The 72,089-nt window shown below is 40.4% G+C and overlaps 2 protein-coding genes across 9 annotated transcripts in view; both read right to left on the bottom strand.

The window, feature by feature from the left end:
* Positions 1 to 19,563: 19,563 nt before the first annotated feature.
* Positions 19,564 to 61,691, bottom strand: ect2 (epithelial cell transforming 2). Of its 5 annotated transcripts, XM_085773792.1 has the most exons (27): positions 61,271 to 61,407; positions 60,358 to 60,524; positions 58,212 to 58,291; positions 55,559 to 55,651; positions 53,006 to 53,188; positions 52,076 to 52,165; positions 51,137 to 51,244; positions 49,769 to 49,842; positions 47,671 to 47,801; positions 47,310 to 47,425; positions 46,562 to 46,624; positions 44,807 to 45,032; positions 44,406 to 44,600; positions 43,532 to 43,656; positions 42,182 to 42,301; positions 42,028 to 42,096; positions 41,828 to 41,938; positions 39,661 to 39,757; positions 39,350 to 39,431; positions 38,842 to 38,920; positions 37,027 to 37,146; positions 35,912 to 36,050; positions 34,192 to 34,346; positions 32,906 to 33,013; positions 30,984 to 31,118; positions 25,934 to 26,510; positions 20,848 to 21,046 (listed from the first exon to the last, which is right to left on the bottom strand). In XM_085773792.1, the coding sequence occupies exons 2-26, from the start codon at positions 60,488 to 60,490 to the stop codon at positions 25,965 to 25,967; spliced, it is 3,378 nt and encodes a 1,125-aa protein (XP_085629918.1). In that variant the 5' UTR covers positions 60,491 to 60,524; positions 61,271 to 61,407; the 3' UTR covers positions 20,848 to 21,046; positions 25,934 to 25,964. The 5 variants fall into 5 exon arrangements, with proteins under 5 accessions (XP_085629919.1, XP_085629921.1, XP_085629922.1 ...); XM_085773793.1 differs by lacking the exon at positions 44,406 to 44,600 and having other exon boundaries at positions 19,564 to 21,046; positions 61,271 to 61,691; XM_085773795.1 differs by lacking the exons at positions 44,406 to 44,600; positions 55,559 to 55,651 and having other exon boundaries at positions 19,564 to 21,046; positions 61,271 to 61,633.
* Positions 61,692 to 71,162: 9,471 nt separating this feature from the next.
* mcf2l2 (MCF.2 cell line derived transforming sequence-like 2) overlaps positions 71,163 to 72,089 on the bottom strand; it is a 116,753-nt gene continuing 115,826 nt past the window's right edge. For all 4 annotated transcript variants that reach the window (XM_085773812.1, XM_085773814.1, XM_085773810.1 and 1 more), the window contains exon 30: positions 71,163 to 72,089. This exon is cut by the window's right edge and continues 2,597 nt beyond it. The gene's annotated coding sequence lies outside the window, so the exon portion shown is untranslated.

Here is a 72,089-nt window from a genome sequence, read left to right as displayed (position 1 = left end):
ATGTCGGCTTGCTTTAAGTAAATAAACTTCTCGGTGCATGTTTGAGTCACCATCTGACGCTGTCTGTGGGGAAAAATTGCGGCTTTGAGGGCTGGAAACAGCCTAAACAGCGGAACTTACATCCACTCCCATTCATTGCTGCCGTGGCGATGCGCGGACAGACACAACTACCGCAAAACAGGAGCGATTAAACTGAAAATCTTCAGATTCCTTCTTTTAGACCTAAAATGATATGAAAATACACCCCTGAGTTGAATTCGCCTGGAATTGTCCTTTAACAGTTTATGGACTCACCATAATTTGGCCAGTTTGACTCCACCCTGGTCAAAATGGGGCCCTAAGCAGAATTTTATTTGGAGGTCCTCCCCCAGCCAACCTCACCCAGTTACAAAATGACTGTATAATGATATGCCATTTAATTTGACAACATTTATTAGTAAAAACAAACCAAATAAAAAAATATCTTCAAACTAAAATCAATCAATCAATAAATCCGAGTCACAAATAGTCATCAATTAAAAAAAAAAAAATCACAAAAGATGTTTTCTTTTTTTTTCTTTTTTTTAAAGTAACTTCAACCTGAATGTCCTACAAAAAACTACGTATTAACATGGCATGTGCCACTGGGGTAAATGCTATTTTTAAGTTCATCCACTCAGTTTGTTAATGTTTGTGCAAAATTACACTGCAATCCATTCCATTTTTTTTCAATATTTGATTAAAAGAAACAAAAAAGAAAACTTCTTAGCACAAAAGGACAATGGGCTAGTGAAAAAGCAGTTAGATTCATCCTGTGAATGAAAAATATCCATTTCACGGAAATCCGTAATTGTCCAAATATTTCTGAACCAAATATAAAAAGTGGAAGCCATGATCAAGGGACCATGAATATTTGCATAATATTTTATGGCAGTGTATTTGAATAGTAGTTTCTGTTTGGTGAACTGGCTACTTGTCAGACATTGCCATCATAAAGTCACATACACCCTGCAAACCCCCCAGATCATTTCAACAGACGTCCTTATAAAAACACTCCAAAAATGTCACGACAATTACTATGTGACAATATTAGAATAGCTCCTCCCTCAGTTATTATGGTCCGTTTGTGCTCTCAAGGGGCAAATTGGAGAGAGGAGCATTAGAATGCACTTTAATAAGAAAATAACAGGGGCAACATGGAGTCTTGAAAGCTGACAGCAAATGAACAATTAGAAATTAGATCAAATGCTTCTGGAAATGGACAAATGTTTCAAGTGGGTCTTTGTTCAGACAGACAGGCAGGGAATCTATCTCAAAACAATGTGCATGTGTATGTTAAGCACAGATTCACAAGCAATGAATTGAGACACTGAGATATTTTTTGGATGAAAAATATATTCAAACATTCCTGTTTGACATTTCAAAATGACAATCATAAATCCTTTTGATCTTTTTGTAAATTCATGGAGTGAATTCACAGCTATGATTCTTATTCAGAAAACTTTTCTTTGTGTATTTGCAGATCTGTCTTGTTTGCAAAGTTGTTTGTGTTCATAAATTGTAGAAGGTGTTTTACATGTAATGCATTTACTCACAGATCTTTTTATTTTGTTATGACTTGTGCTTTTTTTTTCTCCCAACATTCTCATCCACGACAGTACATGGCAAACAAGGCAACATCCACACACACAAAAATAGTAATAAAAGTGTTGTCAAATATTTTTAAACAATTTACACCGAAACAGCAAATGAATGAAAATGAATAAAGTGAATACAAAATTGTCTTATACTGTGAAGCCTCATGGATTATGTTGTGGCAGAAGGATTCTTTACACAAACAGAGAGGTGTACTGTATAAATATTACGCATCTCAACCATGGCTTTTTATGCAGTTGAAAAGTTCCCTTGGAAAAACATATAACTTCAGTGGGATCAAGCCAGATCTCTTGTCATCTGCTGTTTTGAAATTGAACAGATCAGCCCAACAGCATTAAACAAAAGCAGGGACTGAAAATTCTCACTGATATATGGTAATTTTCCTGACAAAGATGGCTTTTCTGGATGAATTTAATTGGTCCTGCTGCCATAGTCTGCCATGATTGTTTCTGAAAGCAAGCGCCTCTTTGACTCAAATACTGTTCTGTGGTACATCTTCCTCTCCCCCTTTTTGTCTCCCCATTGCTTTTACATTCATGCCCACATCTGCCCTCCTCTGTCTGCTCTATCTGTGCCGTCCCTCTCGCCCCCTCTCTTCCCCCTATCTCCCCTTGTCCTCTGGCCCCTGACTGCACCTCCTTATCACCTCCTGTTGAATGAAAGCGCTGCCAGCTCATTTGTGAACAGTCAGTGTCATCATTACATAAAAGAGCGCACACAAAGCTCCTCCACTCCTTTGCAGAAAGTTTTTAGATGGGGCAATTACTGGAGAGGAGACTGGAGCAGGGCCAAGTTGTAAAGCCACTGTGTGTGTGTGTGTGTGTGTGTGTGTGTGTGTGTGTGTGTGTGTGTGTGTGTGTGTGTGTGTGTGTGTGTGTGTGTGTGTGTGTGTGTGTGTGTGTGTGTGTGTGAGTCTGAGTCTGAGTCTGAGTGTGAGTGTGTGCATGTGTTTGGAGGAGGGGGCAGTTGAAGTGAAGTGAAGCTGTCTTGATTTCATGAATATATTTTCCTGAACAATAGAGGGAATCAAATATTCATGGCTCAGGTACAGGCCTGGTGCTCAGTCCCCCTCCCCCCTCTGTAATCAGCTCCCTGACAGTTTTTATTTACACAAACATGCAGGTGCCGTCATTATGGTCATTTCCTGTTTGTGCAAAGATCACACCCACATTATCATCTAATGATTAGTGGATTCAGCAGCTAGAATCCCTTCCTATGGAACTAAGGACAGAAAATACACACCTATACAGCGAGTTAGGATTGTTGGAGATCCTGAGTTTGACTATGTATGTGTGCATATACATACATAATGCAGAGCACTGAAGAGTATTAGGCTTGATTTAAAGTTCAACGCCAAGTCAGTGTATCATATTTGATAGATATAGTTTTTGAGACCTCTATCTATATCATCAGTGTCATACCTTTTCTTTTAAAAAATCTTATGCATAAAACATACAATTTTAACACATAAATTGTGAGTAATACATTTTAAAAATGCTGCAAACTGTTATTTTCTTTTTTTTCCCCCACATTGTTTGTCAAAAGGTCCTATGAAGAATGAACAATGATTCAGGCTTCACCCATGATGCTGATGTTCCTCACATTCATCACTACTGACCCCAACATTTCTCTCAGAAAAGTTTTGTTTTATGCTGCGGTTCAAATTTGTATTCATGCTTTTTGGGTAATGAAGCCCACACATATCAATGATGACTAGTCCAGGCCAGCAAAATAAAAGACTGCACAATGTACTGTATGGGTAGAAGCAGGGAAATAATCAAGACTTTTGCTCTGACAGGGCACTGCTGTGGTTAAAGTATATTTTATAGAAGTTGTTTGCTGGTGACATATCATTAAACATCACGTGACAACACATGAAAAAGGATATCAACACTAACAAGTTGTGTAAACTGTAAATAGACAATGTGAATGGGTTCTTAGTGTGTCGTGACACAAATAAAACATTGTGTATTTATTTGTCTTTATATCAAAAAAGTGCATACCAAAGAACTGGTTTGTTGCATACTGTACTACTGTATATGTGCTTTGATCTGATTTTTAATGCTTTTAGTATCAGTTGATAATTCAGTGAGTTCATTCATGAAACACTGACTTTGGCTGAGTTGTTGCACAGTCTGTTGTAAAAGTCTTATACCCCTTTTCCACTGGCCAAAAAACCCGTTTAAACCCGCTAACAATCGGCTTTTGGTGGCAGTGGGAAAGGCGCACCGAGCCGCGTCGACCCGCGTCGACGCAGGTCAAACGACTCGGCAAGCGACGCGGGTTAAAAATCGCCTTTAATCGGCTCGGCTCCGAACGGCTTGCAGTGGGAACGCCAGACCCGCGTCAACCCGCTAATTTACGTGATGACACTGAACGTTACGTGACGCTACGTCATCGCGCCGGTCGGAGCTCTGCTCCGCTCTGCTCTCATCCGAGACTGGGATCAAAAGATCAAAGAACACTGACCAAAAACGATAGAAAAAAAGAAAAGAAAAGAAGCGACAGTCTGTTTAACTGACGTGTTGTGCCGCGGACGTCCGTCATCCGGCCGCAGCAGACTCTCTGTCCTCCGCGGTCCTGGTGCTCCAGGTCAGCCAGCCAGAGAGTCTGCCTCGGCGGACGGACACTCCGCGGCGGGCGGCTGTGGCATGACTGTGTGTGTCTCTTGCACCGCGGATGAGAGCGGGGCGACTGGCTAATTTTAGACTAACTAAAATTAGCGGGTCGACGCGGGTTTTTTAAACGCGGGTCGACCCGCTAACAATCGGCATTTGGCCCCTTTCCCATTGACCAAAATGAGCCGAGTCTGCCCCCCCGTTGGGGGATCAGACAGAGCATAAACCAGTCGCCCCGCTCTCATCCGCGGTGCAAGAGACACACACAGTCATGCCACAGCCGCCCGCCACGGAGTGTCCGTCCGCCGAGGCAGACTCTCTGGCTGGCTGACCTGGACACCAGGACCGCGGAGGACAGAGAGTCTGCTGCGGCCGGATGACGGACGTCCGCGGCACAACACGTCAGTTAAACAGACTGTCGCTTCTTTTCTTTTCTTTTTTTCTATCGTTTTTGGTCAGTGTTCTCTGATCCTTTGATCCCAGTCTCGGATGAGAGCAGAGCGGAGCAGAGCTTTGTTTTGGTACGTGATATGAGACGCGACCGGCGCGATGACGTAGCGTCACGTAACGTTCAGTGTCATCACGTAAATTAGCGGGTTGACGCGGGTCTGGCGTTCCCACTGCAAGCCGATCAGAGCCGAGCCGATTAAAGGCGATTTTAACCCGTGTCGCTTGCCGAGTCGTTTGACCCGCGTCGACCCGCTGCCACCAAAAGCCGATTGTTAGCGGGTTTAAACGGGTTTTTTGGCCAGTGGGAAAGGGGTATAAGATTCCCTGCATATGAAACCACATGTGTCCTGAGTGTGTCCATAGCAGAGTCCTGCATCGGGTCGGATCCCCGCGGGTATCCGACGGGTACCCCGCAAAAACGGTGTTCAACGGGTGGATAAGCTGTCTTGTGAAAATTCACGGGTCGGGCACGGGCGGAACTCAAATGAACGCGGGTGGGTACGCGGGTGTATGTGTGTCGGCCTACAGAGGAAAACTCACGCGTAGCTGCATGAACCAGCGTAGCAAATAATTTTTTATCACACACGGCAACAACAGAGCAGCATCTTGATGTAAATAAACGATCTTTGGCCGCTCGTGTGACCGCTCACAGCTTTCCCTGGAGTTTAGCCTGTCATGGCTTGACTTCTCAGCTTCTGGGTAAGCTACAAACACACCGATGGGATCAATGTAAAGGCTGAAGTGTCCTGCTTTCATTAAAAAAAGAATTACGTCGCTATCATTCTCCGTTCCGGAAATAGCCGCGAAAGAGTAGCCCCCCCCCCCCCCCTCTCTCTCTTTTCTTTTCTTTTTTCTTTTTTCTAAAGAGTGGCCTACGGCTGTACCCCGTTATCGCCGGTGATGACGGCGATCTAACGGGCAGCGGGTCTTAATATTGACGGGCGGGTCGAATCCGGGTTGTAGTCAGAAATAATCACGGGTGACGGGTCGGGACACGGGCTTAAAAACCAACGGGTCGGGTGGGCGCGGGTTTCCAAAATTGGACCCGTGCAGGACTCTGGTCCATAGTAGCCTACTGCCAATCACAGTAGCAGCTTCTTAATGAGCTTGTTGAGTCTTGTGTTCAGGTCAGACTGCAGCTTAGAACATTTTACTCAGACTGATAAAACATGTGCAAAATCTCATTGTTGTAATTGAGGAGCCCCTAGCAACAGAAAATAACATATTTTGTGCTTAAATAATTATAGCCTCCAAAATATCTGATAATGAAAATAAAATCATCCAGAAGAGCAACTGTACATCCACAGCAGTAATCACAGATGTCCTGGGGATGGACAACAAGATGTAGACGCTTAATGAGAAAGTACAGACTCCCTAATAGCTGGTTAAACATGTCATCAGATATTCACAATGACCATGTTACAGTAATACACAGCAGTCTATAGCCATTTTAGAAAATTACAATCACAATTGGAATTGGTGATTGTGCACGACCATGTTTGACTTCCTGTTGAGAATATAGCTCACAGGTGGTGGGGCCAGAGAGTGGCAGCTCCGTGACATTCTCTCAGGCTACACCACAGGCAGCACCTCGGGTCAAGGCCCAGCCAGTCGTCCCCGGGTCTGGCTCAGAGGGAGTCCTGCTTTACCCAGGCGAGGTGCTGTAGCTGATTAATTAGGGACTATGAGCATGAATATAAACCAAACTGGAATGCCTGAATAACATTTGCTATATGAACACCCAGTACACTTTGACATAAACCACTGCAAGCTTTGATCTTCTAGTGTTGCTAAAAAAAAATTAAAATAAAAAGTCTGGACCTAAGTGGAGATCAAAATGAATCAAAATAATCATTAGTTGCGGCCTTAAACTGCAGGGCAGATTTTTTTTTTTAGTTTAAAATATTTAGAGATGCATTTACAGTTGATGTGAAGATCCTACCAGAATATCAACAGGATGCAGATAAAAGGCTGTAAAGGCCGAGTCTGACTCCCTCTCAGTTACAGTTTCATTTCATGTCACATGTGATTGGTCTGGCCATCAGGGAGTCACTATTCATGCTGTATGCTAAGCTGTAAAAACATGATAGACAAATAAAACCATATATGTTGTTAACAACAAGGAGAAGTGGCCCTCAGCTTCTCTGTCCTCTCGCCCAAATTCATTTCCACATCAAGGTTAAACTCTGTGTCTCTCCCTCTCTGTCTTTCTTTGACCATCCCCTTGTGGTGAAGTGTAACATCTTCAATAGGGCCCTCCAGGATTACATCATCAATAAGACATTAGCATCCTTACGTTTCATCTCCCCTCTAACACACACACACACACAGGGATTTTGATGAGAGACGCCTGGATGCCTTTTGATGACACATGATAAGTAAATTAGTGGAAATCAATATTATTAACACTCTACCTCTTCACCCTGTAAACATGAGGAGGAGGACAGCCAAGCTTCTACAACGGTGAAGGACAGAATGAGACAGACTGTGTACCGGCATTATTTTTTTCTTATTACCCATCATTCAACATCCATCGCAGGGTTTCGAACTGTAACGATTTTTTTCTTCTCACCTAAAAGACCTGGGAACCTCTGGGTCTTATTGAGCACTGAAAATGTTTGAAATTAAAAATGCCTGTGGCCTGTATCACAAAACCAGCTGAACTCAGTCTGCTTGCAGAGCTGAAAGACAGGATTGTGTCAAGGCAAAGATCTGTGAAAGGCTATAGAAAAAAAACCCTGCTGCATTCCCAAGAGCATACTTAAATGGAAGAGGTTTGGAACAACCTGGACTCTGAATCTGGCTGTGATCCTGTGTATCTACAGTCAGGATAGGAAAGTACTAGAAGGACAGTCATCACTAAAAGCACACCTCCAATCTGGGTTTTAGTTTGGACACTTCAGACCCTATTTGAGCCTGACCCATATGGTATCTTTATCTTGAGTTATCTAAGCAACATCATTGATCTGATAAACTGACCAAAAGTTACAAGTTAGGTAAATCAAGACAGAAACTTTTAGCGAGTGAATGTAATTCTGAGCCTTATTGTTGCCACTCATTTGCAAAGGTTGTGTTGTTGTTTGGATGGGCAAAACTGAGACCTATAGAAATGGATGTATGGGTGAATGTAGACACCCAAGGTTGCCCCCTTATTGGGTCTTATCAGCCTTGATTACCAGTGGCGAAAGCACGGATAATGGATTACATGCGTCACTGACCCTGTTGTCTTTCCTAGCTGCTGTTGTGCAGTTATATTCAGCATTTTAATTCTACACCTATCTTTGCTGTTTCTCATTCTGTGTGGCTTATCAGCTCCAGAGAAGACAGAAAAGTCTGCATCCTGTTTACTCTGACTCTTACATGCTCAGTGTGCATGAATGGTTGTGCAAGTACGGTGGTGGCCAAAATTATTAGAACAGCTGAAAGAGTTGATCTGAAAATACCTGACCTTTGTTTGCCTCCAAAACATAATTTCATTTCATAATGTTCATGAAATATGCAGATGGTTGCTCTGAGCACAGTCGTACTGTTTTCATCCACTGTAACTTTAATATTTGGTATGTCCACCTTTAGCAGCAATTACAGCAGCACATTTCTCCGGCATAGTGTCAACATATTTCCAGAGAACTTCAACACTAATGTTATCCCATTCCCTCTGCTACTCAAGCCAAAGGTTTTTCTTCGGATGTATAAAAGATCTGTCCAGTTCATTTTCCACCTCGCCCCAAATTTGCTCGATGGGGTTGAGGTCCATACTTCTTCTGTGAATATGATGATGTTTTTTGTAAGCAAAATTACCAATGTCTTCTTATGATGGCTCCATCCTATGGCTTAAAGGGCATAATGATGATAAATGGCCAATTCAACATAAACAACTGAAGCCTCTTAAATATGCCAAGTGTTCTGCTGTTATAAAATTTAATGCAAATCCATTACATGTGTGTATGTGTTTTGTTTGTTTTTAGTAAATTTGACACTTTCTGTCCCACCCCCACCCCCCAGATCCACATTGACAACGGACCTGTCAGACTGGCAAAAAACAACAAAGCTTGCATATTTATTTGCATATGAAGTGCTGAAGTCAGATCAGATCACGAGCGGGCAATGAGACACATGAGGAGATGGGTTCTAATGCCAGGTGTGAACTGATGCACCATCCACTTGTGAGAACAAAAATGATTTGCACTGTTTTTTTTTGTTTTTGGAGATAGACATGAAGTATTTTGAACCGATTCTTTAATCAACACATTGGTCCATGAAATAGAATGTGTGAATGGTTGAATTTCCATTAAATTTAGTGTAAATACTCTTGTTCACCAGAGCCTTAAATCCTGATTTGGGTGACCTTACAAAAGAATCCGATGCATGTTCATCCCTTAACGTATCTGCACCCTCCACTGGTTTCCTACCACTCCAAGAAGATGAATCAGTTTTATTTCAATGACCTCATGGCATTTCCTGTAGCCCAACCCCTAGGACAAGCTTTACATTTAGCCTCTGTATTGATAAAGCTGTAGAAACTGTAATAGGCAGTTCATCTTCTCACAGCCACTCGCTGTTTTTTTGCCCTTGAGTCATGATTATAAAAGCCGAATATTGGTCTGATACAATGGTCTAAATATCCAATTTCATCTGAGCCACATTTAGATTCAAGCCCTCTCTTTCATGGCACTGAAAAGAATACAGAGCAAAAAAACAGCAAAAAAAGGTCCTCCAGGATACATTGTGAGTGTGCTTCAGAATGAACAGGCAAACAGCTGAATTAGAAGCAGACACCCCATCAGTTAGAGCTCATTTGAAGCACCGAGCCAATGACAAGTCAATTCATCTGCTGCCTCTCCACTTTCATCATCAGCAGCACCACTTCCTGAGAGTGCTGACCTTTCCACACTTCTCCGCCAGAGAGGAAAAGACTAAAAAGAATGAGTGTGTGTGTGTGTGTGTGTGTGTGTGTGTGTGTGTCATGTGCTGAGCAAGTGAAAAAGAAAGAAGGGAAATTGTTAAAGAGAAACCGATTTTGTGTGAGTTTGTTTACACAGTAATACGTCTTCCAGACATGTGTTGGACCCGTTCATGACGCAGCTGCCACCCTCGGCCTCTCTCTATCTTACTGTGTCGTTCCAAACGCTTCAGTTGTTAACTTGAGAACTACACTGAATTACATTAAAGGGATAGTTCACCCAAAATTGAAATTTCACTCATTATCTACTCACCCTCATGTGGACTAAGGGCTGGGAGAAGTTTCAGAGTCCTCCGTGGCTTCTCTGAGTTACAGGGGGTCTCGGCGTAGCAGTGCATGTCCATAATGTTTGCAAATGGATACCAACTGTCTTCGTACCAAACAGACACACCAAAAAACATCCAAATACCTCCATGCTGCTCGTATGTAATGTCCGTCTTGTATTGAAGCCCCGAAATGCAAAATTGTCCCGAAAAAAATTTAAAAAGTCTATATTTCAAGCTTGTTTGTAGCGGAAGCTTCTCTTCCCGGTTTGTCGAATTTGGACGAACCAGGGTCTGTCCTCTTCCCAGTTCGTCCAAATTTGACGAACCGGGAAGAGGAGCTTCGAGAAGCTTCCGCTACAAAACAAGCTTAAAACATAGACTTATTTAATTTTTTCAGGACAATTTCGCATTTCGGGGCTTCAATACAAGACGGACATTACATACGAGCAGCACGGAGGTATTTGGATGTTTTTTGGTGTGTCTTTTTGTTACGAAGACAGTTGGTATCCATTTGCAACCGTTATATGGACATGCACTGCTACGCCAAGACCCCCTGTAACTCAGAGAAGCCACGGATAACTCTGAAACTTCTCCCAGCCCTTAGTCGACATTTCAATTTTGGGTGAACTATCCCTTTAAATGATTTGCCAAATAAAAGTTTCACCCTTCTGTACATCTGCAGGCTCGCTCTCTCTCTGGATCGGCCATGTGTGTGCTCTCAACCCCCTCCCTGTATTTCTGTCTGTCAGTGGTTCAGTTAGGTGACATGTAAACACCAGTATCATTTCATTTATACGTGGCAACACCACCAGACCAAAACAGACACGTCCTTTGTTCTCACTGGGCTTAGAGCGGGGTCATGAAGAAGAGTTTGCTGATGTGGGACCCCCAGTGATAGACCCTCACTGCAGCATTAACCCACATCACTGTGTCAGTCTAGATGGGCTATAACATCCTTTTATATGTGTATGTGTATGTGTGTGTGTGTGTGTGTGTGTGTGTGTGTGTGGAGGGAGCAAAAGGAGGCCCTGTACTGAATGCTAATCAACAACTCACCATAAAAGCAAAGACACACACACACACACACACACACACTCTGTCACAGTAGTCTTACTTTAACCTCGTCTGGAGTCTCGGTGCACTTGATCAGGTTGACAGTCCAGTCTTCAGACGCTGCCTCTTGCATCAGCGCCGTGTTTCTAACAAGGGAAGGGCTGCAGGCGGTTTAGAGCATTCAGAGATAGATATCCAGGGTGTAACCTTGAGTGTTTAAGAAAGGAAAAGCTGCATTTGACAATTCAGATCTGTTATGGGCCATGTCCTATGCACAAACACACAGGAGGTCAAGACGAATTGTGCACCATTGCCAGTAGGATTTTTTTTATGCCTGTCTGTTGAGGGAGTAATGCTCCGAGGGGGGAGCTCAACACTCAACAGGGTCATAAGAAGGTCCAGCTATATAACGTCTGCAGAACAGCACGCACCACCCTCCATTCAGACACATCTTTGTTTAGTGGTTGTTTTATTCTGCCTAAATGTTCCACTGAATGATGTACAGGCTCATTTATTCCTAGCATCGTTTTGCCAACTGAATTTCCTTTAGGGGTAGGTGATAAACAGAGTAATTATTAAATAATTCAAATAGTATCTTCATCACAACCGTCCATGTAGATTACCTTGTTGAGGAGGTGGGAATGTGTAGGTTCTGAATTTAATGGGACTTTCACACATGGACTCTAAAACAGTCTGTAGTCATTGTGAAAGCTCTTGCAGCTCTGTCCCTGCACTGACCTTAAAAAGCCATTTACAGGGGAAAGTTGAGAAAGGCTAAACGAATATTGTCTGATGCAGTGTGACAGCCAGTCAGGTGAGAGCAAATCACGACCATCTTGATTTCAGCAGAAACAGAAACAGCTGTTCCCTACGCTGGTCTTAGGGAATGGGTTGTAAAGAAAATGGAGGAAAAGTCTTCAAGAAAAGGTTGCTGGGATTAGGGTGTATTCAGACCTGGCTCGTTTGTAGCAGAGGTGGTGGTCTTGGCTCACTTCCACAACACATGACATGCTGCTGATGTTCCATGGTTCTCAAAGACCGGTCAGGTTCAGGGTGAAAGATATATGGGCTTCAACCGTGGTTGGGACCAGGTCACATTTAATGTTCAGGGCCCACTGTTTTTGTTTTCTATTGCATGTCCTAAGGTTAGGTTCCATACCTTTAATTATCGGTTCATGTTGTTTTGAGATCCCAGGGGCAGAGACGCGAGCTGCTCAGCTAACACAAATGAGCTAACGGTACATCATCCCCTGTCCCTCAAAACTCGTCAAATACACAATCCAACAACTCTAAGACGCTCTTGTGGAGAACTTGTGACCTGCACATTCACCACACTCCGAGAAAGCAATCAATAGAGCATTGGATAATGTTATTTATTGGTATCATATATGTGTTACAATGTGTATATTTGTGTAGTCTTGCCTGTCATAAACAAGAGATTACGAGTTACGGAGTGTGTTTCTGTGAGGCGAGAGCTGGAACACCAGGTCGGAGGCTCTGCTTCTTGCAAGGTTGGTTTTCGGCCAAGAGGGGAAGGCAGAGAGCCTCCATTCTCCCCATAACAAGCTACAAGTCATTTATTTACCATCACATACTCTGAAGGTGTTTTTAAAAAATGGTGTAAAAATGTAGCATAGTTAAGGTAAAAAAAAATTGCATAGTTAGACATAGTTCCTAGAAAACCTGCTGGGGTACAACTGTGAGCATGATATCTTTCTGCCCTCTATGCTCTGGAAGAGAACATCTCTTTGGGGAAAGTGAGGTGCTCAAGGTTGTTAGTTGGAGCACAGCAACAGCCATCAGGACATGCCAGCACCACCACATCCCAAAGAGGTCAGTGACCTTTGTCAAAGCTGGAGTTAAACTCTGTCCACATGTAAAATCAACAATGGTCCTCCTCTACAAGGCCTTAGTCTGAACTCAAGGAACTGAAGTTTTCAAAGCATATCATGAAGAGACACACACACGGTCCTAGAACTTGCAGTAGCCATCATCCAATCTTGCACAGCATTTGCTGTGTTCACACTGCTAGCTTATGTAAATAGACATCTGGTTAATGCTGCGCTCACAGCGCCACCTTGAGGAGGAAGCAACCATCTCTGTATCCTCCAACCCCACTTTCCAATTTATTGTTCTCAACAAATATCGTTGTGCAGAAATGAATTACACATACTTGAAGTAAAGGCCTTGTAATAAAAAAGAGACCTGCTCTGCATCCTTTCAACCACAGCTACAGTACATGTGTTCCAATGCAATAGGAAAAAAACTGAAATCATTTTGTTGGTAATTAATTTTGGCCTGTTTACAACAAACTTGAAAGAGGGATGCGTTGATGGACAGACGTGTTGTATTTTGCAATCTCCCCTGAGCACCAAGCTTATCAAGAAGAACACGCTAGAACAACACAGTTTATATATGCACACACACACAGTCACAGTATAATAGAAAATGTAAAAAGAGGAGGATTGAAGGGGGAAGTGAATGCCCTCATCCTATCATTACTATGGTAAAACATGTAAATAAGTTTAGCGTCTCTCTGCCTTTGATGTCCTCTGTGGTGAGTAAACACTCGGCTTGGCGAGACATCAATAGTGTTTTTCACCTGTTTAAGGACTCATAAGTAGCTGGAAAGCCCATAGTCATTTTACCTCATTTGAGACATTGATCCACAATCATTTTCTAACCTTCTCCCGGTTCGTCCTCCTCTCCATCTCTGTCTCTTATTTCCAGTAGCTGGTCCTGTGTCACCTTTGTCAGCTTGTCACCTCAGCAAAGGATTCATACAAAGTAATAATGAAACTGTAAAGGAACATGAACCCGGGCGATGGAGAAGAAGAGAAATTAAGTGCCGTGAGAAAGAATGACACCGGCAGAGAAAAATAGCGGCGCGTCCTAATTAAGTTCTCATCCATGTTAATTCATCTGGGCCTCGTTAGAGGGACCCAGACAGACAATACCCCCCTTAATCCTGGGAGAAACCTGGCAGCTGCTACCACAAGAAATCCATTAATTGATTTAAGAGCTGCAGCTTTGTTGTGACAGTGCTTCGCTGTTTGAGGAGAATTTGCTGTGCAAATGCCACAGAACTCAACTGACAGGTGTGTTGAGGAGTGATAGTTGGTATCCCCCTAATTAAATACCAATTAAACCCAGAAGAGGGATCAACACAAGTTGGAAGTTAAACCTATTCTAACAGGTGCAGGTGTATAGGGGCTGCCAGTAATTGTTAGATTCAAACTGACCTGAGGATTCAACAGGATAAAAGGTAACAACTAAGGTTTAAAGAAGAGACTTCAATGTATGCCTTTCGATTAATTCTTTTTTTTTTTACCTTAATTAAATGGCTTCAGAGTAATTGTGATGGTTAAATGACTTGTTCCAGGGAGAATGGAGCCTCTCTCTGCCTTCCACCTAGCGTCTCTTGGTGAAAACCAAACTTGAAAGATCAGTGCCTCTGACCCGGTGTCCCAGCTCTCGTCTTGGTGGCATGCAACAGCAACACGCCCCATTATCTCTTGTTTATGACAGATGAAACTTCACAAATATACACATTGCAAAAAATGTACATGATGTATAATGTTATCCACTACTCCATAGAGAACCTTCTGGCCGGATTTGTTGAAAACAAATGCACATGGCTGGGAGGAAAGGGAGAAAAGGCGAGCAGACTTGCATAGTTCACCTTTAGGCTGTATGAAGACATACGTAGGTTAGATAGGCAAAAATAACAAGTAGTAATTCTTATATTCATCCCATCCCTGTACTCTGGGGATGGATTTATATATTTTTTAATTTTACAGTTCAAATCACATTACTTGAAATAGAATGACAAAAAACATGAACTCTTCAGTATGTGACTATTTTAAATAGGACTACACTTTAAAACATGTTTTCATGTGGAGGGATGCTGTCAAAGTGTTGTAACTGGACTCGCTGGACACCCCTGCAGCAGAGCAGAGATTTTGAGGTTTGAGGTTTTTTAAGTGACCAATCACAGCTGGCTCAGCAGCTCACTGCTCCAGTCTCACCACAGCTTCAAGGTAGTCTTCTTGGCTGCTGGAAGAAGTCCGGCTAGTAGTGAGCACTCAAAAACTGGATTAGCAGAGACAGTGTGGGTGAAGGGCTGGGCAGAGTGTAATGGAGCTGGACATAGGCTACGTATGTCTGGAAAATTCAGACACTCTTATTAAATGTTAGCAGTAGCTAGCTGGCTTGTTTAATACACTTTACTGTCTTACCTTCTGAATTAGCCTGTGTATCTCTGGATGGAAACTCATGTTTAGCTAGTTTCGTCTAGCTACTTTTGTCTCCAGTTAAAGTTTAAGTAACTAATGTTAACTAGCTAAGACTGTAATACAACACTGCTGAGGATGAAGTAGTCTACTGTACAAGTTTACTTAGCCTACTATGTAAACCAGCCGTGCTTGCAGGTGCTACATAATACTCACACTTTTATTGTTAAATTCCAATTAAAATAAATCTGAACAAATATGAAACATTTCCAAAATTAGACATCTGTCCAACATTAGTGTCCAGCATCTTTCTGACATCACATTGGTGTGATGGAAACAGCACTATCAAAGAAGTTTCATTTCCATTTCACACACTGATGGTTCATTTGACTTCAAGTGAAACTTTGATATTTTGGGCAGCCCTTAAATGAACGCGTCCTGTCGGTGCATCTAGCCTTCAGCCGTTTGAAAATGAGCAATGGTGACTGTGTGTAGTTGAAGGAGGGACTCACTGAACCAATTAAGGAAGTAATTGGTTGTGAAATGGGAGAAGAGAAAAACTGATAGAAGGCAGATCAGTGCTGGTCAATATTCAGTTGAGCTCTGTTCTCCACAGAGACTATTGATGTTTTGAAGGTCAGCCATAGTCCACTGGGAGTCACATGATCATACTCAAACACACACACACCGTATGAGTGTGGAGGATAAAGCAATTAAATTCCTCTCATCTCTGTGTCTGCTTATCAATTTACTATCAATTTTCTGTGTGCAGTGGAAACAGTGACCAACCACTTATATCGATCAAAAAGCTGGGCACAGTATCATTCCTATATAAATGCTATTAGAATAATTTGCTTAGAGCAATAACAGTGCTTTCACATGTCTTTTCACACATGACAGCACAAGGAAAAAAAAAAAAACATTTGTGAGTGCATCTTCTCCAAAAGAAACCTGGACTTATCTGAATTTGATACATGGTCTAATCACATGAAAATTGACACACACAAAAGCAGCTTTAAAATGATTAATAGCATGAATACTTCTGAAAGTGTGTCTCTTTTTAGCTTCTGGGAGAAAACACCACTGCTTTTGAAGTGTTTCATACTCCAAAGATGCTTAATCCTCTTGTCTGGAATACCCTCAGATTTTCTTAAAGTTAGGCTAAGTTTTAGGTCATGGTTAAACAAGAGATAGTGTGAGTGAAAATTAAGACTCCTCTCAGAGTAGAGAACTCGGTTGCATAAGATAGGTCCAATCTCCACACCCCTCACTTTCCACTAAGGGATTTCAATGTCAAACTGCTCTCTCTTTCTAGTTGTGTCTCATCTGTGTAATCCGTTTGTGAGAGAGAAATGTATTTTTCTCATATTCATACACAGAGCAGAGTATCTGCATGAGGACATCTTCAACTATGGTATATGGTGAAACCGTATTGTATAATAATGGTTCTCTTTACTGAGGAGTAATGTTTTTGGACTGCGTCCTTCTTGACTGTACCTTAGAGTGGGCCGATTCATAGCACTCCATCTCCAGCCCCCTTCTTCCTCCTTTAGACCATTTCCCTTTTTCGTTTCACCCCTAAACAGCCAGTCAGAGGCACTTTGAAGTGAAGGCAAAGGCAAATATGAAAAGAGTGAATGTCCTCCGTGAAGAGGTGCCTTTTCATTGTGGCTATTCCCCAGTCTCGTCTTGCCTCGGGCCTGCATGACACTCTACCTCAAGTTGCTAGCTGGTAGCATGGCACGTCCTCTGCTTTATCCAGGAGACACAGATTATTTTCTAATGCTTTGAAGAGGTTGCATGTGAAGAGGACAAAACACCATGGCATAAATACTAATGTGGCTAAAATTAATTAGGCTCACCATTCAAAACACACTTTGACTCATTGTGAGGAAGTCTGACTCTGGGTTGTCTAAAGTGGTTATGCTTTCGCTAAAGGCTAAAGGACATGAGAGCAGAGGTCTGGCTCTGCACGGGGTGAACTCACTGTACAGAAACTCAGCAACTTTGTAATTACAGCTGTACTTCTTTTGACTCCTTTTAGTTGTGTCAGAGTTCAGAATACTGCTTTTTATTCTCTGTGATCTCATTTTCCAGTGGATGAAAGCCACCATGCACCTTTACTTAATTGAGGCACTTTAACTCTGTCTCAGTTTTATGCAACTTTAAAGTGTTCTTCAGAACTGTAACTGTGGCATGACTGATGGTGCTGGACAGGCCAGTTTGAGTGTTTCTGAAGAGTTTTTACAGGGACTTCTTGTTAAGTAATGAAAGAAGAAAAGGCCAGATTGGTTGGAGCTGATATATGATTACCACTCCTAACCACTGCGGTGAGAGGAAAAGTTAAATTACAATAACTGGTCAAAGTTCATAAGGATTTTTTTGACCACTCTTCATCATAGACTTGCTTCAGCTTGGTCATGTTCATAGGATGTCTGATGTTCTTCAGGTCATTCCCCAGGATCTCAAACAATATTGCCGCTACACATTTTCCCATAAGTATTGTGGAGTGTCATGTGAAGTAGATGCACAGTGATGGTTTTTTGGGGGCATTAAAGGGATAGTTCACCCAAAATTCAAATTTCACTCATTATCTACTCACTTTTATGTCGACTAAGGGCTGGGAGAATTTTCAGAGTCCTCCGTGCCTTCTCTGAGTTACAGCGGGGCTCCGTGCAGCACTGCATGTCCATATGATGGTTGCAGACCATCAGAGCTCACTTTTCTTCATACAAAAAGACACACCAAAAAACATCCAAATACCTCCATAGTGCTCATCTGTAATGTCCCTCTTGTATTGAAGCCCCGACATGAGAAATTGTTCCGAAAAAAATTAAATAAGTATAGGTTTTAAGCTTGTTTGTAGCGGAAGCTCCCAGTGTCTCAGTTCACTGCTCTGCTGGTGTCAGTGCAAATCTCGCACAATTTGCACTGACACGGGCGGAGCCGTCAACTGGGTCGCGCGAGATTTGAACATTTCTTGCGTCTATTCAACTATCTGACTGTTAACCATGACCTGACCATATTTTCAGACAAATGTACACATGGGTAAGAGAGTTCACTTGCTTTGACATTGCTATAGGGAGTTGTATAAAATAACCAGGGGTACCCTTTGATATTTATGACTACTATAAGGAATTGATGTTATCCGCTGTACAGAAATCTGGTACACTTACTCCTGTTGTGCCAGTTATCCGTATTGGCCTCCATGCTAAGAGAGTGCTCCAATGTGTGAATTATTCTGGCCTCCTTGAAGAAGCTAACAATTTTATACAGTAATGATTAAAATGAGATCACATTATAGAGAATCACTATGATATCTTTGATAAGAGATTCAATTTGCACTTCACAGTCAAAACTTACCTTAAACAAAATGCCTGCTGGTTAAACAGTTTTGCCACTTTGTCATTAGGTCTTAACCTGGTGTTCCACGTTCAAGATCTGCCTGACTGTGTTGCTTCAGAAGTGAATTTGAAACAGGAGCAATGATTTATAAAGGAAACTGGAAAAGTGTACTTTTTCTCAAAGGGGATCAAAAATGTTCTTAAAGCAGATATCATCGGCACGGCCGTTTCGGCTAATGCTGTGTTCAAGGCAGGCTTTTGAAACCGTAAGTTACAGCTTCAAGTCACAACTACGACTTGGTAGCGTTCCAGGTAACCCGTAGCTCGTGTTTTTACCGTCCTGTTGTCTGTGAAAGTTCCCTATAACGGCCACTCGTAACTTCCGACCCGTGAACTCGTACCAGATCGAACTGGTATGACTTCACAGGAAGGAAAAACACAAAGTACGAGTTTCCTTGAACGCACCATGAGTTAGCAGCCCCCGCCCTTGTCAGGCATCAATTGGTCCTCGTGCTACGTCACCACATTCACGCGCATCCCTTGGCTGCACACACAGCCCTTCATGCCGTTCTCTCCCCTCATTGGATAACACTTGTATCCCACAAGGAAAATTTTCTCCTCGGGTTACAGCAGAGCAGAGTGACGGAGAGACTCGTGTTTAGGCTGAAATACTTCATGTAAGTGATTGCTGACGGAAAATAGGACTATTTAGGACTTATATTAACAAAAACATTCCACTGATATCTGCTTTAAGTAACTCCCAAAACAGATGAGCAAGTCGAGACTAGAAAAGGAACATTCATAAGCCCCTCAAAGTAAGATGCAAATCACAAATAGGCTACCAGATACTGTAGGTTTGTAATTAATATTTCAAACATGACAACAGCAACTCCAGCTTTGTCGTTACATGAAAATTCCGCCATAGAAGGAAGAAAAGATTCAGTGGAATGTTGTTGGTGATGGAGGACATACACAGGAGTAAAATAAAAAGCTTAAATCTTCAGGTACATATTTAAGTGCATTTAATAGAGTTGAAAAACTGAAGAATATAGCTCAATGAAAACAGCATTAGCAAAAAAAAGACATAAAAGTGAGGAAAAAAAACATAAATAGCCAGAGAAAACAAGGTAACATGTATAAAATGTATTCATCAAGAATAAATATGTACACTGATGCAGATCCCTTCTTGAACTCACATACACAGACTCAACAGACACACACAGTAAAATAATCTTTTAAAATGCGGACGGGACATATAAGAAACAAGAGCAAAAGCACTTAATCTTCTCAACTTACTCTCTTGAATGTTAAAATAAAAGCTTTATAAAAGCTGGAAGCTATCATACGTTAAGAGGGTGAGTTAATTACTATAGGTAATATGATATGAGGTCAAAATCAAGTCTACCCCCATTACAATAAAACAACATTAAATGTCAGTTAATATAAAGGTCTCTCAAAAAGTCAGTTTATTACAAAAATCGGTAAAGGCCAAGAGAGGTCAAGTTTAACTAGTACATAAAGCACATAAAGAGGTTAGCAACCTGCATCTGTTACCTGCTACCTTTATTGCCCATAACCTTCATAGAAATACCTCAACATCAAAAATTAAATGTTAATTTACTTGAACAAAGCACAGTGAAATAAAACACACATCCAGGCACGTGGACCCCATTCAAACCAGAGGATCAGAAGTCATACTCTTTACTTGGTCTATATTGGTAATTTTTCTTTTGATGATGGGGACAAATCAGAAAACTGAGCAGACAACCCATGTACACAAGATGTGACAAGTGCCTGATAAACTACACTGACAAAATACTGAATCTTGTCAAAATAATCCGTAACAAAAGCAGAACATCCTTCATTTTCAAGGGTAAGACAAACCCCGACCAGAACCAGTGGGGCACCTGTGGCGACTGTTATGATGTACCATTCCAGTTGTTAGTGCCCAGACACCTTACTTAATACAAGTATACTTAATGTTTGGAGAGATGCACTAAACTGCCTTCTGACTAACTTCTGAGTTCTCAGTCACACATCACTCACACACAAACCAATTTTAGCTGAATGCATCACATAGCAGGCTTCAGGTTGACAAACAACTACTTTATTGTTGTAACCCTACTACTTGAAAATATTCTATCTGGGGAGCACTATGAGCAGTTTCGCTGGACGTTTCTCATACTGCCATGTACGAGACTGATGTTCATCCTGATGTCCATTAAATGCAATTTCCTTGGATTGGAAAAGTGTCAAATGGTCCAGCATAGACAAATCCTACTTTGCCATACTTTGCACACTTGGACCCGTCCATTCAGATCTTGCCGTTAACACCAGTCAAGGCAAAGGAAGTGAAGAAATCGGATTATCCCCGCAAGCGCTCCATAGTAGCAAGGTCTCAGAAGAGGTGGGTGGTTGAACGACTGAATGTGTGGTACTTCCTCTCAAACATGGAAGGTAGATTGACCATGGAGGGGGAATGGTGTGCCTGTGAACAGAAAAGACAGGAAGTAAAAAGAATCAAGAAAAATATGCATAAAGCAAACGTGAGTAAACCCAAGATAAAATGTTAACACCTCGTGATGAAAGGATCAGTAAAGTTAATCAAAACTTGCCTTTCTTTTTTCCTGGTTAATGTTAACGTGCCGTTCAAGGTTAATAATGATCCAGAGATCATTTTATATAATAAACCACTGATTTGCCAAGAAACATGAGCAGTCAGATAATCAGAAATGGCAACTCAAACGTATTTAAAACTATAACAATATCCATTGAAAATATCCATCAGTTTGCACACCCACTTCCTGCCTTGACTGTTGTAGACGGTGCAAGCTGGGGCTGTCACTATTTCAAAATTTAGAGTTCAAACAAGTGTAAATTAAAGTTATGGTTGGTAATCCTGTTCAATGGTCCTTCTATCCTGAGAGTAGTCAATACATTATGTATTCAGAAAAAGGAACGAAAATAATCAGACCTCTGTGGCAGCTGCAGGACTGACAAAACTCTGACCAATCCATGCTTTTTGCTCCAAAAACCGCCTCCTCCCTCACACACACACTTTTAGAACCTGACGAAGGTCTCAGGACCGAAACGTTGTTCAATAAAACCTCTGCAAGTGATGACAGTGTGCGGGAGCTTTTTCTCATGTTACTCGACCACCTGGTCTTCTCCTACGCACCTGTCCGTCCGTGCCGGTGTGCACAAGTTTCAGCCTGGTTTTGCTCCAAAAAGGAAAAACCAATCAGATGCCTTCATGTCTAGTTCTCCCTACACCCAATCAAGCTGCCGTCTCTCTCCCTCTCTCCCTCCTCTCGCGCGCGCGATCAGAGTCTTCACCTACATCCGCGGAAAAGCTACATTTCAGTCTGATGGGTGGCAGTGTAGCTCTGGGAATGTGCGTTCGGTGTCTTCACCTACGTCTGTGGAAAGGTGATGGTGTGGCTTCAGAGAGAAGTCTGGGGAAAGGGGCTGGGACTTTTAACTTGTGTATTTTTAAAATGTGGCCTGATAGAACCTTTTTTCCAGAATCTTCAACCCTACCTTTAGCGTGTGTATTGGTTGGATTAATTTGCCTGCAACCCAGGTTGCCTATGGAACATAAGAGAGCATGGGCTGCCGCTCCTGGTGAGTTAGCCTGGCTCAAGATCTCTACATCACCACTAACACCTCTCGTTCTGCAGCAATTTTCAGTGAAATGAAATGTAACAGTAAAAGTTTGAAGCAGCTCCTGTTTGGCCAGCAACTGTTATGCCCTAGTTGAAGAACAAATAGGACGAAGGCAACTTGCAACATGATGGAACTAATATGTTCTAGATGAAGACTACCTACAAAATAAAATGGTTTGGATAAAGGAGTCAAACCTCTCCGACTGCTCATGTTTGCTGTCCCAGTTTGTTGAAGCAATGCTGCCATGCTGAGACATGAGAAATTACTTTGGATGATTAAACCCAAACTGAACCAAAACGGAGAAAATATGATGGAAAACCAACAAAACAAAAGAAAAAAAAAACCTTGAACGGCACCAAAGTAGCAGTTAGCAAGAGGACAAAGTACTACTATTTGGAGCGAGTACAATTGCACACGTGGGAGTATGTTTAGCAGCCATTCACTCAGCCATTCAACTCAATTCAAACCAGCATCCCATCTCCTATTCATTGTGCACTTTTATATGCCTGTGCAACAAGACTGACCTGTGAGCCATCTAGCTTGCAGTTAGGGGTGCGTATGTGTGCATGAGTTGGAAGCATGGAAGTATTAAGGACAAGGTTGGTTTATGGGCTGCAGCTTCATTTAATTACTGAAAGCACAAAGGCAAATTGCGTTGCTTGCACCTCTCTTCCTTTCAAGGCAAACCTTGGCACTGAAGTAATCAAGACAAGCTACCTTTGCCAACACAATCGCACTTCAGTAACTTTTAAACCCGCTTTCACAAAACACACACAACTCTATGAACCTTTCAGCAGAGGCATTGTCTTTCTCCTTCCCTCAGTGTGTGTCAGCAGATGAACAGCGTCCTTGATTACATGTGAGTAAGTGGTGCTAGGGGGCTTCAGCAACAAGAGAATAAGGGTTGAATGAATCAAGAGATTAGCAGGCTGCTTCCACTGAAGAAGATGGTCAGGTCAGCGGCAGCTCAATGAAACATATCTCACCCTTATCACACACTTGACTTGCCACAACCAAGTTCTAACACTAATGAACACTTGTTTTGTGCAAGTGTGCATGAAAACATGTCAACAACCTGTCCCTGTTTCTAGTGAGTCTAGTGTACATCAAACAGGGAGATAAGCATCACTTAATAGTCTACGACAGTCTGGAGGGGGAAAGCAGTGTACACACATACCAGGGAGGGTGCAGACTCTCTACTATTGCCGTAAGGAGTGTCTATAAAGTTTCCCCAAATTAAAATGTATTAATTAATACATTAAATGTTTTTGAGTGTGGGGTGTATTGCAGTTATACTGCACTCTATAAAAAATCGCCTCATTATGGATGACACCTGAGTTTAGTTGAGTTGGTGTTGATATCAATGAACTATAAATGGTTGAAATGAAAGATAAATACGGATTAAAGTAGAAATGCAACTGATTACTTTAGTCACAAACCTCAGTATGTTTCATTTATGAACATGAAGCTTTAAATGATCTACAAACTGGGAGTAAAATTGGCAATAATCAAACTTCTGTGCTCACAGGCAGCCCCCGATGAACAGGCTTGTGTACAATTCATCATTGAATGATTTAATCATCTCCAAATAGATAACACTGACATTCTATTAGGGCTGTCACAATCATGAATTTTAGTTGATTGAATTTCCATACAAATAATTGCAATTAATTATTAAATTGTCTTTTTCTGATCTTTTCATGCCACTAAATAGTATCAGCAAGAAGAGCCATTAATTGGCATTAAACACTGTAACATATAAATAAAAACTGCACTTTCTGTTTTCCTTTAGGCTTTGCAACTAAACTCCATGACAGATGCACATTGAAATGTGGTCATCGATTATTAGAAATTAAGCGCCTCGAGATAAACAGTTTGTGGTGCTCCACTCATGTGTCATTTAATCATAGCAGAAGAAGGGGGCGCAATGTGATGATGTCATTCAGAGAGCACCACTCAAACTTATAACGGTGGAAAACGACGAGGGAATAGTGATGAAAATATTATCGTTAGTTTCATCCAGCTGTTTCTATACAGATGGAAACAATTTTAACTATTATGCAAAATAATAGCGGTCAGCTCAAATCTGTCATGAGTAACAAGATTCATTGTCTGTCTATGATGTACTGTACCTGTCACTCTTATTGTACTTTTTCACCTTTTTACTGCTAGTGTATCTCTATCAACAAAGGATGGAAAATTAGCTGATCACTACAATCCTGCGTATTTACACGTGTCTATTATAATTAACTATAAGTGTATTGTCCCCTGATTTTTTAATCAAAATAAATAATTACAAATACAAATAATTGCAATCAGGCAATTATGTAATAATTGTGACAGGCCTACATTCTATTATGTCAAACCCCATCTTTTCAGCATGAATGCCTTTCAGACAGGTGGACCTGTGTGTATGTGACTGGGAAGTAGTTAAATGGCTGAGATGAATATGGGACATAATAAACTCAGGGAAAACGTTTGACAGGTGACCTGCCATCAGACATTAAAGCTCAGATGAGAAGTCAGCCTGGCTTCCATGAATACATTGACATTTCAATTCTAAAGAGCTGGTTTTATGTAAACTAGCCGAAATACACAAAGAGCATTGCATCCAAACTAAAGGCATGCCTTGACATTTTACCATTTATATTTTTTGTAATTAGTCATTCAAGTTCCTTCTATAGGAACTGCCTAAATTGAAACAAAGGTCTCTCGAACCAACTGCAACCTATTACCATCTGTTAATTTGAATGATTAGGAGCCCAAGCACCTCAAAATGTTCATGGATCTGCCTGTAGGCCTGCTCAACTATAATTTGAAATAAAACATCTCATATGTGATAGCATGCCTTTAAAGGAGCCTTTTCAGTTTAGGGAAAACAGGTTTTCACTTGGACACAGCTCTTTTATGTCCCAGCTCTATCACACCCTTTTGCATACATCCCACCATTAATAGCAGCCACCGAGTGAATATTTCCTAGCCTCGTAAACCAGCCTCTCCCGGAACTGCATTTCATTTCATTCTGAGGGAGAGTCTGGCCTCATCCCCATTCTAAGCGTTTGGACTGAAACCCTCAGAAGGCCGAGCCAATCAGCGTCGCCCGCTGTGATTGACACAGCACGTTGGCCTATCAGGGACCGACTGGTGTAACGCCCCGTCACTACACCAACTTGCTGATTGGCTGAATGGGGTTGTCTGTCAACGCTACTACCAAAGATATTAAACCGTCTTTGCTACTACTCCCGCCCAGCTCCTGCCCACCCCAGACGCTTTAGAATGGGGATGAGGCCAGACTCTCCCTCAGAATGAAATGAAATGCAGTTCCGGGAGAGGTGGGTTTACGAGGCTAAATATTTCCAGCCACCACCAGTTAGTAACCTGGGTTATTCTGAGGAATAGAACAATTCCAAATCAACCCTTAAAATCTCTGCTCTTAGCAATTATGCCCATCTCAAAAGGGGAAAAGCTTTTTAACCCGCCTCTATCTAATCATAGAGTTTAGAGTTGTAGATCAAGCCCTCATTAATCTGATCAACTATTATCAGTCACAGAGTCTCAGCTTCTAAGGAGTTGATTTGGGACAAGAAAGGCACCAGTGATATATGGACGGTAAGAGCAGAAAATACAGTAAGTAGTGAGGATACATTTGAAATTACAATGGCATTGTTGCATCCCTAGTTGAGACTGGACAACAATAATGTTTGCTCACATCAGGCTCCAGAATTGGGTTTAGCGATGGTTTAGAGCAGAGTCTCCCTGCGATGACCTGTCACGGCAGCTTTGTGTGGGTCCATGGGGACTTGGGGATCCCTGCATGACTCAGAAAAGGTCTTGCCTTTGACATTATGGGGCTGAGGGGCCGGGGACCTTAGTTGGAACCCTGCAGAGGGCAGGTATCTGGACACATGCTGACTAGATTTTGGTTGGGAAGTTTTGAAGTGGGGCTGAGCAGAGTTTCGGATGGCTGGATTGGAAGTGGAGGTGGGACGGGTTGAAAGGGTCGAAGGGGCAGACTGCTTGGAAGGGGAAGGACTCGGATGAGATTGTGCTGGTTGGGTCAATAATGGAGCGTGAAGGATAGACTTGGGACGGGGACTTTGGGTGAGCTCAGGGGCAGTACTGGGACTGGGGCAACGGGCAGGGTCAGGAGCTGGGCTGCAGGGGGTACGGATACAGACAGGGACTCTGGCTCTGACAGGAGGGTGATCAAGAGAGTTGGAGCGCTGCACCACAGCACTGCTCTTGGCTGAATCACTCAAACTGAATGTAGAGGTAGAGCGAGACATCTAGAGTATGTAATAGAAGGGAGACATGGATCAGGAATTTACACATCATTAATGAAAACATGACAAGACAGAGGCCCATGTGACCGCTGACATTAATATGCACTTTCAGTGATCCAATCACAAGTGGTCAGCAGGAAGTAAGTCGCAACTCCACGTTGTACATTGTGTTCTGAAAATATTTATATGGTGCAGACAATGAAACTATGTTGGGTCTAATCAGACTGTGGCAGAGGGTGATAGCTGAGTAGCTCGTCCTTCTGTGTGGCCAGGACATATATTTGCATTCAAGGGATGTGGACATCTCTGAATCAGATCTTAAATGCATCCTCAATGTGTCTTGGGTGCATTCACATCTGGATTTAGAGCTGTTCACTTATGTTGACCCAGGACAGATGTTAATATGCACACAGAGCACTTTACTGACCGATCAACCTCACTTGTCTTGTTTTTTAATTTATTTTTACACATATATTTCTGTTTGTGCCAAGAGTCAGTGAAACGAAATTTCGTTCTATGCACACTGTGTATTTTGAATGACAATAAAGTAGCTATTCTATTCTATTCTATTCTATTCTATTCTAACACCAGGTTGGAACAGGGTCAGAGAGAAAACAGCTGTGCTGAGACAAAAAACATCCTCAGAGGCTAAAACCAAAGACAAACATTTATTTTTATCTGAAAGAGTATATAAGACAAAAGTAGGGGAGGATGAATTTCACAAAGTAAGAGTAAGGTTGAGACATTTGTATGTGGAAATTAAAATCCCTCGACATGCCTACACTGTTAAACATAGGTTTAATGTCGAGAGACAGATCATCACCTAGTGAGGATGTTGGCTTCTGCCATTTCAAAATGTTTGGGTAAATAAGGTTAAATTTCCATTAATATAAATAACAGCTGGTAATTTTAGTTATTTATGGATGAATAATGGAAACTGGTTATTAACTAGGGCCGGGACTCGATAAAAAAAAAAAATCTAATTAATTAGAGGCTTTGTAATTAATTAATCAAAATTAATCGCATTTTAATCGCATAGGCCTATAAATATTTGACTTGAGAACAGTGAGAATACATATTAAATGGTCTTTGCTGCCACTACACTCTGATGATTACTGTATGTAACTACTTAAAAGCAGAAGTAAACGGAATGTTTGTGTTAATATAAGTCTTAAATAGTTATATCTTCCGACGGCAATCACTTATATAGAGTGTTTGGTCTGAAACACGGGTCTGTCAGTCACTCTGCTCTGCTGTAAGCCGAGGAGAAAACTTTCCTTGTATCCTACAACCTTTATCCAATGAGGAGAGAGAACGGCATAAAGGGGCGGTCCTCTCTGTGTGTGCAGCCAAGGGATGCGCGTGAATGTGGTGACGTAGGGACGAGGACCAATAGATCCATGACGAGGGCGGGGACTGCTAACTCCATCGGCTGACAAGAAGTTAGCCAAAACGACCGGATCACTTACTTCTGCTTTAAAGGTGTACAGAAATGGCCGTTTGTCCTGTTTGTCGCGCCGAGTTGTCACGAGTTGCCGCACGAGTTTACCCGAGTAAGGAAAACGAATTTGATTGGTCGTTATCGAGCGGGCGGGATATTCAAAGCTTGGGGCGAGCCCGAGCTCCGTGTGTGTGTGCGTCTCTCAGACGTTTGAATGACGGATGACGGATCCAATATCAGTGGCTGATGAATCGTGTACAGGCTGACGTATAATCCGTGCGCCTGCATTATCCAATGCGAAAAAAAATATACACACTTTCATCCCGGATTTACTCAAAAATAGAATTTTGCACAAAGTTTGGCCTACATCGTCTGAAAGATGAGTTATCACATTAATTTTATGATCCAGAGTGGGCTCAAATTCAGTTTTCTTTTCTGTACACCTTTAAATCACAGTAGCATAAACTCATTTGTTGAACACAGCCTGATGTAAACATTAATAAAACACAGGCAGCTCCATGTTGTCCCTGTGTGATGTTCAGGGACAGGTCAGGACAGTCTGAAGACAGAGAGCTCTGAAATGCACCGTGAGGCAGTGACAGGTCTGTAGGCTACCTTCGTCTTGACCACATGTCAGCTGCAGCAGAGGAAACTCCGCTGCTCTCAGCTCCACTGCGACAAGCGCTTTTTAAAAAAAGCCAGCGCGGATCCAGTGTATTCGGTCGGTTTGAGCTGTGTTTAGGCTGCATTAAAACTCCTCAGGCGGTGATCAGTGTCGGTGGCTTTTTAACTCGTTAAATGATTGTGCTCCAGTGTAATCGGTACGCCTGAAACTCATCCATTGAGAAACGTTCTGCGGTGCAAAAATAAGTGCGATTAAAATGTGTTAATTTTTGTGTAATGATTAATCTTAATTAACGCGTTAAAGTCCCGGCCCTATTATTAACATGTGTATTGGGTACCAGTAAAGAGTGTGGACACACTTAATGAGAAGATGAGTCTCAAGATTTGACTGTTCCTGGATGTCAGTTGGTTTTTCCTTCTTTCTGTGGTGCCAGAAAAAATATGCTAAAGAGTCTAATTAAACTAAAAATGTGAATGAAATATTCAATAAGGGATTTGTTAAGCATGATGAATTTGGGTATTTGACCATCTTGGATCAAGATCCAAACTGGAATACACTTTTGGAACCAATCCCTAGACGGTCGACATTTTAGTTGGCAACACCGATAGATTATGGGATTTAGCTCACCACCGTCTGAAACCATCTATCCATTGTTTCAAAAAGGACAGAATAAATTAAAAGGAGGCAGAAACAAAACAACACTTTCCTCCTCCAAAATAAGATGCAGTTTATGCTGTGACCCTTATTGGCCAAGTTTGTATCAGCAACTGCAAAAAAAGGTTCTGCTCTATCTGTATTAAATGGGAAAAAAAGAGGAGGTCTTCTAGGTTAACACACACCCTTTTATGTTTATTACGGATTACCTGAGGGCTTTAAACTACAGAGGATGACACCAGTTGTTAAACTCAAACTGGCCAAGAACATTGTTGCATGTCTTTCTGAGAGAAAGGACATATTCAAAATCAATGACCATTATGTCCTTAGTTCTATTACTATATAGGCATTACATTTTCTTACATTTACCCTCAGTTGGTAACTAGAACTAATACATACAGTAAGTCCTGCTGTTTCCCCCTCTTCTCCTGTTGCTCTACAGGTCTTTCTACCCTTAACCTGAGGAGTATGGAATTATTCTTGCTAATGTCATCAAGTACTTGCTCTTGCTGGGAATTGTTGGATCTCTGTTTTAATTATAAAGTATAGGATCTCAACCTACTCTACTGAAAAGAACCTTATGATAACCTAGCTGTGAACGGCACTTCTTTTGTCATTTTCCTGGTCTAAAAGCTGGTGGAGCAGACTGTAGTATTTGTATGCAAGCAGGTGATGAAAGGGTTGGTTACACTATAAAATGGATGTGGGCAACAGCACTACTTATGTCAACACATCAGTGTATGCAACATGTTTGTGTAAGTCTGTCTGCAGGCACAGTCTGTCATGCAGACTCTCGTGTCAGTGCACAGACAGAATACAAATTGAGCTCCAGGACATGTCAGCATTTATCTGTGGCTAAATGTCAAGAGTGGAAATCTGTGATTTAAAAAAAATTGAAGAGAAAATACACATAATTTAGAGCACTTAAACTATTTAATGCGTCTGGCTTCCTCAGTCTCAGCCATATTTTTTTCTCCATGCAACAAGGTTCCCTGGCCAGATTCAAACTTGGGTTGTTGTGGTGACTTGGACATATTTTTTTTATGTATAATAAACATCCACCCATAATTATTTAGCAGCATTTACATCCTATTTACATTGGGGACAAGGTATTGTAGTTAGATAGATTAGGAGGAAAATATAATGGAATATTGTACTTGTGGTGTTTTTTGTCCTTCTACTTCACACTTACTTACAGAACATCATGAAAATACAGTATTATAAAGTTACTCATTTAAACATTGGCCATAGCAGAAACCGTATAGGGCAATAAGTATGCAATTCCCAAATAACAGCCCTAACAAGAGTAGAAAAGGGTACCAGCACATTTAAGGACATGCATCGCTTTTCCTGCTTTTTAATCAAGTTAGATCAAAGCGACAGACAGCAACTGAAGGCTGATCTATCATGGACAGATCAAGAGATCAATTGCCTTTCTCAGGCAAGAGGATGAAGAGATGGAGAGAATAGTAAGGGGATTAGGAGATATGGACAGATAGATAGGCAGAGAGACAGCCAATGGCCACAAGGTATTAATTGCTTTATATTGCTGAAATACACGCTGGAAATGCATGTTGATCGAGGAAGATGCAGAATTTATGAGGAAAGTCAACTGAAACACACACATTGGTCTTTCAGTCACAAACGATATGTTCCTGCACTGTGTCTTTTTATGTTTTTCACAAGGTGTAAAAGAAAGATGTGTCATATTGTTCACTCAGACTGCTGATTTGTTTGAGCAAATAAACAAACTTACTGCCAGTGTGGAGCTGCTGCTGACACGGTTTTCGTAACTCAGCCTCGCGCTTTTCTCATCAGGAGTATTGTTGGCCAAGAACGCTCTCTGGATCACTCGCTTTGGGGTCTTGGTGAAAGAAAACGCCCTGGTGACCTAGCACAAACATACACAGATAATGTGTCAGTAATTGGTGTGTTTCTGTTTTGTTCAGCAGTCTTTTTTGTTGGTTTGCACTGAGCACCCGTTAATTCTAAGGTCAGTTACACAACCTGTTGTTTTTTACTTGTTCCAAACAAACAGTGAGAGGGGCTCACCAATTACACCTCTTTTTGGAAGAGAACCATCAGCACAAGGTTATTATAAATTTAGATCAACAAATGTAAAAGCTTTCATTGACAAAGAGTAGCCATTCAAATTATTAGGTCAAGATTAAGAAAATAAAAAAAGTGAGTGTGTCCTTGTCTTGATGGTCTCTCTGATTCTGTTTCAATGGATACCATGCTGGATGATGGTAAAATGAGACAAAGATTTTCTGCCAATGTTAAAACAAAACTCCCATCACAAAAAACATCTCTCTCCTTGAGAAACCAAGCTAAATTAAGTGTTGTCGATGGCCTCCTTTTAAATCACAGCGTAGCTCCTACACGGTAAGTAACAGGCTGATATTACTGATATTATCATCCACCTGTACAATCCTACTACACATGTCAACTGTCTAAACTGTGAAAATTGAGTTATTACAACTTACACTGAAGTTATATTGAGATGACCTGACATTTCAATTGTGACATGAATAATTGCACCCAGTTTGGACCTTTTGTAGTTTACAGGACTGACTAATACTTATATCTGTCCTTTGTTTCTTGTCACTTACTTTGCTGCCTTTTCCCCTGGCAACCATTGAGTGAAATATGAAGTTATCAAACTGCAGCAGTAACATCAGGAAAATGTTGATACTTGTTACTTATTGGTAAATACTGTATATGTCGATACTGGAAAACCTTAAATAAACTCTGACTATTATTGACAACTGGAATGTATCATTAGTCAATCCAATTAAATTTGTTCCCCGTTTCTTCATCAGGTAAATCTGATTCCTCAGTTTCAAAAGCCTGGGTTGGCTGAGATTAGATTATCGTTACTCCATTAAAGTAATTGCATACATTTTTGTTACATCCTCATCAGATTTTAAAAAAGTAGGATAGTGGAAAAGAGACAAAAGATGACAGGCAGAAAAAACATTGGGACCATTGATGCAGCAGTGCTGGAGCATTTGAAACCTTAGAAGGCAGCGTTAAGCTATAGATATCCCTGCCAGCTTAACTTCCACCAAGTTATTGGCCCACATGACAGCAGCTGGGAAGCAACACCAAGAAAAGGGAAAATTGTAATTGGCAAGGCATCCTGCACCATAACCTCTTAACTTCACTGTATTCAATTATTGTTTCCTCCAATTCTTCCTTGTGGAGTTATAAGTCAGATAAACAGTCACTGTTCTGACAGTGTCAAAAATTAATCTGCTTGTTCTGAAGATTCTTTGAGCTAAAGATTCTAGTCTTTAGCAAAAAAAACTAATTCTGCATCACACACTTACAAATCAATCAGCCCTATCTGTTTTCAACAGTCAGCTTTGTTGTTGACAAAACACTGGATTTTTAAAAGTTCATAGCCTTTTAGTCATAGTAACTCTGAATTTTATCTGTATAAAATGACCAAGCTACTAAAAATATCATTAAAATAAAATAGATGTAGTGCTTGAACCGACAGAATCGAGTTGACTTGAGGTTTTCTCCAACACTGATTGGAATTGTCACAATTCAGGGAGCTGCACTACCCCGAACAATACTTGGCTGCTCACCATATACAGTATATGATATAATGACCGACCCTTGGAAGAGTGGGGAAGGTTAATCATGAGAAATGGGTTGTTCTGCCTTTACCTTTTTAGAGGTCTTCTTAATGGCCCTGGAAGCTTTGCTCAGGGTGCTGTCCATATCCTTGGTGCTGACCTGTAGTGAGTCTGGGTCTGTACACTGAATCATGTCCTCCTGGTTGCAAAACAAATACAGTCTCAAACTCAACATAATAAATGATCATTTAAAGTATATAATCCATGTAATCAATGACAATAATTACATTATGCTTCCCTGTCAAAACAGTTGCGAGAGGGGTTGAGAAGTAAGATTCACACACAGTCTTTAATTCTCTCTCCCCCTCATTCTGCAGTTCTTTTTTAACAAGCAGGGCTCCATCTCGTTGGTATTCACATTGCAGCGCTGACCCAGTGAAAACAGCATTAGGAATGCAGCTGTGAGGCGGACGGACCAGAGGCCTACATCACCCCCTGCTGCTTGCTCCGCTAAATACAGCTAATGGCCTCAACCCCACATCTTCCAGTTGGCTCAGTAATCGTTAAGCTTCATCAACTCAAAACAAGTCAGTTCTCTGTACAATAGTGAGCTGGCACGACTAACAGGTATAGTCTTTATGGTCTATATTTCTCAGTGTTATAGAGCCAGGTGTTGCCCAAAAATTATTAAAGAGTGCTTCAGTGAGCCACACTGTGTGACATCAACTTTGATCACATGAACATCCGCACTAGTTTAATTTGACAGAATACACCTTGCTCCTGCCAGAAACACTCATTAGAGCACCAAATATGTACTAATTCACAGCAGTTGTGAATGATTGTGATGGTTCGCAAGAAGAAATACAGGAAATTACTGGGTCTTTAAAAATATCTAAACCCATGTTATTAACAGGGAATAAAACATGTAGTTAGTTTGTTAAACCAGCAATTTGTACTGCTGAGAGGCTAATGTATTCATTGAAAGAGTATTTGCTCTTTTTCTTATTTGGCCTCTGTCCACATAAATAACATAACTCACACAAATATATCCTAAATCCAATATCTAATAAATAATAAATAGAAATAGACCATAGAAGATATAGCTGTAATGCTGTTATCTGAAGACATGTGTGAGTAAAAGAGTGCAAGTGATTGAGACAGGGCTAAGGCAGTAGCTTACAGCACTGATAATTACTACCATGTTTGGGGTTTGATGATGGCACTGAGACTGATGGGACAAATCGCCCATGGAGAAGAAAAAACTTTGATCTTCCAGTGTAAGGTGAAGGTGAGCTATCACAGCTTACTTCCCTGCCGACCGATCGGTCAAACTACCTACATTGTTTTCTTTGTGTGTGTGAGTGTGTGGCTTCTCACCGCATCAGCCCTGCAGATGGTGTTGGCAACATGGCGGCAAAGTGTTCGCAGCCAGGCGCTTTTAACCGTCTCCTCTCCGGCCAGTTGGAAGCTGAACAACAAGTTCTCCTGTTCAGTCGGGGGACGGACCACCAAGGCGAATGCATTCACACACTCTGATGGGAGGAAGTGGAAAGAGCAAGAAAGACAGACAGTGATAGAGTGAGAGAGAGAGAGAAGAAAATGAAGAGCGACAAAAAGAAGGGAGGGGGGAGAGTAAGCCGGTGAAGAGATTGAGATGAAGAGAATGAGACAAAAGAAAAAAGCACAAGGATGATTGAGGGAGGTAGTTGGAAGGGGGGAAAGGGAAGAGAAACAGATGGAAAGAACAAAAGACAAATCAACTTCAGTGCTTTATCCAAACTACTTAAACATCAACCATCCCTGTTCTCTGTGAAAAAGACTCCATTTGTCTCAGAACAATGTGTTCTCGCATGAAACTAAAGGGGAGGATGATAAAGAATACAGAAAACTTTGCACTTCACATTTTCACCAATGGTCCATATATGTTTTCATAAATGTTGGGACAGCAGCATTATTCTTTATCTGGCCAGAGGACAGTATTTTAGGCAGACAGTAAATGTGAAACAAACAAAGAGCAGAGAGAACTGGTATCTACTAAAATAAGACAGCAGGTTTGTGTCAAGCCTAGCTGATAAAAGTGCAGTACAGGTAATATTTAATTATTTATATTATATAATTCAAAGATAAGACTAACAGGACTGAGGAAATATTTATGTGAACTTAATATTTCAGTCGAAGAAAAGAGTACTACTTCAAACATGTCACTGCCATTTGCAGATGAAAAGACTAAATCCTATGATATTTGAAATCAAAGCACAATTAATCAAGTCAGGACTGTCTCAGTGTCAATACCTTCATCATAGTCCAGAGTAGACTAAAGGTTACTAAATTCTTAGCATGTTTTCACCTCAATAAGTATAGGTTGTACAGACACATTCTTTTGGGGCTTTTTGTGCCTTTATTACGATAGGACCCTGGGAGAGAGACGGGGGGACAACACGCAGCAAAGGGCCGTCGAGGGTGGAATTCGACCCAGGGCTGCTGCAGCAAGGACTATAGCCTCTGTTCATGGGGCGCCTGTGCTATCGACTAAGCTATACAACGCTCCATGACTGACACTTTCGAAAGATTTATGTACATTATGAAGTCTATTTCAACTAAGCAAAACAATTTACATAGACCTTACAGTGTTAGATTGGAAGGTTAATAATTTTCGGGGTTTGTCTTGAAATAATAGACACCGAATATGTTTTACTTGCTGTAACTGTCTGTGTTCATACAGTCCATGGAAAGACTCATTCCTGCTGTGCTTTCCAAGTAAGTAATTGGGGGGGGGTTGAGCTTCAACAGTCTGACTTAGACACATCATGTGGATATCTTCAAAGGTTACTGTTTCCCTGTTTTCACAGAGAGGTAAATTCCCCAAGTTTCCAACACTGAGCTGCACTGGAGGGAAATAAAGAGGTAATATTCTACAAAAACAGTTTGAGGAATGAAAATCGCCTGAGACGTCTATTTTGAGGACAGAGTTGAGAACTGTAATCGTTTTCTTACATAAACTAGAAATGTATATTTTTGACAGTAAAACACCCCCACAAGACAAGTTAATGTTGTGATGACCGATGACTTCATTTGCTGTGGGTGTGCATGTTGTTACCCTCTGTGTCCTGCAGGTCCAGCACTCTTCGAATCTGGGACAGCGGCATCAGTGCAATATGTTTGAGTGGCGGCGGCGGTCTCGTCTGTCCCAGTGGACTCTTAAATGTATTGATCACTTTGTGTCGTTTCCTTGCAATCTGGAGAGACACAAAAATATACACAAAATGAAACAGCGGCTATAGAAATAAATCGTATAGAAAGGCATCATTCAAATAACATTCAGAGCTGATATTCGTGTCCTTGTATTTTAAAAATTTGGCAGTTTGGCAGTGTGGAGGTGAAGCTGCTAGCATTTACTTAGCAATAAATCAGTGAGGCATTCATAGAGGTAAACGATGCAACTCATTAATGTCACATTAATTAGGAGCTGAGAGATGAAAGAGGAAGGAGGAAAAGAGGAAGATCAAGAAACGGGGGAGAGGATAAAATAGGACAGTACATAACAGGTCATTGTTATTTTGTGAGTGGAGAGGGTGAGTGTGATTATATGAACACAGGAGTTAATCAATGACTAGTGATGATGGAGAGGAATAACGAGGCTACCCACTCTAACACAACATTCACTCAATATACATAAAGGACTACATGTCAAACTGTCGGAAATCCATGTGTTCGGCTGATCAACACACACTCATTAGGAGGTGTCGCTGACGCCCCCCAACGCCACCACCCACTGGCACCCACCTCATCTTTTTCATGACTGTCTGCCCTGTCCTTATGCTGCCCTTTTGCTAATTAACAGACGGACTGTGTCAGCAATGATAGACTGCACAAACGTGAATTGATCACCTTTTCATCTTGTTACTGTGCCAGAGGGTCCTTTTTCCTCCTCACCAGTGAATGAGCACAAGGACCTCAGCATGTGTTTGAGAATATAATGAGACTCTTTCGCTCATTTGTATCTCACATTAAAAACACACAATGCATTGCTAAATTGAATTTTCAAAAATTAATGATAAGATCTAGAAGAGGATCAATACATTAACAAGCTGAGTTAATGAACTTTGAACTTTATTAATGTATATGTGATTAACAGTTAGGTTAACAAATGATATTAGTAAATTAAGCAGGAATATGTTTTATACTTGTTTTAGTATCTGTGTGCATTCACACCTCAAGGCAGTCATTGAAGAGGAAGAGTGTGACATGTTCTCCACGGTCACATGGTTGGTCTCCTAAGGCGATTGTCTCTACTCGGTGAACCAGACTGCGATGGGATGACAGCAAGTTGGCCTGCAGAGGAAACAAAAGACCCATATTGAATCCTAGCTAGTCAAATTGAACTCCATACCTTTCTCACATTATCTTAAGCTTTTCCATTGTTCTAACATTTTCTCTCATAATTGACTATCCTGTTAATTATATACAAAACAGTACAAGCCCTAATGTATTGTACTGTGCAAACACACACGTAATCCATATGTACTGTCTAGAGCTAGACTGCAGCTCTATGTGCTACCTACTGCTGTAACATGTTATGTCAAAATGTCATAAGTAAAAGAATGCTATATCAAAATGTAAAAAAGAAAAAACAAACGAAAATATTATGATATGATCTGCATACTACCTATTGCTGTAACATGTTATGTCAAATGTCATAAGTAAAAGAATGTTATATCAAAATGTAAAAAAGCAAAAACAAAAGAAAAAGATTATGATATGATCTGATTATGAAAAAGATTTTATTCTGTGGGTAATGGGGGCGGGACTAGATAAGCTTTTGCTTCTCCCGCTTTCCCTTTCGGCCATGTGTATTGTATTATTTGAACTAAGATGAAGTGTGATGATGATTATTTAAATTGACATGCCCGAAATAAACAAATTGATTGATTGACTGTTCTTGTTCACATGGAAAATAACACACAAACATAACAAGCATTCACAGTGTTGCTTGGAAAAAGAACATGAATCATTGGGTCAGTGACATCCACAGAAGCTAACTGGAGTCTGGAGTTAGTAAATGTCAACAAAAACAAAATGAAGGTGTAGGTTAGCGTTACTCTGACATACAAATACAACCAGGAATCCTCAATAAGTGAAAAAAAGAAATTCAGAGTTACAGCTAAAAGCTGAGAGGAATCGACAGATGTGCTTAACATCCTTGTTCATGAGTCTACCGCACGCAAATCCGCCTCTGGGCCTGGACCGCTCTATATCATAGTGGGGGAAATTCATTCTCAAGGGGATCAAGGTATCCGGGAGGATAATGTCACGGTGTCTGACTGTCCACCTGCTCAAACACAGTAGAAGCTGGATGATGCATCAGGACAGTGACCCTAAACATGGACGTAAATTTACTACAGAATTATTCAAAAGAAAATGGACCTTTTAGAGTGGCCCATTAAGAGCCCAGACCTTAATTAAGCAGATATGCTATTCACACAGTGTGAGTATGTCACATTCTTAGGATTTCTAGTGTGACACTAGAAATCCTAAGAATGTGACATAGTAAATGTAATTCTGTGAGGCCGATTGCTACAACATTCCTTCTGAATATTATGTAGGGTTCAACCACATCTATCAAAAGCTATTTTGTTTGAAGTCCTTAAAATTTGGATGGAAGCCTTGGATTTCAATGCTTTTGAAATTGTTTTATATCCTTGCCCGGATCTATAGCCCTTCCTGATTTTGTATTGATGATGATGATTACAGCGTTAATTCTAGGACATTATATACACAGATATGTGCTTTTCTAAACTATGTCCAGTCACTTTGTTTTTTTCACAGATAGACTTCAATCAAGCTCTTGATAGATCTCCCACTATGAATTGAAAGAGTCTGTAATATGTGGGTTCAAACTAACAATCAACGTGACATAAGGAACTGTAATGATGATCATGCTCTGCAGATTAACAATAATAAATAAATCATATTCCTCTTGGTCTACACTACTGCATGAATGGAAAGAGTCAAAATCCTCAAACTTACAGGACAGCCATCAACTTCATAAACAACATCAAAGATCTGCTTCTGGCCCTCAGTCTTCCTCTTGTCCTCGTTGATGTGACTGTTTGGGAGGAAAAGAGAGGAGCAGTGATGGAGGGAACAGTTAAACATGAAAGTAACAGTGCGTTGCAAACGTCTACGACAGCTGATGGATTCTTGAAATCATAAACATATTGGCTAAGTAGTTTTATTTCTGATGTTGGAACATTTACTGAAGCTATTTTCCTTTATCTGGATAATTTCATGAATTGCAGTGTTCCAACTTGATAAAAGGCTGCTGACTGCATAATCATATGAATAAACTGGTGTACATCTGTGACTCTATGCATAATGTCAAGCTCGAAAAACTTTTTTGATAATTCTAAGCTCAACAATGGTCAATTATTGGTCAATACTTTGGAGAACATTCACGTACCAGATGTAGATAAAAGGTATTACTGAACAATACTAGCTGTCTGATCATCACAAAAGAAGGGGTAAGGTCACTCACGTCATGACTTCTTTCAGAGAATCAATTGCTTTTTCCAGCGTTATCTTGTCGGGGTTGTCATCTGCTGTGTGCTTCTTAATGTCTGTAATGGTGAAAGAAAGAGGAAGTAGGAAGGTGGGGGGATGTAGACAGAACAAAAGTGATGAAAATCATGTGAGTAGAAAAGAGCACAGAAGAAGTTAAGAGGACACAGACAGGTGATAGGAGGCGGGAATGAAAATAGAATGATGAGAAAAGGACAAAGTGGGATTTAATTAGCGCAAAAAATATTTCTTTCTTAAAAAGGTTGTGACAATGTGTTTGTGTGTTACCGTTGAGAAGAAGGGCCACGCTAGGCAGCCTCTGTACAGGTCTGATGAGCAGCTCCACCAGCGTCTGCCTGCCACACTCTGGCTTGGCCTGGTTGATCTGTAAATTCAAAGCAAAGCATTAGTGTGATATGTTTGTGTACAACCTACTGACACTGAAATGGAAAGCAAAAGTTTGCACTACAAGCACACTTCATCACTTTATACCTTTAGATGAAAAACCCACAGTAAATGGGAATTTGCACTCAAAATAGCCTCAGTTATTTGTGGCATGCACTCTGCAAGATGTAGGATTTCAGCTTTGTTCATTCATTTCATATTTATATTGTTCACAGAAAAACTTTTAAAACTGCTGAGGCTATTTGTCCGTAGGTACAGTATAGGTGTATTTGTATTGAAAAGCTGTTTTTGAAAATATATATTTTATTAATCAAATGTATCTAATAAAGATAATTGTCATTTGGTGTGAACGTAACCGAGCCTCCCAACCTGCATCTGCAGTATTTTATTTGTTGTCCTGTTGCACCATGGTTGATTATATCACCACTGCAAAATATATTACTTGTATGTATTATAAAGTTTGCATGTACACAAGAAACCATATTACTAATGTAATGCAATCTGAGTAAACATCTACTTGCACCATAGTAACTTTGTTACAGTGAATACTGCACATGAATACACACTTGGGGCAGTATTAGATTTCCATTTCCATTACAAATTTATTTTAACTGTAGAAGCGACACAAAATACTGATTTCTGACTTGATGTGTGTGCTAGAGAGGATAGCACATACATCACAGCCTGATGAGAAGGCAGGCTCAGCAGGCACAGCTTCTCCTCACAGAGTTGAAATGTCGGAATTTTACACTCAGTCAAATGTTCAGACTCTGGAAACATATTTAGACTCTGAAAAGCTACTTAGTGTTACATTCAATTTTCATCAGACGTGGGAGGGTGTTGTTTAAAATACCAGGACATATTGCTATTTCTATTTAATTCTACTCCTCAGTTATCACACCATCACTTTTCCTGCCTGAAGATTTTTGTCCTGTGGGTGTGTACTGATAAAATAAAAAAAAACAAGAAACACAATTACATCTAAGAAGTCAGCATTCTTCAAGTCAAATGTAAAACGAGAGATTTAAACTTCTACATGATATTTGAGAAATCTGCTTGTGTTCTGACTAAAACTCTGTATCTAATTGCACACAGATACAGTAACTCTCCAATACTGATGGAGCTAGAAAACTATGCTGTGGTCTTTCATGTTTCAGCTACACTGTTTATGCAAATGTGCAGTGACTTTTAAGTTGGCTTCCAGAAATGTAATGTGAGATGAAAATCAGACTTTTGCTTCATTTTAAGGGACTACAACCAAAAGAGACTGGGAACCAATCCTAGTATGTCTCAGGCTGCAATAAGTTCATCCACCTCAAAACTTGAGGACCCCAGACATTTCCAGTCACTCCCATCGTTCCTTACGGTCCTCTCCTGGGGGCCCTTCTGTTCATCATCTATCTACTTCCTCTTGACCGTATATTCTGTATATTCATCCGTAACCTTTCTTCTCTGTATCTTTCTAAACTCCTGTACATCAAACAGCCACCCGCACTATCAGGTCATCTTCCATCCACTTGACCACCATGGGGGCTCGAGCCTTCAGTCACTCTCCGTCTCTGGAACTGCCTCTCATCTGACATCTGTAACACTGATTCTCTATTCATTTTCAAATCCCACCAAAATATACATCTATTTAAACTGGCATATGCAGTCTGATTGTTTTCCATCTGGTCATTCTAATGCTTTTTTTTTTCATATTGATTGTATACGCTGTTAACTTGTTTTATAGATTTATTGTTTTGTTGTTTCAACTCTGCCATGTAAGACGACTTTGGGTGTTTTGAGAGGAACCTATAAATCAAAACGTAAAAATGTATTATTACCCACTGGTCTCAACTGTGTCATAGAGATAACGTACATTAACCACACACTGTAATGTATGCAGTAATTTGTGATGTCTCTCTGAAGTATTGTCACACATCAAAGACTTTACCTGTCTTTTTTTCTTCTTTGTCACCTCTTGCCAGTCTCTTATAAAAAAATGTATCTGTGTGTTAAATCCACCAGTCAAGCAAACACACACGCAGTCGAAAAACAAAGGTCATACCTTGAGAAACGCATGAAAGCGTGGCTTTTGTTTCTCACATCGAACGATGGTCTCCTTGCTCATTTCAAAAAAGTTGACAAAGGGTGGGTAGGCCTTCACCAGCTCTTTTGACTAGAAGAAGATATGAACTGGTCAGAGTTGCACAAAACAAAAAGAATACATTTGCATATTAATACTTTACATTTTTTGTGTGAACTCACATATTTAAGAATGATGTTGCCCACACTTCTTTCCTCTGACCAGTCTGTCAGGAGCTCCTCAAGGTCATGCTGGCACAAATAGAAAATAACAGTTCAGTGACACCAGTTCAATAATTACACCATCATAACAATTTGGACATTTTTAATATCCTACCTTTATTCTGGTGTGAACATCGTAGATGTCTGGGATGCAGCCAAATATTGTTTTCATTTCTTCTTGGGCTAGGATGGGTCCGCCTACCTGTCCCTCTTTCTCCAGTGGATATTTGAAAAGCTGAACATTAAAACAGATAAAGAGAAAAATAAACACAAATATAAATCATATTGATTTCTAACACAAAGTTGCAAAAAAAAAATTGTGAGGCCAGGTCCTGCTGTCCTGCCCTGGGTCTGGGACTTGTATCAATATGTGTAATACCTGATTGGACCAAAGAGGACATGCGATCTACTTCATCAAGTGGAAAAGAAAATTGGTTCATTGGTTCAAGATGGGACATTATGACCTGTTGATTTACTTGCTCTACAAATACAATCTGCTTCCTGGATCTGCTTGGTTTTGCATTTTAGGGATGGGTCTAATTGTGTTTTGGTCTACTCAGATCCTATCTTGCAGTCTTTGTCCTTTTTTAAATAATCATAACACTAAGGTCTTCCCTTGGTCAGTTTTTATTGTCTACTATAGTTTTTAGATAATATCACCATCTGCATGAATATATAAACAAGTAAATAAAACACTACCACACACACAAAGCATTGCGTATATTACATAAGAAACAATTTTGGAGAAAGTTATTTTGGTAAATTACTCACACAGACAGGGAAATCATATAATATTTTGAGAGCTTTTTTGCTCTTATTTTTCATCAAAAGCGAACAAGGATTGTTAATGAAATGGGCAGGATTCAAATGAAGTACAACTCGCATACAGTGATGACTATAGACTAGCATACAGTGATGATTATAGGGTTGGACTTTGTTTAATGGCAAAGAGAAGCTACTGCATAATTATTTAGATGATTTTAGCAGCGTGTGGCAGGTTTGGTATTGGAGTCAATACAGAGAACATCAAGGAGCTTAACACACAAGTTATCATGAGGACATGGAACAGTTAAACCCCAATCGGATACAACAGAAAAGACAGATTACAAGAGAGGCAGATGGCAAAGAGAAGATGCTTTGAAGATAGAAAAAGAGACGGGGTGAACAAATAGGAAGCAACAACAGTATGGAGGAAGCCTAACAAAGATAGTAAAGAAAAGAAGTAAAAAGAGTGGAAGATTTTGAAGGGGAGGGGAAGAGAAATGGTCGGGCAGGTCATTTTCTCCCTCACTGGTCAGCTGTCTGAGTCTGCTGGGACCAACTGATAAGACAGGCCAAGTAAGAGCAAGCACGCACACACCTTTAATGGTTGTAGCTTAGCCTGAAAGTGATGTCAGGGGCGACCGACAGGCGAACCCGTTAGGTAGTGTTCAGACAGCGCACACACAGACACACACAAACTTACCTGTAGGATGGTGCTTAAAATGTCCACATAGTTGCTCTCAGTCTGGTAGAGCTCCTTGGAGACTTGCCACCTGGCTGACTGCTTGGCCACAACTGGAGTCGAACTCCTGGACGGCTTCGAACTCTCTGGAGTAACAGAAGCAGCAGTGAGGAAGACAGACAGTTTTTAATACTGCATTGAAGCACATACAGACACAGGAAGGTGTCCATCTATTGTTTTTTAAAGATATTATGGTGGAATGCATAATCTCGCTTTAAAAAAAAAAAAAATTATTTAGCATGTACAGTTATGCCACAGTTGTGTGCCACAATTCCCACATTCATTTATCCGAATTCGATGTACAGACTGTAACACCCCTTTAGGTCAATTTGTTATCTATGATATTTGGCCAGGTAAATTATTTGGTTGAATTGACTCGATATTGTCATTGATCCATCTGATGTTTAAAAAGATAAAAAAACATATGAATTAATAATTTTTTTTATTACACCGCCATGTAATTTGTCTCTAGTTCTTAAATATAGTCGGATTGTGATAACCATCTTGTTGACTTTCAGTAAGTTTCCCTTTTATATATGAGCAATCAAACATGAGTCTCTATACGAGTCTAAAGGCTTAAGTTAGATAATCTGCCAGTATGTATGCCAACAACCACCATCACATCTCACACATCTTTAATTTTGCCAGTTCAGCAACCCTGAATAAAACATTTCTGCTTGCATATAATCCAACACTCGAAGCTCTCCTGGCAAAACTGATGTGTGTGTGTTTTTGTTTTGTCAGTACCACAGCTTTCATCTCTCTAGCCATTACTTTACTGGCCTGATATCTGAAACAATATCAATTCAATTATACTCTTGAAGCAAAACCTGACCTGTAGAAGTTCCTGGCTGCTGCTGCTGCTGCTCCTCTGGTTCTTGAAGGTTACCTGTACTCAGGTAGGACCTTTTCCTCCTCTCTCCCCTGTCTGATCTAACTCTGCATTTCCTGCTTTTGCTTCTTCTTCTGATCGGCCTATTCGTGGTCACTACCGCGTCTCCTTTGCTCTCTGAACCGTTTCCTACTCTGTCTTTGAGGATAAAGAGGGGTTAATCTTGTTCATTCTGTCTCATAAGCAAGAGAGCCAGTCATAATACAGATGAGAATATCTTTTTAAGGCATTGCATTTTGCATCCATACATCTCAGAAATGGTTTCCCACTGAGCAGAGAAGGACAGGGGTTTCACAGTTATATCAAACTGGTGTCTTCCAGTTCTCTCTGCATTTATCTCTTACCTGCCAAGGCCTTGCATGTCTCAGGAGTGTTAGAGATGTCTAGCAGAGAACCCATGGACAGGGAGTGCTCCGCTGAAGGCCTTTTACGTGGTGGAGGGAAGGGGGAGATCTCAGTCTCCTTGGTGAGCTGAGCTAGCGTGTCCCGCAGACGCCGACGCTTTCGGTTACTGTTGGGTGTTGTCAGGGACAGGAGAGACACTGCCTTCTTCATTGCTGGACTGTCATTCTGAAGTATTAAACATACAAAAAGAAAAATGTATAAGGACAAGAAAAATTTAAGTGAAAAGAAAAAAGGAGGCAAGTTGCATATATTGGAAATTATGTGGGAAAATGTGAGGGAAAAAAAGGAAAACATTTTGCAATTAATTGATCATCAAAAATGTGTCACTACCCAACTTTGTCTTACACAGAAATCTTCATCCCTGGTTGTGTAGTATTGTTCTGACAATACTGGATCTTGAGCTCAATTGTGCGGTGTAACAGATGGCAACCATCCCAAAATGTCAAAATTAGCTTTAAAGGGAGTCGTTACTTCATATAGATCCAGGCTGGGAAGCTCCCTGAAGGTGCCTTTGATTGTGCAACAACAATAGTGGAGTAACTATATTGGACGTCACACTGTGCGATGCGGCTCTAATAAAATCCTGGGCTCTATCTCTGTCGGACTGCCAGATTGTGCAATGCATGCATGGTAATTTGGAACACTACTATGTATACAGAAAAATGTATATGAGGGCAGACACATGTCACCTCATGTCATCCATCTCTGCCACTCTCATGTTTCATGACTCATGCAGGTCTGTGACATTCACACAAACTTGCATTTTCTTTTTTCATTCATCATCTTGATTTGTTTTTTTATGGCAAAATTGATTCAGAGAAACCATGTATGACAACATGCAGATGTATTTTGCATCACTTCATGTTGTACTTTGATTGACTAGTATGAAGACATGAGTCATAGCAGCACTCATACTGGTCGTACATAGGGTTGGAGTGCCTCAGATTTACTTGTGATATCTCATCACAAATCTGGTAAAATCAGTGTGTTTGACTGTATAACTGTGTGAGGTAAGTCAACAAGTTGCCCCATATATAGATCCTCAAAAGGCAGTGTAAAGACTTGCATGCCTACATTTTGTGTTGTTTCGCACTATTTTGCATGATTGTTTGTTTCCCTGAATCTTTTCAACAGACATAGGGATTGCACAGGCAGCACAGACAGTACAGTTATGAAAGCCACAATCATGGGAAATAATCCTTATCCATTTACTTTAAAGATTAAAGGGGAAAAAAGGCACAAAGGTACAAACTGATAAATACTGAAACAGGGGTGGGAGAGACATAAATGTGGAAAGTACTAGTATGTATTAAAAAAATAAAACTGAAAGTAAGTTACAGTGTGCACTTGAATCAAAAGGTAATCGTAAGCATTTACAGAATGATCAAATGCTAGCAATCATTGAGACTGATATGATAACCATGCCAGGGGCATTCTAAGGGCAATTAGATATATATACACACATACACACACGTACATTGGCTTCAGAAAGTATTCAGACCCCTCAGTTTGTGCAGCATTTGTTATGTTGTTGTCCATCGTTCTACACTCAATTATCCTCACTGACAAAGTGAAAACATGATTTGCCATTTTTCTGTTGTTGTTTTTTCTATTGAAAGTCCATAGTATCCCTCAGCTAGTTCCAAGGGAATATGGCTTGACTCAATACACGTACAAGAACGTTGAACACTCACCTTCTCGTAGAGGTACATGGACTCCCCAGCCCGAGCATCCATCTGTATGCTTCCCCAGAACCACTACCACAGAAAAGAAAAAGATGTTTTCACTGATTCCTGGGTTAAGGCAGAGGTTATTTGTGATACTGAATGACACATTTTATTTAGAGAAAAAACAAGCAGAGTGAAATAAAGGCTGCATTGATTCGTATAACTATAGCTTAACTACCACTCCACCTTGCTGAAATTATTCATATGCTGGAAGCGGAAATCTATTATTAATAAGCCTCTCTGATAACACAGATAGAGAGAGGGAGAACAGGGAGTGCATCAATTGAGGTTTAACCTAAAAGTAAATTCTTATCAGAAAATTATTTGCCATTCTGTTTAAGAGGAAACAACTGAAAGTATCCATTATTTTCCTCTTCTCCCCACTGTTGATGTGTTATCTTGTAAAGGGAGTGTATTCCAATTATTCTCTTATGTCAAAATAGCACTGGCCCAGTATCACAGACGCATCAAAATATGTTTGTCTTTAGAAACAGAGCTGAAAATGACTTGATTTTTTTCTTTGTTGTATGTTGCATGTGGTGCAATTAAGTGGTTATTATGTCTCAAAGAAGACTCATCTTTGTTGCAGTCATTCTTCCAAGCTGCCCATACCAACTTTAAAAGGGTATCAAATTCCATTTTAAATTATATAAATATTTGAGTTGCTATTCTTCATATCAACATTAATGCCAAATAAAAATCCAAAAAGACAAACCTCCTGTTTGACCACAAAGAGCTTCTTGGGGGGAGAAAATGGTAGCTCCTTGATAGAGTTCTCCTCCACCACCATGTGTGTACAGCTCTCATCTCCAACCTCACGATAGCCACCACCTTAGACACAAAGAGAACAGGGGGATGATCCTCAAAAAAATATGTATACATACAGCACATTCAATTTGTAATAAAATAGCAATTAGACTGATAACATTAAAAAATGATCTTTTTCAGTGACAACCTCAAGTCAAAGCTTGCTGAGCATATATTTTCCAGGGAAATGCATGCATGATCAGATATAATACAGTGTGTGTATACACAGCGGCAGAGATAATACAATGGCCGACTGCTGCAGGACTAACCATGTTTAAGCGTCCTCTCCTCCATGTTGACCTTCTCTTCCTCTGAAAAGCCCAGAAAACTGAGGATGCAGTCCTGGAAAGGAGGCACTTTAAATTCTGTCCGAAACTCCTCTTCTCCTGCATGGAAATGCCTGAACAAATGATGGAGGGAGAAACAAGGTGATGTCAAACCAATTCCACTTATGGGTTTGTGTTCAACACAATCTTTTCCTCACACACTAAAAAATGTTGATGAAAGTCTAGGTTTGTTATAAGTATAGATTGCAATAATTCAATCTACTCAGATTAAGTTATACATAATGCAGTAAAGAAAATTGAAAGAAAATAGTATACTTCAATCCAAAAAGTAATCCTAAAAATGTACCAACTACAACAATAATAAAATGAGTAAATGCTAGCAATAACTAATTGAGACTGATTATGATAACCATGATAAGGGCATTCTAAGGGAAATTAAATACACACACACAAAGTTGCTTCAGAAAGTATTCAGCCCCCTCAATTTGAGCAAAATTTGTTGTGTTGGTTTTTTTTTTTGTATATCATTCTACACTCAATTATCCTCATTGACAAAGTGAAAACCTGATCTAAAGATTTCTAAAATCAAATCATTAGCATTGCAGCAGCACTACATCTGTCAGGTAGAGCAGGTAGATGGAAGTAGTAAAAAGACATGTGTAAAAAAAAGCAGAGGGGACAAAGACTGTTCTAAGGGGAGGAAAGAATGAATGAATGCAACCAAACAGAGGGGCTTCATAAAAACCCTGCTCCAGAGTGGATGTGACTTGTGAGTGGAACGATGGTCCACCTTTCAGCATGACAATGAGTCCAATCACAACTACTCCTGAGTAGCTTTGGGAAAAGCTTTTTGTCTGACCATTAGTGTCCCGGTCAAAGCTCAGACCTAAATTCATACAGAACATCAGTGTGGGGACCTGAAGATGATGATTTAGACACTTCTCATTCAGTGTTTGACATGTTCTGTCAGGAGGAATAAGATAAACTGCACAAATACTCATAGAAAACTCAAAGGGGCCTCTACAAACGAAGTCATAAATTAAAGGTTTGAAGATTTCAGTGAATGTCATTTAGCTTTTGACATTTTTTGTCTTATGCACTAAAAATGTTTTAAATTGGTTATGGTTTATAATTGAAGATGAAAGAGAACAACGAACAGACAGACAGTGACCAACAGAGTATTTCTTAGTTTTGTGTCTGTCAGCGGACCCTGGCTCCTGCTGAATGGCTCCTCTGCTTGCTGGTGAGACCTTGGACATCTATTTTTATCCAACAAGAGTTCTCCATTCCACCTTTTTACTCAGAGTTCACAGTTGCCTTTGTAAGAAAAGTTGTACTAATTTGGCCAAGTTTGCAACCTTGAAAATACCAAAAACATTTCTTAACACTGCCAGAATTCAGCTTTTCAAATAAATGAAAACATTAAAAATGTGACAAATGGTACATTTTGTGATGGGTGTCCCTATTAAGGTTTTTGAACCCTGAATCCTTTCACTCTGGGTGTCTACTGATTCAAAGTCTGACCCTATAAGAGTGAGAGGATATACAGTATGCTTTGTTAACTACTTGTGTAATCTGTCACAAAAATTCAAGTTAAGCCTAGTAAATTAAACACACCTTATTTTCCCAAAGCAGCTTATTACACATGAATAAAGGTGTTACTCTGAAGTTCAAACCCTGAAATTGACCCGACATCTTTGCCCAAAGAGAAGACATGTCACTCTGCTGAAGTTAGAAGAAAAACTTTTACAGCTGCATCACAGAGTTATGTTTCTTCCCTCTCGAGAAATATTTAACTCAAAACAGATACTGGTTTGTACACAAAGAAGACAACAGAGGGAGGTTTCTGTAATAGCCTTTGACATTAACTACAACGACAAACAGCAGCAGGTTATGAGTGAGAAGCTGTTGCCTAAATGTTATATAAAAAAGCAGAGAGAGCATTTCTTTCGGACCTGAACATCAGAATACCTTCACCCGGTTGAGTATTCACATTCACACACTCTAATTTTTATTTTCATATTAAAGTTTCCAGTCTCAACAGCTCAAGGTTTTGTCCTTTCAAGAATTTTTAACTTACACATCGTCTCTTTTCTCCCACGCCTTCAGGATCCAGGATGGAGTGAGGATTGGCGTCCCCAGACACACTGCCAGCTGAGAGATGATGCACAATAAAGGACAGTGGAGAAGGGAGGACACAAAAACACAGTGAGTAATATGCAACCAAGAGATGGGGTAGACTGAGAGAGACCTAATAACACAAAAAAGGGGCATGACTTTGATCTCTGCACAAATTTATAACTATAAGACCTTCAAATTGTTTCATCGTAGGTGCTTACAGTACAACAACCACCTCCGGCTGTTTTCATTACTCCTGAACGACTTGTCACTCAGAATAACAGTTTTCACTTCAGACGCAAGTATGAGATGCTCAGTGGTCCAAAACATATTTTTTTCTTAAGTTAGCATCCCACTTTCAAATGGAAAAGAGCCTTGACCGCATGACACAAAGCCAACAAGTTCCTACTGCATTTTGTTTTGTTGTGCATTCACCACAAGACTTTGATGAAACAGAAGAAGGTGGTGAGGTGAAAAAAATTGAAGGTAAAAATCAAAAGGGGTTGGGGGGTTGAGGTGAAAAACAGTGAATGCAGCGACTGAGCGGATGAAGAGAAGAAGTAAACTAAATTCATATTAGGAAGACAAAAGATAGATAAATGTCAATCTCTTCATCCATCCATCTATCGTTGTATCCCTATGGAGGAGGCCATGCGTTCAACTCAGTTTAGCTCTTTCTGACATCAAACACTAGGATTCAAGTTAGAAGCACTGCGCATCATTCCCTGCTCTTTCACTTTATTCAAGCAGAGGAGAGAAAGAGGAGTTGAGGTATACAATAAAAATAAAAAAAATCACTGGGTTTGTAATTGCAACTCTCCGAACATGACAAAGTGCTTCTTTCCCATTGTTCCGATGTATTTTGAGTTGGGAAAGTTTCAGGTGTAATTTTCATGTTGATTCCTTCATTTCTTGCTCACATTGATCTCCGTTCCATTTCCAGTATGTGTCTCTGTGTTAGCGCTATTCTTGATGGATTGGCGAGATTTTGGGCGTTGCTATTTTTTGCACACCAGCAATGAATGACTGAGAGAAACGCTATATGAGAAAAACATTTTCTATTCTTTTGTTTTGCCACTCTGTGACAGTTAAAATGGCTTAAGTGCTCCCACTGTCAAAAGTTTAACACAAGAATATCATCTTTTGTATGTTATGTTAAAATATGCATTTTATTTTATTTTTGGTCTATGGACAAAAGGCTACATCTTTAGCAATGTTTCTGAGCTTTAATGCACAATGCAATTAATGTTATATTAAGACAGAGTAGAAAGTAGAAAGCGTGCACATTTGGAGTAAACAAAGTTAATAAGTAGTAAGCAAGTAAACACACCCTGTATTTCTCCCCATGAGTGGAGTAGGCGATGAGATGAGTGACTTTGGTGCTGAAGTCTTTTCGGATGGTTCCGCCCATGTGATGAACGAGATTCACTAAGTTTTTCTACATGGACAATAAGAATAACAAAGTTAGTACAAAGAAAGAAACTAAATACCAAGATGAAACATGACTTACATTTTGTTATGACAATGTTTTTATCTAATTCTATTAAAATATCCCAACAGGTGAATAATTAGTTACTATATACACTTTGACATTATTATGGTATCTGATCTGATGATGTCAACATGGATGATGCAGGATATAAGGTATTATGTTAAAGTGCAACATTATACAGTGAAAGGCAGCAACAACTTGACCTGCACTGAAGTTTGTGCATGCAGAAAGCATCATGACTGCAGCTTTATACCACCATGGAATACATCAGGTATTGGTGTAGGCAAAGTATTATAAACATGTGTCATAAAGACATCAGTACAGTATAAGTCAATAGCACTACACTGTCATCTTCAAGGCACCATTTATCAAAAGGCTGTTGAAATAAACTGTATTCATTTTCAATAGGTGTACCTAATATACTGGTAACTGGTAAGTGTATATACAGGATATATCTGCAATTACTATAAGCCAATATCATTGGCCAATTTATCTACTTAGCGCCAATTCTGACACATCCACTACTGGGTGTCAAGCCATGGACATGTGTATTTACACCCTAATAAAATGCAAAGGAAGCTGCTCAGTCAGTGCAATTGGAATTACCGGTATATCCCATGGAACTATTATAATACATCCATGGTATATCCCCCCGAAAGGCTACTGTGTCATTTAGAAATGTCTGAGTATTATTAACAAAGAAGGATTATAGTAAAATACCTCAGTTATCCTCCACAAGAAAATTCAAGAAGCATAACAGTAAAAGCATATCCTCACCATTTCCTCTTTGTTCCTGAAGCCAGTGAAACACAGCGACAGGTTAAGCATGGTGGTGGAAAAGAGAGGACGACATGAAAACTGTAGAGGCTGTGGGAAGGGAAAGGGAAAAGAAAAAATCCAGTGCAATAAACAAAGTCAGTACAGAACAGCATTTCAATATTTTCAAGTCAGTCTGTATTTCAACAACAACATTTCAGCAGAGGACCACTGCATATTATTTGCATTTTATGCATCCTTAAATAAAGGTTAATTTCAGGCCTCTCTCTGGAAGGCTCTCCTTTCCCACATGAAAACAAACAACATGCTTCCAAAAACGAATAAACTGAGTGAACTTTTCATTTGGATCGATTGAGTCAGTTAGACAGGTACACAGAGATGGCTGGTCAATAAACTAGAGGCCACCAGCCTGCTGCGATTTGTCCTTGCAGTCCCAATCACCTGTCTGACCAGTCGGTGGTGTAATTCCACAGAGGAGCAGAAACACCAGTCACATGTAAAGGCAAAAAGGGGAAATAATGTCTGTCATAGCAGGTTAAATATTGATATTCCAAGTTGGCAAGGTAATATCTCCTATGTTATGTTTCACTGTTATCATAGTTTAGGTCTGAACCTTGTGGGTGAGAACACTGATCAGGGGGGAGTAGCTGGTAATAGCAAAAGAGGCAGAGGTTGGAGAACAACAACTGGTGTAAGATTTAATTGTTTAGTCTGAGGATCCTTAGTTTCCCCATTTACACAGTCAGGGCTGTGTACAAACACCCAGTGCAAACACAGAATGGGCAGCTCATGAACCGAAAGGAGATATTTGCGATATGTACTGGATCGTAATCACTGATTATACCTTAAATTACATAACAATTTCTTTGAACCTGACGTAAGACAGATTATACAGCCATGAATCTTTACTAAAAACAAACAATGCCTTACTTCTTCCTTCGCAGCACAGTGCAGTACGACAGGAGGCCCAACAATGCGGCTGTCACGTTTGTAGAGGTAGCTGTAGTCAGGAGAATCAAAGTCTGCGAGGACAAACACTGTCTCAAAGTCAGTATTCTCCTCATCCCCGAACTCCTGAGCGCTGTCCGCCATTATACAAGGGGTGTTGATGTCCTGAAGAGGAAGAATCACAATATGTATAAAACTGTGCATAAGAACCTGAAAATGATCAGAGAGACATATTACCCTCGTTAGTGAGACTGTTGGACATGTTGGGTTATTTATTAGTAGATTTTCTCATTAATAGGTAAATTTTTTTTTTTTTTTTCTCCTCTGTTTCATGAATATGTCTGCTATGTACTGTTGATAATTATTGATAACTATTTATTTATTTTCGTTTGTTTGTTGTATTTGTTTTTCCCTGTAATCATCCTAACCTAATGTTACCCCCGGGACCCAGGACAAGGGTGGGGTCAAGGGGAATGGATAAATGGAACTGTAATGAAATAAAACCAAATAAAAAATTGATCACAAAAAAAAAATTAATAGGTAAAAATTACATAGAGGAAAGAACTAAAAACGTCAAGGACAACACTGGCATTATTTCACATTTTTTAACTGTCACGAAACAACTAAAGCACACAATGTACGTTTGTGTTATTGTCAAACTTCCCTATCTGAACTCACAAATTAATTTTTAATTTTCAAAGCTGCTTCAGGCATCCCCTCGAAGGGAGAACTCAACAGCAGCTAAAAATTCAGTTTGAAATATTTTTGGCCTTACTAGGTCAGTATGCTGGTGAATGTAAAAGCAATTCACTCTCATCTTGGCTCCACTTTTGGTCTAAAACAACTTCTGTGGCTGCTTAACTATCAACTATGTTCACCAATCCGTCACTACATGATTAAAATTAAACAATCGCTATCAGTCAAATGTCCCCAAACCATTATTGTGGGGATTTTCATTGTTATACTGTGGAATATTTTCTTCGAGTCAAGGTGGCAAGGTCAATACTGCAGACATCTTCAATCCACCAAGAGGAATAGTTGAAGACTGCGGTACACAATCATTCATTCATACAGTAGACACCATCATAGTCTCTTTTTGCTCGGTGCAGCATGAAAACAATCAGTTCTGCCTTCTCAGATGAGAAAATGTGTTCTGTGAATCTGAGGAGGATTTGTCTGGATCAATGGCTTTGATTCCAAAAGCAAAAATTAAATCACCAACTAGCTGTTGGATTCCATATGGGAAGGACTGGTACTTCAGAGGAGGATAAGTTACTCAGGCTACCTGTAAACCTCCACATAAAACAAACCTCACATGACAAAGGCAGAAGCAGTATTGTGGCAGAAGCAGTACTGAGGCATCAGCAGAGTGACACACATATGCAGTGTTAGAGACCACGTGTGTTATCGAACTGTTAGGATCAACATTACTTTGGACACTTGTGTGTTACAGGAGTAGTTTAATATCTTGGGGAGTTCACTGAAATGATGAACAGATCTGTGTCTTAAACACAACGCTGGAGTCAGGATGTGTACTGTATACCGCAGCTTAATGTAAAAGACCTGATGCATGGGGAACAGCGTGTCTGGGTCGATTTAGAAGAGAAAAAAAACACACACACCATATCTGCAGCTCAAGGCTGAATGTATCACGTCTCATTTGCGAGTCTAAATCCATTCTTGAGGCTCTGTGATGTTGAGCATGAATCCATATAGTCAATGTTGAAATGCAATGTCAGGGATTCACGAAAGAATCATCTACTGGGAAAGAATTATCTGCAACAAAAGCAGTCTGGACCAAATGAGCACACTGACCGTTAAAAAATAACATTTTAATTGTCTACTTTATTTTTGGTGAAGAAGACTGGAGACTTCTTCCTATCATTTTTAAAACTGTTATTAAACAAGAATAGTATAAGGCGTAGATTATTAAACTTTACATTTTTTGACCCACATAATAAGCACGACTAGTTGTTTCAACTGCTCCCTGTGTTTCCAGGTGAAGCTAGCCACATCCTGGCTCCAGCTCAAAGAAGACATTAGATTGTTATTGAGCTTCTCATCTCACTCTGTGAGTATCAAACCATTTTCAGTGAAGAAATGATGCACTCAAATATCAAAGCTTCTTAGTTGCATGGTATCATACTTCAAGTTCTCTCCAACTAAATGTTTTGTGGGAAAATAACTTTTGATGAGACTCCTTGCAACTCTAACCTTTGTATTGACATCTTGAAATTGGCCATTTTTAAATGCCATAATGCTAAATAGAAAGCCATCTGTGAATTTTAATATTACCCCTCAGTCCAGAACATTGCATTGACATTTGAGTGCAATTCTGTTAAAGAGTGATCCAGATTTCAAGCAACACATCAATTATATTTGGATTTTCACCCAAAAATCAATCCACCATCAGTGAGTTGGACATGCATAATGATTAAGAAGGTGTCCATTGTGAATTAAGACTCATGCAGCACTTCCCAAAGTTCCCATCAAAGTGTCAGACAGTCAAACAGAGAGGCAGACACCGTACTGTACCATATTGACTATAGATTTTATCATCATTTTCTCCTCGGCACCCGCCTCGGCTTGTCTTATCTTTACCACTGGTACCTCCATTACTCTGATGGCCTGTAAAAACCAACCAGCAGGAAGTGGATGTTAAACACTGACATTTGAAAGATGGATGGCAGAGCAAAAGGCTGCCATAATATGGAACAAAAGGCTGAGAGAGAGAGAGAATGAGAAACAAAGACGGAGTAAAAGCATAGACAAATCCACACAAAATAATCTCACATCTCAGACAGAAGGAGAGTGGCTGGGTTTGGGGATGAAGGAAGGAGGAGATGAGGACGAGATGGGTGGGGACTGTGTCCTTGCAAAGTCTAAAGACAGTGACTTCAAACAACTATCTGGCTCCAGAGGGGGTAGGCTGGGGAGGAGAAGAAGTTTCCGTTAAAAATTAATATAAAAGTTCAAAGCCGCCGGGAAGGAGGAGAGGAGGAAAGGAACAGGACAAAAAAGGAAGGGGACGGGAAGAAATGGTGGGTGGGTTGGGGGGGGCTTTTTTTTCTGTGGGTTGAGTGAGCAATGCCGGTGGGCGGTCAGGCAGACAATCGGGAGTGCTCTGATGGAGCTGTCGGCAGATGTCTTTGGATGTGGCTGCGCTGCAGATTGGCAGGGAGAAATAGATGATTTAAGCAGGAAGCTTTCAGAAGTGACAGGGCTCAGGAGACCTGGCGAGGAAGTCGTTCTAGCTGCACTTAGTCTGCTGCCACACCTCCAAATCACCTTCACATGGTGCTCCTCAAAGACACAAATTAGATGCTGCTTACTATGGCAGACACAAACACACTGATGGACACATAAATACCGTCTTGAAAAACTATCAACATTTTGACTCAGTGTTATGGTGCCGATTTCAACTGCTTTATGATTTGTTAAATGGAAATCTAGCATCAACATTGGATTTTATTGGCTCTGTACTGAGCTCTGAAGTTACCTTCCAACGTTTCAATACCCCAAAAAAAGCAGGAGAAATACATACATTTTAAGCTGGGTTACCACTGAGACCGTGAGATGGCAATCCCAATAAAACCATTTATGACAAAATCCCTCAGTGACTTCAGTGACTGCTTCAGTCCATCCACCATTAGTTCAATGAAGACATGAAGGGACACACACAGTGGAGAGCTCATCTAAATCTACTGCCAAAAATGTAATGTCAACCAATTCTCAACTAAAACGAGCAGCGAGTCCACTTGCATTTAACGAGTTTGAAAGGGTGGTTTGATCCAAGGCACCTCCAGTCCACCTGTCTAACTTTGATACTTTGACATTAGTAATATGCTTAACAATCAAAAAGATATGGAACGCATGTAAACAATTCAGCAATAGCCCTTTAAGCTCTGCTGAGGTTGGCAGCGAGCTCACGATATTTGCTGAAATGATCGTCACAAAGGGGAGAATAACTGGGATGTAATGACACACCAGCCACAGCCAGCAGCTGTTTAAAAAGACATCACAAGTACTCGTCTATGCATAAGTTCCACTTAAATACTTTAGGTTGTGAAAGCTCTGCAGGCTGCCAAATATCACACCTCGAGCCCCTCTGTGTTATGACGCCTCCACACAGTAGCAGGTGTGTATTTGAAAGAGAAAGCAATTAGAAAAGGTGTGTGCACTTCTTATCTTAACGTGCAATTTTACAATGTAAACTGAAGTAACAAATAAAGCTCTAAACTAGTGCTAAAATGTAAGCTGACTGACTGATTAATATATATCTATTTATATAGATAGATATAGTATATAAAAAAGCAACAACATGACAACTGAACCAAATCTCCTGCAACTGGGGCTTGAAAAAGTCTAGTGAAATGGAAATATTAAGAAGCCTTATTCTCAGTAGTTATATCATTAATACCATGAGTACCAATTAATTGGGAAACAATTCAGATTAATTGTGGCTTTAAATGATCATTTTCACATCTTCAATTATTATACAAATATGTTCTTGGTTAAGGTTCAATCTATGAAACGTCCAGAGGTGCTGTAATCAAACACAAGGGCTGACTTGACCATGGTTTTTTTCCAACACCGACTTTTTTTTTTTTTACTTTAACAATGACGGGAAAACCAGAAAACCTGATATTTAAGTCTGCCAATTTAAAAGAATGAAACAATGTCAAACCACAAACGGTATGGGCGCACCATTCAACAGATGTATTTATCCATTTAAAATACAGTACACCAGCCAGTCAGTGGCATTCATCTTTGCGAATAATGTCTGTGTGACTAAATAAAATAAATACATTTCAATACAAGCATGCATCTTTTTACCATCATAATTAGTTGTACTTTCATTAGTCATCAACAGACATCAATGAGGGATTTTAATGTCCCATTTCACCCTAATTCAGATGCATTTCCCACATGGGATAATCTGTGGGAAACCATGAATACTCAAATTACAGGGAAATTCCTTCAAATTCATCAGCGAAACATTGGCACAAAGTCCTCATACACTGACAGTTATAACCCAAAAGTATTGCCCAGCAGAGCACACTTTCCATGTCCTACTTATCAAATCGAGAAAAGTAGTGACATTGAGTCAGATGGTGGAAGCCTGCCACCTTAATAGAAATCAGTGGACCACAGTGTACCTTTGGGGGTTAAGAGAGGAATGATGTACCTGTAGTGCTTTGACCAGGGCTCCATTTCTGCACGCTTCTCCCACAAGAACAACCCTCGTCTCCACTTTTGGCAGCATATCTGAGAAAGCAACGGTGACAGAATGAACAATGGGTAAAAAAGGGACAAGGAGCACTCAAGGAGCAGGTCACTTCTGGAAGTTGATGCAAGTTTTCTCATTCTGACTGACAACCCGGGCCGGGTACCTGTCAGGAGACATGACCCAATGGTGGATTTTAAAAGGGTGATAGTGAGCATGAGAGAGCCAGTGATTAATTCACAGGAGGAGAGAACCCCAAATTGGTAATTAAAATAAAAACATTTTTCCCCCCTCTTCCTACCTGCCTGCATTGTATTGTGAACAAAGAGCTGATAACGTTGCATTACATATTCGAGAGATAACTTTTCAGGGGAGAAAAACTGACAAAGACTCAGATATGACATGAATGCCACTGGTCGGTCTCGCTGTAAAAACAGTTGTTTCAAAATTCAACTGGAGCACTAAAGGTTAACCCACTTTTTCTAACCCCTTCATCAGAATAAAGCATTGATGTATTTTTCATGGAGGGATCAGGTACATCTACAACTTCATGGGGATTATCAGGAGTTAATCACATACACACAAATACTTTGACTAAAAGTGGCTCTCAAATGGTCAGATAATGTGATTGGTCGACATAGGTCATAGGTTAGTACTTGGTTGGTAGCAAAACAGATTAGCTCTAATTAAATGGCCAATCTCTGATAGTCAGATAATGCACTTCCAGCATCATTGATTAAGGGCAAAGAGACAAAAATAAGCTGTGTAGACATTGGGTAATTAAAGGGATAGTTCACCCTAGAATGATATTTCGCTCATTATCTACTCACCCTCATGTTGACTAAGGGCTGGAAGAAGTTTCTGAGTCCACCGTCCCTTCTCTGAGTTACAGGGGGTCTTGGCGTAGCAGTGCATGTCCATATAACGGTTGCAAAGGGACACCAGAGCTCTTCGTAAAAAAACACACACAAAAAAACATCCAAATACCTCCATGATGCTCGTATGTAATGTCCGTCTTGTGCTGAAGCCCCAAATTGCGTAATTGTCCCGAAAAAATTAAATAAGTCTATATTTTAAGCTTGTTTGTAGCGGAAGCTTCTCGAAGCTCCTCTTCCTGGTCCGTCCAAATCTCGCGTGATTCGCAGTAACCGCACTGACGCCGGCGCAAATCACGCGAGATTTGGACGGACCAGGAAGAGGAGCTTCGAGAAGCTTCCGCTACAAACAAGCTTAAAATATGGACTTATTTAATTTTTTTCGGGACAATTACGCAATTTGGGGCTTCAGCACAAGACGGACATTACATACGAGCATCATGGAGGTATTTGGATGTTTTTTTGTGTGTGTTTTTTTACGAAGAGCTCTGGTGTCCCTTTGCAACCGTTATATGGACATGCACTGCTACGCCAAGACCCCCTGTAACTCAGAGAAGGGACGGTGGACTCAGAAACTTCTTCCAGCCCTTAGTCAACATGAGGGTGAGTAGATAATGAGCGAAATATCATTCTAGGGTGAACTATCCCTTTAATATACAATGAAAAAGGCTATGTAGCCTATATGGATGGACCTTGTGAGGCACATATGCAACAAAACAAGAGGTTAAAAGATTCATTATCTGTTTCGGCAACAGCATGGATAGCACCACTCAGCTGGTTAACTTAAAGTCTTCCAACAGAAAAAAAAAAAAAAAACATAAATAAGACTAGCTTTATGGGGAATTAAGCTATATTAAAAAACTGTGTGTGTGAGCACAGAGATTACTAAAGCAAACATAACTTGGCATAATGCTTATGGGCAATTACACAGTATAGCCATATACTGGGATTTGCCCTAGTCTTGTCTCAGTTTGTAATGTCTCCAGGGCATTTAGAAAGGTGCAGAATGAATGAGTTTGTCTCTCTGATGACATAGCTGTTTGGCTTGAACACAGGAAAATCCAGATTTACACTCTAGTGGGTGTTTCCTACAGTGAAACTAAAGGTCACACATGGTGTGCATATATGCAGTTTTTAATCAATATCAGCAGCGTAGGGATGTAGAGATTATAGAGACTTAGAAAAATGAGAGGAAAGGACAGACTATATAACAATGACCTCTGCAGACTGACCTTCCCCATCTTCACATGCCATGCCCAGAAATACATGGTCCTTGGTGGTCTCAGCAATCCTTGAATCATACACCGAAGAATCCACCAACAGACTCCGAGCCGTCCCTAAAGTCACTATGCTGCTGTCAGCCATGGCAGGAACTGAAGGAGGCACCAAACTGTCCAAACTATCAAAAGTTACAGGGAATGAACAGCAAGCGACACAGTGGGAGAACACAGTGAGGCAGAGAGGAGGGAGAAAGTATAGCAACAAGGAAGAAAAGGAGAAGGGTGACAACTGTCAAACTTAAGGGAAGAGACAACACTTGGCATGACTTCAAACACAAATACTGCCTAAGCCTGACTTAAATTCAGCTGGAAAGAAAAGCAGCATATTTGTGAGCTGTGATAACTTTGGTAAAACTAGGCAAGGTGGATAAATTCACACTGAAACCTTTAATTTGTTAGGTTGCTTAACGTTACATAAAACAGCCTCTGCCACTGGATGAAAATTGGTTGTCATTGCACATTGGTTGCGTTATGCACAAACATTCCCAATGCTGACAAGCAAAGACATTTCTAACAGTTATGGTTAAAACAGAAGACATAAACCACACATTTGAAGAAGGTCAGAGAAGCAAAGAATGCGCCCCACTCCCAGCCAACACAAGCTAATTAAGTTAGACGATAAGGTTATAAATTAAGGTTGCGCTCTGTATGTTCTCCTTTGCTTAATTTTATGTTAAACGCCAAATTATGAGGGCAACAGGAGACTTGCCATGACCTGTTCACACTAGGCCAGTTAACGTTAACGTTAGCTACTTTTCACCATGACACCAGGCTCCCTGTATCTAACATAGCAGAGCTTAACTAACGTTAAGTTACATGTTTGTCGTGTTGAGAGACAGGGAAACTCGAAGTAAACCAAACTTACCAACTGTTTTGGTGGCTAGCACTGAAGAAATGAAAACAAAACCAAAAAAACAGAACAACAGAGATGAGAGCTACCGGGGTGATACCCGGCTGCTGAACCAGTCACAGTCTCAATAAAGTCTGTGCCTGCTAACTTAGCTAGCTACCGAGCTAGTAAGTTAACAACACAATGAAGAATTCCCGGTTGTTCCTCTTCGGTCCAAACTCTTCAAAAAACATGTAACATGTCTCCGTTAAATCTCCAGTCCAGTGTCAATGCATGTTGACCTTTATGCGTGAAAACAGTCCAGATTCTCAAGATGTTTCTGCTTTAGTTTGATGATAGCTAACAACTTCATAATAGTACCGAGGACGGTGTCAGCCTGCTGTTACAGCTCAATTCAAAAAGCAAGGAAAACAAGGGAGCCGCGCGCTGATTGGTCGAGAGTGACAGAAATCAGCGGCTTCCGTCCGGCGAGGACTCTGATTGGTCCGTTCATTCAAATCTCGATGCCAGTGCTGCCTAGACTTGAGACGTTCAGGTACTGTCCGAAATATTTTTACCACTGTCGGAGATCATAACTATAAATGAATTAATCAATTTAAAAAATAAGTCTAAGCATCGACCAAGCTGAATATTTTAACCTTCATTCATTTCATTTTATGAACGATGTGTATATTAAGATATTTAGACCCCCCGAGAGTCTGTTATAAGAAAAGCAAATTACACGTTTTATTCTGCTGCTGCTCTTATTTGTTCCACATGACATAAAAGCAACATTTACCAAAAGTGGCTCCTTTTATGTAACAACCTCGCATGGCATGTACTAACTTGATATGATTCACAGGGAGTAAATGAAAACAACAAAGATGTACACATCCTGGGTTCAAGACCTGAAGTTCACTTTCAGGAATTATGATCAAATGTGTAAAAACCTGTAAGTGTTCTATCATTGGGAAAGGGCATTTTCTTCATTATAGAGGTCAGGCTGAATCAGGCTTTCCAAAGGAGGTCTGGCATTTCCTCTGCAGATGCCTTCCTGCACATACTAAATAAATAGTAATTGACAGTAGGCTATTCCAGAACAAGCCACGTGTGATATCTCAGCCTCTGAAATTCAATTTCAAAATTCATAATAATTATATGTTCCTTACCTCACTGAAAATTTACCTCGCATTAACATTTTGTGCTACTTTCAGTAATGCGTGTGTGGAACAGAGACTGTATGGTGTGGAACTAAGTGCCAACAGCAGAATGTGTTAGACAATGATTGTAAAAACAATGATTTTCTCACTGTTCAAACAACAAACCCTGTGACGTAGGTGACTGAACCGCTTCCCAGACATGGCTGTAAACTTACCCTAACCATAATAAATATGTGTGAGATGCTTGGAGCTCACCTCCCAGACTAAAAAGGAGATAAAGAGCACATTTCTGGGAGAGTTTTGTTTGACAGAGTAAAGCATGGTTTCTAAAAGGCCTGGGGCCTTGTGAACTGCTCTTTGTTTCCGCAGGATTGTGAAACGAAGGTGTGTTCAGCATACACACTGAATTCCACTCGGGCACACAGCCACCACTGTTTTAATCTCTAGGTTCAAACACATAAATGAAACCCACCCATATTATTACAACATGCACAACCCAACTTTTCTTTCGTATTTATGTAAGTAATATTTATTAATATTTATTATTATAGGCACAAGAATAAACTTTTTTACATTTTTAAATAATGACGGTTACAGAGGAATTGTACTTCATTTTAATATGCTATTTTATATCTGATGTCTGATCCACTATCAGTGCCAATATCGATGAAAAAAAATATTGGATTGTGCATTCCTGTACTGTTCATTGACCATGTGCATTTCTTAAAGCAGAAGTAAGTGATATATTTGTGTTAATATAAGTCTTAAATAGTTATATCTCCCGACAGCAATCACTTACATAGAGTGTTTGGTCTGAAACACGGGTCTGTCAGTCACTCTGCTCTGCTCTGAGCCGAGGAGAAAACATTTATCGTATCCTACAGTTTTTATCCAATGAGGAGAGAGAACGGCATGCAGGGCTGTGTGTGCAGCCAAGGGACGCCGTGAATGTGGTGACGTAGCGACGAGGACTGTTATGGTGCGTTCAAGGAAACTCGTATTTTTCCGACCTGTGAAGTGGTACCAGTTCGATCTGGTACGAGTTCACCAGTCGGAAGTTACGAGTGGCCGTTATAGTGACTTCCACCGGTAAAACAGGTCGGAAAAACACGAGTGGGTTGCCTGGAACGCTACAAAGTCGTAAGTTGTGACTTGAAGCTGTAATTTACGATTTCAAAAGCCTGCCTGGAACGCAGCATTAGCGAAAACGACCGGACCACTTACTTCTGCTTTAAAGCAGATGTAAGCAGAATCTTTGTGTTAATATAAGTCTTAAATAGTTATATCTTCCGACGGCAATCACTTACATAGAGTGTTTGGTCTGAAACACGGGTCTGTCGGTCACTCTGCTCTGCTGTAAGCTGAGGAGAAAACTTTCCTTGTATCCTACAACCTTTATCCAATGAGGAGAGAGAACGGCATAAAGGGCTGTGTGTGCAGCCAAGGGATGCGCGTGAATGTGGTGACGTAGGGACGAGGGCGGGGACTGCTAACTCCATTGGCTGAGAAGTTAGCCAAAACCACCGGATCGCTTACTTCTGCTTTAATTTGAGATCCACTTTAGTGTTGTTTTCATACACATGTGTGCCATACACTGTTTTATAAGTTTTCCTCAAAGATCATAGTGCAACACACAACAAAACTTAATTATCTGTGAGAAAAAAAAGTGCAATGTGCAAAAGCAAATAGGCCTAAGTGTGATTTAAAAATTAGAAGACATAAAAGTACCACACAATACCCCTTCTACTCTAATAGGGCTGAGTACCATGACAAACACTCTTACTTTAGCAGCAACAGCTTGTCTCATTAGCAGCTGCTTCAGTTGTAAATAAGGTGCAACAAGATGTTTGTTGTAAACATAACTGTAAACAAATGACTGGTAGCTTATTCTGCACAGTGCAGTGGATTATAAGGTACAGAGGGTTAAAATGATGCAAACAGTCATTAGTGTGCAGGATGCAGGCCTATGGTACTGTCTGGGGAGGATTGAGTTGGCCTAGGTGTGCAAGCTGTTGTGGATCTTCACAGCTTGAGGGAACAAGCTGTTGCAAAGCCTGGTAGATGAGACCCTGAAGCTTCTGTACCTCCTGCCGGATGGTGGGAGGGGGGGTGATGAGACTGAGGGAGGTGTTTGTCATGATGCTGAGAGCACTGTGCCTGTTGTATAGGAACTACTACTACAGATTTTTTCTGCTGTTGTAAGGTCTGAGTCTTGACAGTGATGGAGTCAGTCAAGATGCTTTCATTATTGTTTCTAGTAGGACAAGCAGGAGGAAGGCAGACCATCTTCACTTGTTGCAGGACGTATAGTCTTTGCTTTTTTGTAAGGTGCTGTCACATGCGAGGTCAAGGTGATGTCCCTGGATACAAAATCCTGTTTCAACCACAAACGTGTCCCATTAAACAAGCAAGGCAGCATCAAAATAACTCCACATCTAATTTCATATTCATACTCAATCCAACCCTATGATGATGCAACAACTGGCTGAAGTTTGGAGAACAGACCTGATCTTTCTGTGCTTGTGAAGGCATCATCAAAAAAAATAGAACAAACTGCCATATTGCACAAACACACACAAAGATATTTAGAGAAATATACAATGATGCAATCAGACAGACTCAAAGTTAAAAAGAAAAGAAAAAAACAAGCACAAAAAGTGGTAATTTGGGAAGCAGCATGTGGTCTGCAGGGTAGTGAAGGCATTCTCCTCCAACCATTCCTGTGCTTTTCTTCTTCAACATTGCATTTTTGTTGTGAAATTCTTAGTATGCATGTCATATTCCTGGGGCTGTTGGACGGCTCCCCCAGTCATCTTATTGACACATGCAGACACAATCTCTGTCTGTCTCTCTGTATTCAGCCCTCAGGAGGTTGACTGTGTGGAACAAAGCTTTGTCAAGACCATATCTTCCCTCTATCCAGGTCTGTCCTCTCTTCACTCCCTCACACCTTTATATTTCCAGCTCAGTCCTCTGCTCTTTGATGCTCAGTCACCAAACACGCACAGATATGAATAGACACAAAGGTAGTGGGAGACCACATGATCTTGAAATGTGAGCAGGCTGCTGTGCAGATATAAATCTAACCAGATAAAAGTCTTTCAACATTTGTTTGTGTGTGCCAGATTTGAATAGGTATTTATGGTGTAAACTTTGTATGCCATGAAGTAAGATAGTTCATTTACAGAAAATGTATTTTACTCACCTCCATCTGGTCCCTGTTGCATCTGCATCAGCTGGAAAACATGTGTGGAAAGTTGCTCATGTTTCACAAAATTCAAAGAGAGGATATTCAAGACTGACAAACAAGAATGCTGTTATTATGATCACAGTGCAAATGTCTCCTTCATGATAAAAAGAGAGAGTAAAAGGCTAAGGCTTTGGCTTCTATTCGTAGATGTCTGTTAAAGAAAGGAGATGATACCAGAAAGTAAAGTAGAATTATCACAACAATGTCATCAGCTAATTAACAAATTCAGAGTCTGTTTCAGTCACAGGCTGATTTAATGCACTTTTTTAAAATCCCACATGCACATCACAGTGGTGCGTGATAAATGATGCTTACATTACTACTGGTTGTCTATACATACACATTTTTGATGGAGCCTTAATGATTCACCAAGATTGCACTGTCTAAAACTGTACAGATTTTGATTTTTTCCATGCAATACTACAACAATACAGGCACTTTTAAGATACAGTCATATTCCTTATTTATATTCTTCTACACAAAGCACAAAGCAGCAGCTTTTTCACAACTCTCACAAATGTTTATTCATCCATAACAGCTGGACCTTCAAGAGTTATCTCCCAAGGGCATCTTGTCTAGATGCAGTTGATTCATGGGATGCACCACTTTATTGTATCCTATGCAATGCTCTGCAGCCTTATGTCTGTCCAACCTACTGTATATCTGTGTCAGTTCTCATACAGCGTACTGGGCACAGCTGCCACTTTACATCTTATATCTTACCATAGCATTATGCCTGATATGCGGTAAGAGAAGCTGTGCTGTGGGCTGACGCTTTAACAGGGTTATTGTTAGAGTTAGGTTTCTTCCATTTATCTCAACAAAGTATATGGAATATAAACTGAATAATGTTGCAAATGACTGCAACACTGTAATTAATATACTGTATGTGATGAATATACTATATGTAATTGGAGTGAAAGTTCCAGCATCAGTCTGCAGAGGAGGCAGCAGACAGTGCTGTGACCTCTGTATAAGGTGTACAATCAGTGGATCAGTCCACGCAGGTGGAAGCAGCGATTACTGTAACTGCCCAACAAAGGAAGACACTTAACGCCTGCAAGGGTACTAAAAGTTTCCATCTGAGAGTTGACTTTTAATCTGTCTGAGGAGAACTCCTACATGAAGCATGAAGTATAAAACCTATATATAAGGCAAATGTACATAGAATTCATCACCATCTGTGAGTTGCCACTTATTTTCTTCCTTTTCCAGTCAAATTCTCATCCTGTAGTGTGTCTGGGCCCTCAGCTCAGCTGCTGTAGTGGCCAAAAGGTGTGTGGCAACTGGTTCAGTTGGACACAAATCAGACAAATCACAAACATAAAATAGAAATGACCCAATTCATATGATAATAAACAACATATCAAAGTATAGTGTATTATAATTCTTTTTTGAAATACTTATCCTTTATTATATTTCCTGACATCGACTTTTACAAATTGAAATAATCAAAATACTTAAAAAGAAAGTTCTTTAGTGCAGAGTTGCAAAGAGCTAGAGGGCTATTTCTTTTTCCAGCCTCTGTCCTTGAGACAGCAAACTGAGCCAGTCTGTTGGAAAAATGCTATGTTGCCTGTCCAGTAGGTGGTGGAGTGGGTGTTCAGGATTATCCATAATGGATAATAGTTCAGCGTCCGCCTCTTCACCACCACTTCAAAGGTGTCTGGTTTGCGGCCAATTACAGAGCTGGCCTTCTTGATCAGTTTATTCAGTGTGTTGGTGTCGCCGGCTTTGATGCTGCTCAGTGCTCCCCCAGCAGACTACAGTCAAGTACAGTGCACTGGCTCCAGCTGACTGCTAGAGGATTTCAGACATCCTGCTGCACACGTTGTGTCAACATCTTTGCATTTCATTCATTTACTCAGGGACTATATGGACAAGACCAAGCTTAACTTAAATCTGGATACTATTACCCATATTGTTTAAAGATGCTCACATATGATATCCATTAGTCTATTGTCTATACCGCCTATCCATCCAGGTTTACAAAGGGTCAGAGCCCAGCTGACATAAGGCCAGGGTGGGGTACATCCTGGATCTATCACAGGGCCACATATAAAAACGAACAAGGCACATGCACTCTCATTCACACACTACAGGCAATTTAGAGTTGCCAGTCAACCTATTGCACATGTTTTTAGACTGTGGGAGAAAACCGGAGAACCCCTAGAGAACGCACGCAGTCGGAAGGGAAGAACATGCAAACTCCACCCAGAAAGGCCCCAGGGAATCAAACCCAGAACCCCACTGCTGAGAAATGTGTTTGAATACAAGTCTTCATGTTGCAGTCAGGGGAATATACTGAAAAAAAAACAATAAAAGGAGATTTAGGGATTTTTTTTGTTTTTGTTTTTTTATGTGAGGTTGTGTGAGGAAGTCATTCAGTGCACTCACAGTTCGGAGGTTGCTCCCTGACGGGTAGTATCGGCAGACTAATGGAGCTAGTATATATGGCTGTGCGCAGGGTCACGGGTAAAAACATATTTTTTGACACTATCTTTTAAAGAACTTCCACCAAAATAATGAAATATTTGTTTAAATGTTTGCACTGGCACTAGTTTTTCAAACGCTGAATCATGTACATCACCTATGAAACTGTAAACGCAATGATGATTCAGCTAATTATGGCCCTCTAATGAGTAGTGCAATGACCCGATTGGAATTGCATGTTTATTATTATTATTACGATTAGTCTGTACACAAATTAAATCACTATTTTAGAGGTTTGAACAAGGAAATGACTAAATGTTGCACATGCATCAGGACTGTGGAAAATGTACATGGGTTTATGCTGTGGCAAAAGGACATTTGAATGAGGCTTTTCTTTGATAGATAAATGACACTAGAAGAAAAGTCAGGGTTACAAAGTTACAATTAATCCTACAGGAGATGGGAATGTCTGCATCATATGCCATGCCAATCCATGACTCTAACGATATTTCAGTAAAAATGAAAAATGAAAAAAATGTCAAACTGTTGGTAGGAAGTCAGGGATCTCTCTGTGTCTGAACAAAGTTTCATCTCAGTTTGTGCAGTACATGTTGAGATATTTCAGTCGAACTAAAGTCACTAAAGTGACTGACTTTGCCATCCCGGGGGCCAAGCCTTAAAAAACCAACAAACAACAAATGAAACCTGTTTGATTGCTTTTTGGTTGTTAGCAGTTTGCAGATACCACATGTCCAAAACAAATGTTTCCACTTGATTATGTATTTGAGTAATGCAATTTTGCTGGACATCATTTTCAGCAGGCAGCTGCGAGCATCCTGATACAAACAGTGACCTAACTCATCTCTATGACAGTGTCTGAGCCCAGACAGACAATCTGCATTTAAAAGCATTAAGACTAACAACACACCTCCTCTCTTTAAAATATGATTTTATCTGGGGGCGCACAGGAAAGCCAATGCATTCTGCTTTAAGTTTAACATGAATAGTGTTTTCAATTCTCCTTGAAGAGAGGAGCAGAGGCCTGGCAGGAATGGTAATGATGTGCGGAGGTGCTGTTCCAACACACCCGAGGAGCCACTGATCACTGACAAAGTAACAAATATACACCAGGGCTTTTCATGATGCCTGTATTTCATCACACACTTCAACCTTACACTTACACTTATCACCTTGATAGTCATGTCTGCGACAACACCAGGCAGACAGACAACAGCTTTTACCAGTTCCATTTTCTTTCCCTTTCACTACCCAACTTACAATAATTATATTTAATTTTAGTAGCTACAATCTTAAAACAAAACGAGCTGCAACGACATGCAAGGTATAGGATTCTTCTCAGACAGCACATGAGCCCACTGCCTGCTGGCACAGACTTAAATAACATCTTGTTTGAACATCCATCATTCTCAGCTCTTGTCTGGGAGATAGAGAACACAGCAAGGTGTTGGGAAAGTATCTCCTCCATTCTCACTGTTTTATTCTGAGTCAGTCTCTTGTGCTTGTCTTATATGATGTTGCTACAAGAGAGAAATGCTTGTTTTCCTGTTGTTCGTGGTTCCATAGCGGCAACAGATGCAGAGAGAAAGTCAAGGATAATGTAAAGAAATTGTTGTGTGATTGCACGCTTGACGACTGGAAAAGATTTCCACTTGAATGCCAGGAAAGGGAAGATTAGTTTGCGGCTTGCCACATGAATGCTAATGATTTTTAGCTGGATTTTCCCAATATCTTTTTCAAGCAGCAAATAGATGTGGCGTGTGTTGCAAAGAGATGACATTTTCACAATAATAGTGTTCAAGCAGGGTCAACAGGCCAATGCTACAAGGCCTTGGAATGGTTCCCAGCTCTGAGTTTGAGAAACCATGATCCATTGTTTCCCTAATGTTGTACTTCCTTGTCATAAAGATGTATAGAGCCCGGGGACTGAGCCCTAATATGTGTTTACCCTTGAATTATCCCTGAGGTTAAATTACACATTCTATGTAAAATGTGAAGCAATTTACATTAATAAAATTTTATTAACCACTTTTCTATGGCCAATGTCTAAAAGTATCTTGCTGCTTACAGCCCGTGGACAACGCAGAATTTTACCCATGCTCTGCCTAAACACTCTTTTGCTGCCCCAGCACGGCTACACTAGCTAACATTAGTTTAGAAACAGCCAGGGTCCACTAGCATCAACAAATGAGCAGCAGCATCGCCACCCAAAGTTGCTCAAGTTTGTCATGCTGTCAATACCAGGCATTACTTTAGGATTATCAACCAACCCACTGCCAGAACACATTAATATTCTGTCTAGCTCACCAACCATTAGTGTTCATACAGCACATGCAGCTTAAATGGCCACATCCATTTTTATCAGATATATACTTCTGGGAGTACACTCCTCAGCTATGGCTTAGTGGTCAAAGTTGAAATAGGAAGTCATTTGTAGACTGTTACAGATGTTTGCAAGTGACAAACAAGTTTAGATGATTCTTACACCTGTGTTTTTGCCTCTGAAAAAGTCAAAGTGACTGCTTATATCCAGGAAGCAATGCAATTGTGGCAAATTTCATTTTGTGCAAAGCAATAAACAAAGAAAACCTGAAGACTGACAGCTTCAGTCAGCTCTTGTAAAAATTTGGTGTGAAATGAAATGACTTTATGGCAAGATAAGAGGTGCTGCTCCTCCATTACAAACAGACCACAAAAACATTTACTGTTCAGAAACTTTGTTTTGCTTTTATGAAAATAGCGGCATAATTTTATCCGATTCATTCGTCAGGTTATTGGGCTTTATATATCTGTCTGTGCTCTGCCAGCTCTGTTTATCAATTCTAGTCTTGTGTGCATTGTGAGAATGTGTATGAGTGTTTGGTGGTGGTCAGAGGGCCGTTTGGAGCACATGCTTCTGTCAGTCTGTCTCAGGGCAGCTGTGGCTACTGGCTACAGTCGTAGCTTACAGCCACTGGAGTAAATGTAGTATGAATGAATAATGGTTTCTGTAAAGTACTATTATTATTTTTAAGCTCATGATGAAAAATAAGTTTGCATTATATGAAAAAAAAAACCAGGGACAAAGTTCATAGTGTAAATGCATATTATCACAATGAAGCAATATGTACAATGACAGATACAATATAGACATGATACATTCTATGGTTTTGTTAAGTGGCAATTAAATTGCAGCAGGATGCAGTACTAAATATTTTCCTTTTAAAGATACAATATATTTCATTTACCATAGGATGAACATAATATACAGCATATTCAATAATGTTTTTCTTTACAAACAGACATATGACCTTTAATACAGTTCTACCCTCTGTTACAGATAGTAATCCAGTCAGTGTCCAAATTTCTGTGTCCGTCTATCTATCCATCCATCCATCCATCCAAACATCCAGTAGCCATCGTTACATCCATCACCACCAGTCTACCTTGTCATCCAATCATCCATTCACTCACTCACACACATCCACCTGTCCATCATCCAGGCATTCATTGATGCAGCTTTCTTAGTCTGTTATCAGGGGGAATATTGAACCTTAAAACATCCTTTTGGTTTCCCCGCCCCAATTCCTAATAAGTAACAGACTTAGCCGCTGTCTAAACTGGCACAAATAACTATTTGGGCTCCTTCCTGTGACATGACGTGACAATTTATGTAAATACATGGTGCTGTGTTGGATTTCTCTCTGAATTCCATTTGTCAGTAGAAGTGCAATACAATGCCAAAAAGATACAGAGGGGAGAAGAATGTATTACAATACAGCAATCATAGAGAAAATGGATCTTTACAAAAAATATATGAAATACTAGAATGCACTGCTGCTGTAAATAAACACTGATGTTTACTTACATTTACCATTCATTGTACAGTGCTACCTTCCTCTCTGAATAGGTGAAGCACGTGCAGCTGATTGCAAAACAGCGTTTTCTTGAGAAATCACTTGCAGGAAATAGCCCAACAATTCTCTGACCTTTCTCACAACTTATGTTCTCAAAA

The sequence above is a fragment of the Trachurus japonicus genome, chromosome 4 (assembly GCF_045865225.1).
Source record: "Trachurus japonicus isolate A0001 chromosome 4, Traja_1.0".
NCBI classification, from domain to species: Eukaryota; Metazoa; Chordata; class Actinopteri; order Carangiformes; family Carangidae; genus Trachurus; species Trachurus japonicus.
This window is presented reverse-complemented; position numbering and strand designations above follow the sequence as displayed.

Bases quoted from the DNA above. Each gene is read 5' to 3' on its own strand.
- ect2 (XM_085773792.1), bottom strand. From the start codon at position 60,490: ATGGCTGACAGCAGCATAGTGACTTTAGGGACGGCTCGGAGTCTGTTG. The intron at 39,432-39,660 runs GTAACACACAAA...TCACCATTACAG, and splicing joins CGTGGCCCTTCTTCTCAACG to ACATTAAGAAGCACACAGCA. The intron at 36,051-37,026 runs GTGTGAATGCAC...GTGTCTCTCCAG, and splicing joins TCTTCAATGACTGCCTTGAG to ATTGCAAGGAAACGACACAA.